General features: G+C 29.7%; 7 protein-coding genes and 1 pseudogene across 7 annotated transcripts; 5 read left to right on the top strand and 3 right to left on the bottom strand.

Moving 5' to 3' along the window:
• The first annotated feature begins 17,043 nt into the window (after positions 1 to 17,043).
• On the top strand, positions 17,044 to 18,132 carry LOC132944624 (uncharacterized). The gene has a single exon (XM_061014080.1). It carries the CDS (start codon positions 17,044 to 17,046, stop codon positions 18,130 to 18,132), a length of 1,089 nt encoding a protein of 362 aa, XP_060870063.1.
• Positions 18,133 to 24,763: 6,631 nt separating this feature from the next.
• Positions 24,764 to 29,829, bottom strand: LOC132944620 (uncharacterized; annotated as a pseudogene).
• Positions 29,830 to 35,307: 5,478 nt separating this feature from the next.
• Positions 35,308 to 36,603, bottom strand: LOC132944610 (zinc finger MYM-type protein 1-like). The gene has a single exon (XM_061014056.1). It carries the CDS (start codon positions 36,601 to 36,603, stop codon positions 35,308 to 35,310), a length of 1,296 nt encoding a protein of 431 aa, XP_060870039.1.
• A 6,307-nt stretch (positions 36,604 to 42,910) lies between these two features.
• LOC132944595 (uncharacterized) lies at positions 42,911 to 43,552 on the top strand. Its single transcript, XM_061014035.1, has one exon. It carries the CDS (start codon positions 42,911 to 42,913, stop codon positions 43,550 to 43,552), a length of 642 nt encoding a protein of 213 aa, XP_060870018.1.
• Positions 43,553 to 49,167: 5,615 nt separating this feature from the next.
• Positions 49,168 to 51,450, top strand: LOC132944586 (52 kDa repressor of the inhibitor of the protein kinase-like). Its single transcript, XM_061014025.1, has 5 exons — positions 49,168 to 49,865; positions 49,995 to 50,320; positions 50,435 to 50,614; positions 50,663 to 50,974; positions 51,056 to 51,450. The coding sequence occupies exons 1-5, from the start codon at positions 49,168 to 49,170 to the stop codon at positions 51,448 to 51,450; spliced, it is 1,911 nt and encodes a 636-aa protein (XP_060870008.1).
• Positions 51,451 to 51,866: 416 nt separating this feature from the next.
• Positions 51,867 to 52,415, top strand: LOC132944575 (uncharacterized). Its single transcript, XM_061014013.1, has one exon. The coding sequence runs from the start codon at positions 51,867 to 51,869 to the stop codon at positions 52,413 to 52,415; it is 549 nt and encodes a 182-aa protein (XP_060869996.1).
• A 6,200-nt stretch (positions 52,416 to 58,615) lies between these two features.
• LOC132944564 (uncharacterized) lies at positions 58,616 to 60,029 on the bottom strand. The gene is made up of 5 exons (XM_061014002.1): positions 59,985 to 60,029; positions 59,748 to 59,885; positions 59,556 to 59,642; positions 59,303 to 59,499; positions 58,616 to 58,956 (listed from the first exon to the last, which is right to left on the bottom strand). Exons 1-5 carry the CDS (start codon positions 60,027 to 60,029, stop codon positions 58,806 to 58,808), a joined length of 618 nt encoding a protein of 205 aa, XP_060869985.1. The 3' UTR covers positions 58,616 to 58,805.
• A 648-nt stretch (positions 60,030 to 60,677) lies between these two features.
• LOC132937114 (uncharacterized) lies at positions 60,678 to 65,650 on the top strand. Its single transcript, XM_061003937.1, has 2 exons — positions 60,678 to 60,806; positions 60,867 to 65,650. Exon 2 carries the CDS (start codon positions 61,405 to 61,407, stop codon positions 64,933 to 64,935), a length of 3,531 nt encoding a protein of 1,176 aa, XP_060859920.1. The 5' UTR covers positions 60,678 to 60,806; positions 60,867 to 61,404; the 3' UTR covers positions 64,936 to 65,650.
• The last annotated feature ends 6,439 nt before the right edge of the window (positions 65,651 to 72,089 follow it).

Here is a 72,089-nt window from a genome sequence, read left to right as displayed (position 1 = left end):
CAAAGAATTGTGTAAGGGTTCATATAAAGATATGAGTGCACTAATAAATTCAGCAGCATCTTGCTGTTCTATGTTAACGTAAGGATGACCAATCTGATTTCTTATACTAAATGCACTTAGTTGACATACTTGTGATGTGTATGAGTATGCAAGTTTTTTTAGTACAGTGTCTTCTAAAGAATTAATTAAGATATTTAGTATGCGAGTACAATTGAAAATTACTTGCAAAGATGCATTTGCATAACAAGAAACCGCATCCAAATTTGAAAACCCTGGGATACTTAAGTCGCTAATAGGCTGGTGTTGGAATGTTTGAATGTCATGAACCTGAACATTTGATGCTTCTTTCCATATTATATCTTTTACATGTATATTTTTGTTATGTTTGAGTGGTATCTTATTCAAGTCAGGTCTACATTTGGCCCTTAATCTGTTATATTCCTTAATAGGTGCTATCTGCGCTTTTATGTTACTTGGGTCAAAATTAATTAAATGCAATCCTTTTTGACTATTTACTCTAGATAAAGCTACATATGTTTGACCACAAGAAAATATTGAGTTACCAACATCTACAATACAATTTTCCAACGACATACCTTGACTTTTGTGTATAGTAATTCCATAAGCGACAGTTATGGGAAATTGTTTTCTGAATACGAATGCTCCATGAAAAAGCTCAAACTTGCCTGTAACACGTTCAAGATTATGCATTTTTTCGTTAAAGATCACTTGAATTTGTTGAGGCTTGCCATCAATTCCATTTATTATATTTTTAACTGTTCCTATAGCACCGTTAACCAAACCATTTGATACATCAATATTTCTTTGTAACATAATTTTACTGTTTAACTTCACATTTAAATATTTTTGAAGACCAGCTGTCCGCGAACTATCATCATCAAGTTTCGACAGTTTTTTTATAGCTTTTGTTTTAGTTGATTGTTTACAATCAACAGAATCAATTGATTCCAAACTAATGTTATCTGAAGGTAATAAAGATAATATTCCATTATTTAAAAATGAGCAATGTTCTCTTGTAGGAAGTAGAACTAATGTAGAATCTGGTAGCTTCATTATAGTTTCGTACAATTGTCTTATTATGTCTGAAGGTTTTTCTTTGATTTTAAAACTAATTTTTTGTTTATTTATAGCTTGAATGTCAGATCCTGTTACTGTGTTAATTCTAATTCTTTCCAGTATATTTGCATATTCAGGATCACTCTTTTGTCTCATTGTCTCATGTTTTCGGTTAATTCATCGTAAGTAAACAATTTTTCCCACAAATTTATAGTACCTAATGCATGTAGATACTTATCACTATTTTTTGCATTTAATGGTAGAAATGGTGATTGTTCATTTACTGGTGGTAATTGAAGAAGATCTCCGAAAACTAAGATATTGATTTTCCCAAACCAACCATCATCACTGTTACCAGTATCATAAATTCCACATAGTCTTAAATGTATATAAATCAATGTCACATTAGATACCATACTTATCTCGTCAATTATAACTAAAATTACATTTTTCATTTTCTCACGAATTAATTTAAGAGAATCATTTGATAAGGGTCTGTATGGTGGAGTGTGCCCATGTTCTACCGGTAACTGCAATAAACGGTGAATAGTCATACCTTGTATATTATATGCAGCTATTCCTGTTGGAGCTGTTATAGCTACATTTTGATTTAATTGGTTTGTTACATAAGCCTTAATAGTTTTAATCAAATATGATTTCCCTGTACCCCCTACACCGGAAACAAAGTGTCGTATTGCTTTATTTTCAATTGCTATTTCACCCTTAATAAAATCAAATACTCGTTTTTGATCAACGTTTAAATTTTCTACTAAAGTTTCTACATTTTCTTCATTATTTGCATTATTTTGTAGCTCTTCCATAGCTTCTTCTAATTCATTAATTTGTAACTCATCGTTTGTTTCGTTTGCAGTATGTGAATTTTGGTTATTTTGCAATTCTTCAATAATCTTATTAATATCATCTTTAGATGTGATAAGATATTGAAGGTGCTTATGATAATCTATTGCTGATTCTACTGTATTTTTACATAACATAAATGCCTCAAAATATGTGTTGCTTACACCAAGTAATTCGCTTTCTTCTCTCCATGGTTTAAATAACATCAATAAAGAATGAAAGTACTTTTCTGGTTCTAATTTCCAGTTATAAATAGGATGTTTAATTAAATGTGACCGTGGTCGTTTTTTGATAAACCCATAACCGGGATACTCATAACATTCAAGTTCTGTCAAATGTGGTTTTTTTTCACAATGTCGTATTTACTAGCAAAATCAAATAGATTAGTATTTTCCATTTCAGTGGGTCTATTAGGGTAATGAATATCAATCATCGAAGGATAGTATAAATCAGTTGACTGGTTATCCAAATTTTCTATTTCTGTTTTTGATTTTAGTCTTCTGTTTCTTATTATTTTTACATCCAGCCATTTGATCGTTGTATTTTTATCAGTTCCATACAAAGGTATACCTAGCAACGTGTCACTTGCTTCTAGAACTCCACATTCTCTGTTACTGAGTGAGCGTAAGGCTACATTCCATAATTTAGTATTTAAAGACTTAGTACTGTTTATAACATCAAACGTTTGTGAAACATTAGATTTTTCAGGTTTAGTCTGATATTTTGTTATGTAAGAACTAAGGGCACATGACTTTTCACCAATGAATTGAATGTCCATATTTCCTTCCCACGCTAATAGAATAGTAGGATTATAATCATTTATATTTGCTTCTTCTTCTGATCGTGGTATATCATAAAGTCTACTTTTCGATTTTAGATTTCTTCGTCCAGCAATAGATGTAGCAACATCACGGATTGTAAACTGATTTGTAATAGACCTAGGAAATCCAAATCTACAACATTGAACTATACCTTTCGATGTATTTTTCTTGCGCATGCAATAACTGTTATGCTTGTGTGTTTGATATGAATCTACACGTTTTGAAAGTGTTGGAAATAAATTTTTATCAGGTTTTGCACACGTTATTTTTTTTGCAATAAAATCAGCTACTTCGTCATTTGTTGAAACTCCCAACACTGGAGCTCCTTCTATCCAAATAAGTGTATGGAAATGTTGTAGTCCTCTGGTTTGATATTCTCGCCGCCATACGTAATGTGTGATTACGCCCAATGGTGCATCATCAGATGTAAGAAAATCTAGTATACCTTTAAATTCATTATTAATGAAACGTGATGTGGAAATGGGATCAAGTGCTATGAGTGCTGATAGTGATTTGCCGTCTACAGTTGTACTATTTACTTGCCTTAAGAACGATTCTAGCCTATCCCAATTGTACTCGGCAGGACTTAATGTTAAAAAAATGTCACTGGTCCATACCAAGTTATCATAGTTTCTATATCTGACCGTGGACCTAACCAGTATTGACTTGTGTTTCTCAATCTAGCGAATATAGTGGTTAAATTGCCTTCCAACTCTTCATTTTTAAGTAACTCTAAACATTCTAAAGAAGTTAATTGTTCTGAAGATTTCTTGGTATTTAGTTTGTGATAAATACCAGCCTTTAACGCTCTAATATTAGAGTCATGTAACAAGAAAAATAAGTATTGTATGTTAGTTCTAAAAATAGGATTCATTGACAACAATCGGGATTTGATAAATTCAGAAGGCATAAGTGAAACCAATCGGTCAGAATATTGACCATCATTTCCAAAAGGAAACAATACAGGAAAACACTTTAAATCTAATTGTAAATCTCCTTGGTCAATTGACTGTGCATCTACTTTTAGCATTTGATAAAGATCAGTAGCTTTAGCATTCTTACGAGGTTCATTAAGTGTATGTATAGTGTATTGTTCGTAGTACTCATCACTCGGGTCTGCTTGAGTTAGCATAGCTTGTATCTCACTAATGTCCCTTTGTTTGCCAGTATTTTCATTTTCTCGTGTCTGAGCATTTTTTTTTATGTAGGCCCTCAGCGTTAATATTAATATTGTTGTCATTATCAGTGGTATTTAATATTTCATCTTCATCAGTAGTTAAATCTGATAATAAATATTCAGTTTTCATAGTCAATATATCATTTTCAAAATTGTTATAGTGTGGAATAAATATATCTTTGTACAAAATATTATTACCCTTTAACCATAACAACGCATTATACACTTGTTGAATGTTAACTAAACTTTGCCATATTTTTTTGTTTTTCGTTGGAATGCTACGAACAAGAATATATAATTCATGTTCAATTATAGCTTGGTTAGGAATTGGTAATTTTTTTAACGTTTCCTCTAATGGCAGAGGTAAATGGAATGCTCTTCCTATCACTTTTTGATTCATAACATTTTTAGGTTGTTTACGACCGGCCACAGAACTCATTTTAACAACAACTTGAAATGTTTTGGCTCGCTGTATAAGTATTCTTTCAAAATCGTTTAAGCATAAAAGTACCTGAGGTGTAACTGGAGAATATAAATTATTAAGTATGCAAGAAGGAGGTAATGCATTTGAACGAAATATTTTAATACAATACAAACAAATAAAATCACTGGGTAAATTGTTAGTTTCAACGAATTCACTGAGTTTTTCCCAGTGTTCATTACTAATAGGATTTCTAATGTTATTAATATTTGTAACATTATTTTTATAACACAATTTATGACATGATAAACATATATTTATTGGTATATCCATAACTCTTTTATTAAATCGATTGAATGAATGAGAATAAGTTGCAATGATATCATCCTCATTGGCAAAATTAAATGAACCTAAATCAAAGCTTTTCCCTGGCTTCTTTGATAATTGTTCCATTTCAAGTAACATATTTATATTAATATTATGAATAGCCCAATCAATTAGATTAATTTTCATTTGAACCCTCCGAATTTTGTATAAACATGAAACTAATTCCTGAATACTTGGAAAATGATGAGCAAGATTTGTTAAAAATAATAAAATGGAAGAACAGTAGTTCTCAACGTAACAAGCCGAAGTATGGCCTAACTTAAAGATATTTCTAGATTCGCTGTTACACAAATCGATGTTTTTAATTTTGTCTGGAAAGTTATTTAATTCTGAACTTAATAAGTATTTTATTATTTTCAATACTCTTGGAATAGAATATTTACAATTAATGTTACATAAAATATCATTACAGTACCATGGTACATCTGGCGTATTAATATTAATAGGCTGAAATAAATTCATAATTTTACCTTCGTCATTAACTTCTAATGTTTTATTAAACGTGGAAGGTAATATGGTATTACAATAGAAAGGTTCCGTGTATTTAGAGTGGCGAGATTCACCTAAAATAAATCTTAGCAATGGGTAATCTAATTTATCATCATTTGGTAGTACCACAGAATGATTAATTTTCTTATTAATAATTGTTTTAAGATGTTTAAATGTATTTCTGTACAAAAGTACATTTTGTTTCCTATACATCAGCACCCATTTTAATACTCTATCTGCAGTACACCTACCTTTAACCAGAGGCATTTTTAATTTACCAATTAATCTATTAGTAAATTTTTCAATATTTAAATAAAATGGAAATAACTGTTTCGATTTTGGCTTTCTTTTTAGTGGTACTTCCTGTACCGTGTTAATACTGCACTGTAAAGATGATGGTACTTCCTGTACCGTGTTAATACTGCACTGTAAAGATGACTCCTGATAACTTTCAACCACGTTTTTAAATTGAGTAGACTCCTGATATTTTTTTTTCCGCATAGCTCGCGCCTTTTGGAGTTAAGTTACCATTTTTAATGACTTTTTATTATTTAATAATAAAATGCTCAAACCATACAACAATAATATATATATATATATATACTAATACAATATATTATATACAAATTTAATGGACAATGATTGAATGACGGACAATCGATACGGTTAGGTTAGGTGATACCACGTGGATTGAATAAGAAACAATAACGCAGACAACAAGCTCGTACACAGGACGCGAGACGAAAGAACGAAATTACGAAAACAGAATGCACCGATACCGATAAGCGATAGTGAACTATGTCCGTGTGTTGTATGTGTCTAGCGGTGGTGGGAAGCAATAGTAGTGGGAGACACACGCCGCCGTCGCAAGAATCCCCTCACCCGTCTCCGTCCACATGACGCGTTTAATACGGCAGCCGGCGGCGAAAGTAATATAAAATGATCACTTAAATATCCACAGTTTTTTGATCATAACTAAAATATTATTCAACCGATTCTATTGAAATTATAAAAGCACGTAGCCTATGATTTTCTCGATCGATTGATACCTCATTCTAACTATTTGGTCCATTTATTAATAAATGATTAAATAATAAAGAACACCAAAATATTAACACGTATTAAATGGGAATGTTTAGGTTTCTGTATATATACACGGTCGAGTGCTTCGCCTTCCTTTTTTTTTACTTAGCTCGCGACACTACCGTGTCGCTGGATATAAGTTTACACTTAGTAACTGTTTACAGTATTTTAGTTTATAGTAGTATTTAAGTTTACCATTTATTAAAATAATATCTACCATTGCAATTATTTGTAGGTATTGATCATAAAAATTAATACCTATTTGTATTCAATGTCAATAATTATCATAATAATTGATCTCAACGAGTCAATTGCACATGGGTTGGTAAAAATAACTTTTCCTTCGATATTTTTTATTTTGCTGCTTTTAACTCCTCAAATCGAGACCCATTTTTCAAAATTGGTAAAGACATTATACTACGTGAATTATTTATATCAAGGTATCGCAAATGAGGATTTGGGACCAGGTATGATTTTGATTTTCGAAGTTTCTCACGGTTCCAACTTTCAACAGCCAAGCTCTCTTCATTTTTTAAACCACTTTGTTCTAATACAATAATAAAAAAAAATTCAAAAATTAAATAGAAAATAAATATAATAAACATTTTATTTTATAATACGATTAAAAAATTACTAAAATTATGAATACAATATACTTTTAATATTTCAATACAGTTTCAGGATATGTTTCATGTACCTTTTTTATTTTAATCTACTTTTATGTTTTCACCTTTTTTAGTAATTTTTTCCAAATTCAGCAACAAATCTTCGTAAAGAAATAATTTTTTTTAAAGTTTAAAAGTTATGCAGTGTGGGGTTAAAACGTATATATATATAAACATATATATTAGCTTGTTTATTATGCTAGTATAAGTAAATAAATTAAATTAATAGAATGAGATTTGATACTCAAATTTGTTTTATTATAAAAAAAATATTAATTTGTATAATAGTACTAAAGGTAGGTGTAATCTATTTTTTTATTATTATTAACAATACTTTTATAATAATTAGAGCCGATAAATAATTGCTATCCTTATTCTGAAAGAGGTAGGTATACAAATCAATTAACAATAAATTAAAATGTTTAATAAGTCTTATTATCTCTCATTCTTATCCATAATATTATTATACAAATATTTTATAATTTTCTAAATATATACTTACCAACGTTACATGATGGATAGGTTTTATACATAATATTTTTTTCTTCCATGATTTCGTTATTCAATGTTGCGATTAACGTGTCATCGACCATAATATTTTGAGAATCAACACTTTCATGACTTTTGTCACTCTGATTTCCAATTATTTCATTACCAGACTTTTCTTCATTGTCAGTTCCACTAGCACCTTCTTCTAACACTATGACGAATATGTGGTAAATGATAAATTTCATTTTTAGCAGAACGTATTAGTGAGGATCCTTTTAGTGCTTCAATGTGGTTTTCCAAAAATATTTCAATATTTGTTGGTAAATGTATGTGTTTTATTGTGATATTCTTCAGTTTCTTAAATCTCGATTCTACAGCAGCAGAACTCGAAATATCTTCTCCGTAACCGAAGATTGAAATCCTTACACCAGACCATAAAGGCATATATTTCATTGTTTTATAAGAATTGATGGTAATTCACGGCAATAGAATGGATTTATTCCATTTCCTTTTTTTATAAATATCTTACTTTCTAACAATATACCATCAGCCAATGTTTGAAATGGATTCTCATTTGAATCCAAAGCTTTATTTTGGCGTTCATACTCATTTTCCATCAGTGTGCGAGCATCGTCTTCAGTCTCAGTTAAGGATAATATTTCATTAAACTGTTGTTGCAAATCAACAAAACTTGTTGATGTTGCTTCAGTTAAAAGACGTTTGTGTTGTTCATAGGGAGTTTCTTCATCATTCTCTTTGCTTGTTCCATTCGTTTCATTAGTAAGCAATATAAATAAAGATAATAACAATACACGCATTTCATTCAATGTTTTGCATTTGATTAACAATCCAATCGCACGAAGTACCATTTCTCTAGCCAATCGAGTAATTGATTTTAACGGTGTCCATTTGCTGGCTATTTTGATAAAATGTGCGACGTCAATTCTAACAAAATAGTGTGGAAGCCCGTGAGAATCAAATTCAGTCTCCTTAAGTAATCCAGCACAACCTATTATATAGTCTTGTAGAGTTGAGTACTGTGTGAAACTTTTAAGTATAGCAGACAGTGGCGGATTTTCAAAATTTTTCTGGGGGGGGTCCTAAAAATTAATATGCATTTCAAATGTGTTATTTTTATTTATATAAAAACAAATGAGTTATATTATATTGTGCTTATGTATATAATATATATACTATATTGTCTATATTCATAAAATTTACAAAATAAAATCTAATCTTCTTTTGGTTTTGCCTAGTTCTGCCAAGACTGCGTCAACTGTTAAGCATTGCTCATCCCTATGAACCAACATCATTGCCAAGCCGTTCAGTCTAGCCTGAAATCAAAATATTTTTTTATTGATGTATTTTGCATAATATTTGATTATTTATTCTTACCTCGTTCATAGAATTCCGTAGATATGTTTTGATTCTTTTCAAATTTGAAAAGGAGCGCTCGTTTGATGCAGTAGAAACTGGTATAGTAGCAAGGATCTGAAGGAGTTTGAAGACACTTGGGTACATTTCTTTATTGCAAAATGTCATTGAGACATTGAGACATGTACCATGAGATTTCGAAAACGCTACACAAAATTTACAAAATGCACCGTCTTGTATTCCTGAATACGACAACCAAGGAAATCGCAGTAACCATGCATATTGAAATTTAAGATTTCTTACTTTTTGGTCTTTTCCAGAAGTAATTGATGCTATCGGAAATTTATAATTTATTTCTGGTGTCCAAACTTTATTTAATATGTCATAAATTTCATTTTGTGAAAGTATTTTGTTGCAGAATAAACTGATATCATAATTATTATGAGTTAAGGACGAAAACGGAGTTGCTAAATCATAAATAGATTTTTTTGTACTAATATCAGTAACATTAGGTGAAAGTGGTCTTTTAGTTGATACATTTTCTCTTAAGGTACAAGTTTGATTAACATTTGAAGTTTGAATAGGTTTTAAAAAAAAATGTTTAATGGATGTTTGGTTTTTAGACGACATTTTATTGAAAAATAAGTTCGTACTCACATATTTTCTGTAAATCGACTATTGCGTTATTACAGTGTGTCAGTGTTAGTGTCAATTGGCGACGGTCAACTAATCTATACATTTTAATAGTAGGTATAAAATTACAGAAATAGTGTGATAATAATATTGTTCTCTATAGTGGAAAAATACGCAGATAAACTCACTTTCGCTATACAAAAGAATATCGGGAATTAACGTTACGACGGACGATTTTATCAAAACTATTAAAATACGATTGTAAAATATTTTATTATATTATTATTATTTCAGTAGATTCTTGATAACCAACCTACTTATATTTGAAATATATATATATATTATTATGTTATACGGTATACCTACTGCAGGGTCAGACTCTGTGTATGTATTATTTAATTATAAATGTATTATATCAGTGTCTGGGGAGGGTCCAGACCCCATGGACCCCCCCCCCCCCGTAAATCCGCCACTGATAGCAGATAATAGGGCTATAGAATGGTCACACACCGCTTCTTTTGGTTTTGGAATATCACAATTTAACCAATTTTGTAACCAATTTGATATGGAAATATTTGAATGACTATCACTAATCATATTGGTTACCGTGCAATTTTGCCGTTTTTGAGCGTCATATACAAGAGCTTCATACAATAAAAGAGATTTCGTTTTGTTTTCTTCAATGACACATTTTGTAAAAGTTTTGACTACCGAACCAGTTGCATCAATAACTATCTTAGGATATTTAGTGATGTGACAGTAACTCCTATAAATATCTATTTGTTCAGCAGCATGATAATGGATATAAAAAGGTTCATATCCCATATTATGTAAAACGTTTTTATACTCAGATTCTGTTTTCATCAAAGCCAATGAAATAAACGTATCTTCATTTCTACGATTAGAAGTTCACTTCCGAGACTTTAAAAGTAGTAATGAATTCGATGATGGAATTATTGCAGGTTCGGGGTCCCCTAATACAAACAGAGTAACCAAGATTTACTGATTAATATAATGGCTTGTCAATAACAATAATAATTTATATAAAGATATACGGCGCGGCGCAATGTCCCAGGTCCCTCTGTCTATAAGGGTTGACAATGACCATATTCAATATTTTATATAATACAATGATAACTAAATGTCATAGGTATAATTAACATTAATTTTCTAGAAAGAGCCAAGACGCATTATGCATTATTATTGATGTTTCTTGATTAAAATTCCATAAAAAAATGTTAAATAAATAAAATGTTAGATTCTGATGGAGCATTGCATGTATTTAATTTAAATATAATATATTATATATTGGTAAGAACAATAACAAATCATAGAGCTCAAGAAATGTATCAAATATAATAAGTTAAACATACCTAATTTCATTAGACGATGTGCTTCCTTTTCCCTGTAAGCTTCGCAAGCAATATTGTTGTCAATAATTGACGTTAAAGCCTTTTCTCTCGCTGGACCAATCAATCTTCCTTTTTTATTGCATTTACTATGGGTCTCATTGAAATTACCGATGTACAAACAGTGCATTAAAAGTCTGTTAAATAATTAAAAGTAATTATATACATTAAAATATCACTTTCATGTTTATTAATTAAGCTAATTCCAAATATTATATATCATACCTATATATGTATTTATAGGTCTGTACAACCATCAAGAGCGGATATTATGGTCATGTAGTTAACCTCCTCCTTCATAAGAATGATCTAAGCCAGTCCAAATAATTTCAAATTGATTTTTAGAATTTTGAAATCAAAATTATAATTTAACGAATTCTTCAACAAATTTTGTCAGCCCTCCCCTATCCCATTTTTACAACAATGCCATAGCATTGCATATCGTATTAAGTAAATTAATCGCTTTAAAAAATAGTTCAATTTATATATTTACTAGATTTCTAAAAGTAATAATTAAAGTTGTGTCTATTAATAATTAATAAAATAGGTCTATGTCACTGGCAACCCCCATTTCGAAATTCTGGTCCAAACAAATTTTATTCATTAGTGCTTCGTTAATCCACGTTAGTAATTTATCCTTTCCAAAGTTATTAGCATTTCGGACGGGGGTAGTTAAGTGTATTTTTAATAAAAAATGTATTTTGAAATACAAAAGGTAGTCAAAGACAAAAAAAAATTAAACAAACAAATTCAACTTGATTAAAAAATGTAATTTGAATAAACATGTAATTAGATTAAAAAATCTTATTTGTATAACAAATTTAAGTTAAACAAAAATCTTAAATAAAAAAAAAACTAAACAAAATAAAAAAACCTAGTTGGTTGAAGAAATCTACATTTAATAAAAAGCATATAATTTAATCTAAAAAGCATTTAATTTAATTATAAAAAGTATAAATTTATTTTTTATTCAATAAATATACAAAAAATGTATATAAATATTATAATTATATTATATAAAAAAGGAACACTGACACAAAATCTTTATTAAAAAATAATTTGAATAAAAAATCATAGTTGAAGACAAAAATATAATAAAAAAATGTAAATTAATGAAGAAATATAATAAATCTAATTTGATTAAAAATCTAATATTATTATAAAAAAATTTTGTTATAATGTTTCATAATTAAATAAACAAAATCAAAATCAAATAAAAAAAAGGTGGATAAGTGGATGTCGCTCTGCTGTACAGTAGGTAACAAGTGGGTCACTATAATGGATGGTGTTAAATTTGAATTCAATGATATAATATCATTGTATAAGAAAAACGATTCTGAGCGAAAACGGTCAGTCAGCCTATGATTTTACCAAATATATTTGATGATATTATTGTGAATAAAGTAATTTATATATAACCTATTTACGTGGTGCCTTGTTTTAAATTTTCAATCCTTAGCCATAAAAGTTAAAAATTTATAAATTTTTAACCACAAAATAATTAATAAATTATAAATTTGATAAATGTTGTCAAAATTTGAACTTTAAATGCTTATAAAAAATAATTGTGCCTATGTATTTTTAATATTTTTCAACTGCTATTAGAACGATATATCAAGAGCCTTATATTACATTTTCACGCTTTTTTACCCAACAAATAAAAATTTATTGATATTTATAAAAAAAAAATCTAAAAAAATTGAAAACTGACAATGTCCGTAAACAGCTCAAAAAGAGTCAAAATATTTTCAACATTTTATGGTGTATAGAAAATGCTAATATAAACATTCAGTGAAATTTTCAAGTATCTACAGTCATTCGTTTTTTAATTACAATAAAATAAGAAAATTGTTACATGAGAAATCGAGTAAATATCAAATGTTGTAAAAATATAAATTTCAGACGCTCATAAAAATTTAATTTAAGTTTCTTCTAGACATTTTTTTTTTTGATAAAGGTAGACAAACTTATGAGTAATTTTATATTACATTTTCAAATCTTAGATTTAAAAAGAAAAATTTTTATGAATTCTCAACTCAAAGTAATTTGCTATTTTTCGTGATTTTTCCGTATTTTGTCAAATTTCGAACTTTAAATGCTTATAAATAAAAACTGTGACTAAAGATTTTTAATTTTTTTCATCTGTCTTTGAAACAATAACCTAGGCGCCTTCTATTAAATTTCCAAGCTTTTTTACTCAACAGATAAAATTTTATTGATATTTATAAAAAAAAAAACTAAAAAAATTGAAAACTGACAATGGCCGTAAACAGCTCAAAAAGAGTCGAAATATTTTGTAAATTTTATGGTGTATAGAAAATGCTAATATAAACATTCAGTCAAAATTTCATGTCTCTAAGGTCATTTGTTTTGGAGTTTTAGAGCACCAAAAACCAAAATCGATTTTCTCGAAAACAGATTTTGCGTAAAAATTCCCGTTTTTCCTTAATTTTTTTTTTGTTTTTTCACGTTGCTTGTGAAAACTACTGGGAAATTTTTACTTTTGACCCCCCAATGTACCAACTAGATTCATTTTCCTATCAGAAAAGTTACTATTGAAGAAAATCCAAGCACTTTTACTGTCCTAAAAGGTGATGACAGACACAAAAAAAAAAAAAAAATAAAAAAAAAAACACACACCATTGTAAAATCAATATATTCAATCTAAAATGATATGCAAAGTATGTTTTTTCTTAAATATAGATATTTTGTTTAATCACCTAGGCTTTTTTATTTTTATTTTTATTATCTTTTTTTTCCAAATTAGATTTTTTTAATTAGATTTAAATTTATTGTTTTCAATAAAAAATTATTTACTAAAAAAAATATATTATTTAATAATATGAAATGAATATAACATAATTTTTTTTTGAGTCAATATTGCACTAATTAATTTTATATAGGTATTATATTTGTATTAATTATTAATATACATAATTTTTATTAATTACTTTTAGTTATTGCCTAACTGTTTTTATTAATTTTCTTTGTTTATGTTATTCAACAATTTTTTTAAAAATATTTTTATTAATTTCACACGCCTTAATCATTATTATAAATATTTTCTTAATTTTTATATGCATTATTTAACTAATTATTATTAGAAATCTAGAAAATATAGAAATTGAAAAATTTTTGATAGCAATTAATTCGCTTAACATTGGCACGGATTTGACAGTGGTGGGGGCTGAATTAAGCTATCCCCCAAATTTAATTATTAATTTGCTACTTTGCATTTATTTCCATCACTTATTTTAATTAATTCTAAAAATCAATTCGCAATTATTTGCAATTAGTTTGCTACATATTTGTATTAGTTTGGATAATTTTCATGAAGGGTGGAGGGGGGATAACTTCAAGGGGGGGGGGGGCTCCAATTAAAATTTTGTTCACAATTCTATACATATTGTTATATTACAATTTATACTATTATGTGTTATTGTTTTCTTAAAAAATAGCATACTTATAGATTATATTGTATTTTATGATAACCACGTAAAAACTTTTTGTGTGGAAATTCTAAGTGCCGGAAGAGTTAATGCATGGTTGAAATCAAACCATGACATAACAGTTTTGACTATAATATTTATGTTCATAGCGTATTTTGATTTAATTGTTGACACTTACCATATCTGATGGTTGATAATACACTTACTAATTGTATACCTATATTAAAGTTTAAAGTAAAAAAAAATGTATCGGATGATTTTGTATAAAAATTAATTTATCTTCCTCTACATAACTCCATTGTAGGTACTAAGATTTCTACTACTTCATACTATTTAATTGTAACTATATTTACCTTGAATTTTCTAGTGGCATATCCCTTACAAATCCTGAAAATTTTGAATTGCATGATGTACATCGACCAACAATATTAATATAATTAGTTCCGCTAGGATTAAATTTTGCTCTGCGAAAAGACAAGGTACAGGGAAGCTGAGTATGAATCCAAAAATGTTGAGCAAGAACTGGACTCCATGAGTTTTTAGGTAAAGCCATGTAAGATTTGGAATTTGATAAAGGTCGATTTTTATCGTTCATTTTATAAACGTATTCTCGCGGTTGTATTTCTTTCCACTCTTCAAGAGAAAATGTGAATATTATTTTTTTTTTTTGTAAATTTTCTGCATCACTTGTACTAAAAGAAGTATCTAATAAACAAATATAAATTAATATTATTATAACAATATGTTCAGATGGATTCAATATAATATTTGCTTAAAATAAATAGGTACAAACAGGACTCATAATTAGTTACATGAGGTATGGAATGTGTTTCCACAGTAACATTTTTAAAGACCAATCCAAGCTTTTCTTTTATTTGATGTCGTCCTTTAAAAACTAGAGTATAAATGGCATACTCATAGCATCATTCAAATAAGAACTTATTTCAGACCAAACAATGTCTGAAGGTGCAGCAATTCCTTAAAATAAATGTAGGAAATCAAGTCCTAATTTAATAACATTTTAAAAATATTTTGACTTATGTTGAACTAGTTATAGCCATATGACATTTTCGATTAATGTTGATAAAATATTTTTGGCTGGCTCAAAACACTTAAAAAATTAATACAAGGTTCCTGGTAAGTTTTTATTAATTGAAATTAAAAAAAAAATTTAATCATAAATCAAAAATAATTTTTTATGAGCGTTTAAACTTAAAATTTTGTCAGAATACGTAAAAATCGCGAAAATTAAAAAATTATTTTGATCTAGGAATTCATACAATTTTACTTTTTACATCTATAATTTAAAAATTTAATACAATATTCCTTAAAAGTTTGTATACTACAAACTTGGTTATTCACTCGATTTCCTTATTTTGCTGTAATTTAAAAAATTACATTAGATTCTTGATATTTACACTGAATGTCCATTTTATCATTTACTGTAAGATAAAACTCGTTTTGATCTGTTTATGGGCATTTTCAGTTAACAATTTTTTAGTTTTTTATTCTATAAATGTTATTCTTTGGGTCAAAAAGCTTAAAAATGTAATACGAGGCTCCTCATATATCTTTACAATAGCAGTTGAAAAATATTAAAAATACATATGCATTATGCACACAGTTTTACTATAAGCAATTAAAGTTCGAATTTCGACAAAATTGTTGTACTTATTAACTTATAAAATATGCATAGTTTATTCTGTAACCAAAAAATATAAAAAGTATAAAACACAGTTTTTTTCATAGATATTTTCTGTTCAAATTCGGACGAAGTTACATATTAATAATGACCAAGAATAACGATTGTAATAAAGAAAAGTCCAAATATTCTCATGCTTAGAAGTAGGTCAAAAAATTAAAAAGTTACCATATATAGATATTGGCAGTGTTCATAAACCGTGAAAATTTCATGTATTTACGAATATTTTTCTTTGAGTTACACCCAAAAAACAAAATTGATTTTGTCGAAAACTGAATTAAATTTATTGATTAAATTGAAAATAATATAAAATATAATAATTAGTAATTAATATTCACAGTTTTCACGTGTTTTTACGTGATTTACCCACGGAAATATGAGAGATAGATCCTCATTATTCTTTTAGATTTTGAGCACAGAAAAGAATATTTGTTTTACAATATGTGCTTTTTTTAAAAATATTGTTTAGTAATTCCTTGATCCTCTCTTCACAAATATACATTTTAATATATCTCACTTAAACCTTGCAGCTTATAATTCATGATATAAGTTGTTTTTTTAACATATTTAAGTAGGTACTTCATGAATAAATAAAATGAAATTATATAAAACTATGCAAATTAATATTAATTGAAAAAATTTCAAACAGCATAACACTATATACATATAATATAATACTATTATACTAAATTATATTATATAATACTGTTATTAAAATAATTAAAACTATACTATTTTAATAATTCACAAGTAAACAAATTTCTGACAATAAAATTTTGGCGCCCGGGGCAGTTGTACCCAGTGCTTCTCCTAAATATGGCCTTGAATATAGCAGTACATCGATATTCTATACCGCGATAATATTTACCCATTTATAAATAAAATTATACTGGGTGGGGCAAATCAAACAGTGCAGTTTTGAAAGGTTGGTACTTCACGTGTGGTGGGGATAGTACGATTATGGTGGTTTCATTTCGTCGGGCAGGCCATGCCGTTATTAGTCATTACCATGGTTTGGTCTGGTGAACAACGTGGCTTTGCCGTCCGTACATTTTTTGAAAATGGTCGATCGTTCGTCGCAACTCAGCGAGCGTTCCGGCTGCAGTTTAACCTTGCGCGTCATGATACCGTCCCTCACCGTAATGTTATCGCGAATTGGGTGCGTACATTTGAAGAAACTGGATCTACACTAAGACTTAGAGGTTCAGGAAGACCCAAAACGGTAAGAACACCTGAAAATTTGATAAGAGTGAGTGAAGCTTTTGTGCAGTCGCCTACGCGTTCTGCCCGGAAACATTCAATTGCATTGGGCATTTCTAATCGGTCAGTAAGGAGGATTTTGCACCAAGACTTATTCTTCCACCCCTACAAAATTATGATTGTCCAAGAGTTGAGTCCACCCGACTATGAAAATCGCATGAATTGCTCACAAGAAATGTTGAACCGGATCCATGTGAGGTCAACATTTTTCAGTAGTGACGAGGCTCACTTTCATCTCAGTGGGGCGGTGAATAAGCAAAATTTTCGCTATTGGGCAGAAAATAATCCACGGCAAATTCACGAGACACCTCTTCACTCTCCAAAAGTGACCGTGTGGTGTGCGATTTCAAAATTTGGGGTGATTGGGCCTTATTTTTTTGAGGAGAATGGACAAACCGTAACTGTCAACGCTGAACGTTACGTTTCCATGTTGGACAATTTTTTTGAACCTCAATTGGAAGAGTTAATGGAAGAAACAAATATGGGGGACATCTGGTTCCAACAGGACGGGGCTACAGCACATACTGCTCGAGTTTCAATGACGAAGCTGCGACAGATGTTCCCTACACATCTCGTCTCTCTGAGGGGTGATTTGAGGTGGCCTGCGCGCTCACCAGACTTGAGCATTTGTGATTTTTTCTTGTGGGGCTACCTGAAGGAAAAGGTTTTTAAACATCGGCCTCACACGTTGGAAGAACTCAAAGACCGAATTAGGGAGGAAATTGGCGCTATACCAGTCGAAATGTGTCAAAATGCGGCAGAAAATTTCAGAAATCGCCTTCATCAGTGTATCGCTGCTGGCGGCCATCATCTTTCTGATGTCATTTTTAAAACTTGATATATAAAACGGCATGATGTACTGAAAAAAATTAAATAAATATAATTTCTGTAAGTTGCGTAGTTTTTTTTTTAATAGCCTTTCAAAACTGCACTGCCTGTTTCGCCCCACCCAGGCATATCCCAGTATAACTAGACGATCACGTCTAGATTCGTTAGAAACACCGTGGCGATAAAACCCGTTCGGACCTGTAAGGCGAAAATACCTCAATGAGGCGTAAATAAAAAAGACACAATTGCCTGACACACACTAGTACACTACCAGTGTTTTAAAAAATAAGTATTTAAAGTATTATAAATAAGTATTTAAGTATTTAAAATACCACCCAAATACTATCTATTATAAAGTATTTTAAATAATCTTCAAACATAAAAAAAATTTTATTTAATTCAAAATAAAAAGTATTAAAAAAAGTATTCAATACGGAAAAATGTATTTGAATACTTTTGCTTAAATACTTTACAACACTGTACCTTGTACACTACACACAAATATTTATTGTTTTCGACGAGCTCTCGCTACGTACGGTCTGCTGTGTAATGTCATATGTATTAACTAACAAGTAACAGCCAACGGGTAATCAATATTAATATATTTTGTTCAGTAAATTTGTACATAATATTTTGGTTTCTTCTTTACGCTACTACGTTCGATTTTAATTAATTAATTAAAAAAAACACACCAAATAGGAAAAGAAAATTAATTACTAGTGAGGTATGTCTTACGTACGAGTATAGTAAATTAAATTATTTATATAATACTTTTCACTTACTTTTTTCACCATTATCGGTAATGGTGACTGTCTTTAAACTGGAGCACTGTTTCTACAACAACATGCAGAGAAATAGCTGGCTTTCGTCCTTTTATGATGCACAAAATATGCACACCGCACTGATAATTTAAATTAAAATGTAATTGGAAGAAAACAATTGTATATTCTTGTAAATACTGAACGGAATTAAAACGGACTTAAAATGGAATTAATCACAAGTGACAATTCCTAAATAATTGTTTACAAAAAATCGAAAACATCACTGATAACTTTAAAATGATTGTTTCACCAAAATGAGTATTCTACAAACATCGATATATAATTAATATTGATAACAGTATTATTATAATAAGCAGTTATTAATGTCTAGTCGATTTATAAGCAATATTTTATTTTTAGAACCACTAAGAAAAACAACATTTACCAAAATAACATTTGACTACAGACAAGGCGTATTTATACGGTAGTGTACGAGTACAACATTCATAAATAACTATTATGGTTATAAATTTATAATAAATGTATAAGTAACTTAAAAATATATACGACATACGTATTTAGATTAAGAAATTAAATATTATTTAATTTGTATACCTACATATTTCACAAAAAACAAGGTTGTGTGATAAATATAATCATGAAAACGTTTATTAAATCATAATTGATTTAAAGATAGACTCTTAATAAAATATGTAATGAAAATCAACAGGAAGTAAAAAAAATAACGATCTAAGCGTATTATCTAGTAAGGTATGAATTTCTTAACAAAAGGCAAAAGGTAATTTATTTATTTATTTATTATAAGATTCACGCCGAATGGCTTTTATAGAATGGTATACAGTATACACTTTTTAAAATAAGATGGGTGGCAACACAGAATTAAGTACAAACTAGACTAGGTAAATGAACATAAGAAATAATTTAAACAAAATACATGAGATACAATGACGTGAATGTAGATCACAGTTGATTGGCCAACCTAAGCATCCTGTGCGTGGGGTGATTATGGCTGAAGGAAGTAGACAGAGTTGGAATGTAAAAAGGAATGTAATGAGTGGTAATTGTTGAACGTACTATAATCACTTAAATTTAGTGACAACATTTATATTAAGTTCACATAATAATGGCATTAGGGTGTAAGTTAGAAAATGTAGTGAACAAAATACTGCAATGAAGTACTTAATCATGGTCGTAAGGAAAAATATAAATTAAAACATAAAAATACAATTAATTAAAAAAAAAAATATTATAAAAAGTAGATTCTTAATTGCCAATGTTCGTACATTTTTGCGTCGTAACAATTAAGATCTGATGAAATTTTAAATGCCCAGTAAATTCACCAAGTATATTATATCAAATTAACTTTATAAAAAATCTGAATGAATCCAAAGTCAAAAATCGCATTATATCGGTACGGGGTGGGGCTGGCGACATGTGCAAATTTCGGAAACGCGTATAACAGACGAAATATTGGTTTGAAAATTTCGACAACTACCTTGCAAATCGTTGCTAATTGGCTGCTAAATGATGGTTCAAGAAAAATTTAAAAATGTGTTTTCGATGATATGGGTGGGCGGGAAACACATGTCCCCAGCCCCACCCTTACTTTTTTTATTTTATGATTCAACTAAAGGCTTGCAAATTGTGAAAATAGTCTTGCAAATTGTTGCTAATTGACTGCTAAATGTTGAGTTGAAAAAAATGTTAAAATTTTTATTGGGTGGGGCTGGGGACATCTACGTAATAAAAACTGATTATTGGCAATGTGCATTTTAGATAAATGTCACCCGTTTTGATTCTTAGAATTGACGAAAGTAGAAACAACAAGTGCGGCGGCTAACTGTTGTCGATTGCTTAATGTAAATTTGTAGTATAATAAAATAATATCAAATCCGTATATATGATATAATATATATTGTATTAATCATTACTTTGATTAAAATCATGTTGCTTATTAAAAAATAGGAGAGGCTATATTATGCCCGAAAATATATTATCCGAAAAATAAATTTACGAAAATAATTTTATCCGAAAAATATTTTAATAGAAACGTATTTTATCCGAAAATTATTAAATATGAAAGTAAAATACACGAAAAATATTTTATCAAAAAATATTATGCACGAAAATAACTAAGCCGAAAATATATTAGTCGAAAATATTTTAACCGAAACGTTTTTTATCCGAAAAATATTTTACCCGAAACTTTTTCTCGACGAAAAATATTTCTTCCAAACCGTATTTTATCCGAAATCAATATTTTTTTTTAATCCAGTGTCACCAAAAGGGTAGACTAATGTGAATTATCTTTTTCTGGCAGCACCAGTTCGCAAACAAGTGTAGCAAACCTGCGCCTTTAAATCACATTCTGTGCCGGGATGGGTTTTTAGATAAAGGTTTATCATCTATAAACCTTGGACGGTCCACGGACTATATATTCTTAGTCCGTATTGTTCTATGGTGATAGTAACCATAGAAAATAGATAAAAATATAGTAAAAAAATGATAGTAACTATCTTTAATTTTATACACGAAATACAAATTGATAACAAATAACAAATCATGATTATTGATAAGCGAATTTGCGTATGTTATTTTTACAATTATTGGGAAGAATCTGGATAACTACTTTAATATTCATTAAACTTACCATTTTAATGAAATCTTCATGAAATTCCCTATCGATGAACAATGCCACCACCTATCATTATCTTATGTGGGTATGATTAATTTCACTCGCAAACGCATGGCCACAGTTAAGTTTATAGTTCCATAATGAAACCATAAAGTTAAGTTCAAACGAATTTGAGACTTGTAATTTGTGTTTTATACACGCAGCAATAATACTTAGTTAGTTTTGAAATAGGTAGGACTAGAAGCCATTAGGAAATGTACAAAATACCTAACAATTTCCAAAATTGACTGATTGCTAAATATTCAAAATATGCATTTGTAAGATCAATTTAGATAGCAGTAATAAAAAACTAACCAATTATATACAGATTAATATATATATATATATGCATATCACTGCATTCTACTGCATATGACTATTTTTTAATTGTTAAGATTATGAAATGAGTCTGATTATATAGGTATGTAGGTACCTGTAATCTGTATTTATATTTTATAAACTGCATATTTTTTACAAAATAAATCTCAGTTAGAAGACTGGAATGGGCAGGACAAGCATGGAGGAAACAAGGGTCAATAATAAAGACCGTAATCGAAAACAACCCATCAGGAAAACAACATTTGGGTAGACCTCGCCTAAGATGGGAGGATTGTGTTGCTAAAGATGTAGGAAGAATAGAAGATGGAACACAATGGTGAGAAGGATAGAAGGATATACAGATGGAAGAGAATATACTTTGTAAGCTAGTCTGTACTCGTATATATTTTTTACAATAATTTTATTGACTATCAAATAAAGATTAGGTTTAATATACACAGTTTTCCAATTTGTATTCTAATAATAATAACATAATAATCTAATAAATATTATCAATTGGATATCTAATAAATATAGATTTAAAGTCATATCTAATAGATGTTTTGGATGGTATCTATAAATCATATATTGTACATCCATTAGTTGTACCTGTGTTATGTGGGGCCTAATTCATTTTTTTTTCAACATAAATTAACAAAATAATTTTTATTAAATGCCGAATATTTGGTATTTTTATACTTTTTTGAAACCTGAAAAGTTAGTAGGTAATTGAAATAAATAAATTTAGTGATTACAATTTTGGCTAATGACTATTCGCCACCAAACAAAGTACTTAAATATATAAACAAATTACAAACTATTGTAAATCCGACTTTCACTATGCGTATTTGAGTATTCCACGATAAACGTAGATAGTAGATACATGGCTAAATAAGTTAATGGATATATAATTCATTACATTATTCACGACAGTATAAAATACAGAAAAAAATAACTGTGTGGTAAATATAAAAATAATTATTGGCAAAGGTAATTAATTATTATACACACCAGGCACGCCCGCAGAGATGTAGCTCACTAGGTGCAAAATATTTTTAATGTCAATATAAGATGTGGGGGGGCTGCGCCCCCCACACCACCCTAACACTTATTACATGACATATATTATTTATCATCAATAATGGGTATAACAAAATATATTTAAAACATAACTCATTTTATTTATTACTTCTAATAAAATATAAAAATTAATTTAAACAAGAATATACAATAGTCAATACCTGTTTGACGACGGTCCATAAGCTTAATTTTTTTGGGATGTAGGTCAAATAATGCAAATATTTCGCGATGACGGTATAAACAGACAACAGTTAACAAATACAAACAACAATACAACATACGTTTTTTATGTGGTAAACCGTACAGTGACACGGTGTACAATCGAATAATATTTATTGACAAAATTACTATCATTAATGCACGTGACCGTGCATCTAATCGATCGTTTTCGATAGGTTTATAATTTTAGATGTATAACACACACATACATATATATATATTATATATATATATAAATAATAGTGTACCATAGAATAGATGTCAGATAACGAAATTCATAATAATATTATTAGTGACCATGACGCGGTCCCGCGTAATAGCTGTTTGAATTCAAATAGCCTTTTACGCGGAAAGCCGCGGAACGCTTCTCAAACAAACCACTAATCGACGACGGACGACGCCGGCGCGCGACACCCGCGCCATGAACCGTCAGCCGGCCGTTGGGTGAACCGGATTGTAATGTCACTAGTTTTTCGACGACCGATACGACATGGTCAACCTGTGTCCCGATATCGTGGCATCACCCATCGACCGTTGTTTCTTTTTTTTTTTTAACAGAGTGTGCATACAGTTTGTTCTCTGTTACCTATTGTTTTTCTTCTTTTCTCTTTCGTTATTTACGCTGCAAAATAAACACGCAGGTTCAAACCTCAAACAATCGGTGTTTTGTTCTTTATTTTTGTTTCTTTTGTGTTCACGTGGTCAGTAAACCCTTCACCACCTCATCCTCGCGACTCCTCACAGGACCGCGACAACCAAAATAAATGTATTAATAGACGCGTGGTTAGACGTGACTGTACACAGTACTAAAATGCGGCAGACGGTGGTTTCTTAAGGTATGTACACACGAGCGCCCATTGTGTAGCGAACAATGTGAGCACCTTCGAACACGAACAAGCTCGCATGAGCATGTGGAAGAATGTATTCTTTTGTGTGGACATAGTGCGTCGCACACACATCCCATGCGTGGTTATTCGACCAAATCCCGGATTTTTCCCTGCGCTTTTTTCAGTAGTAGACTATACGCCATGCGAGAATGTAATCGAGTTTACTTTGTTGTTTAATCATGAGTGATAAATTAAAAATTGCAAGTGCAGCTTTCATTGTAATGTGTGAGCTTGCGAAAAAGAAAGAAAAAAAATGTTCGTAAAAGACGATGGTGGATGTCACAAATTTATAGAGATAACGAAGATAGAGGCTCCAACATGATAAACAGTATTAAAAATGACGTAAATGTATTTCACTTTCAAAATTTCACCAAAATGTCTTCAGAAGATTTTGAAAAAATAATTTGCCTTGTTGGCTCACTTATATACAAACAAAATACTAATATGAGACTTGCTATTACAGTCCAAATACGATTAGCAGTGACGTTGCGATTTCTCGCTACAGGAGATTCGTATAGTAGCTTGCAATATCTGTTTAAAATTTCTAAACAGATAATTTCTACTATAATTCCAAAAGTTTGTAGCGCACTTATTAAAGTATTGAAGACATATGTAAAGGTAAGTTCAATAAAAAGTATAATATATTTTAACTGGAGTCAATTATATCATTAATTTATTCAACTAATCAACATTCTTTAAAAACTGAGAAACAAACAATATTTATTAACAAAAAACGATTACTTTTTAAAAACATGCCTATTATAAAAAAGAATAACAAAAACAACTTTTGAAATATCCTTTGGGTTAACAATTTAACAATCATAAACTCATAATAATAAAAATAATAAATATCTATAAAAAAAAAAATTCTTTCATACAGATAAATCTCTGAATATACATTTTTAAATCAGAAAATTACCACACTTAAATATTGTCGGTGTCATGCAAAAAATTACCAAGCAATATATCATTATAAAATTTCTTATTTTTACACAATTGTTTTTCTCGATATTTACAAGTACCCAGCAATTTATATTTTTATTTAATTCTAGGTATGTCGGATGATCACCTAGATCTAATACAGATGACGTAGACTCAGATAAAAACTCCCTTGGTATATCAACCGAATGAGTATTCGAGTAATAGGAACTTAGATTTGTTTGTGGTACTGGATTTTGAAAAAGAATATGTGGGTTTGCAGAATAGTAATCATATCTTCCCATGTCCGCGTCAAAAAGTATGTTATTAATATAGTGTTGGACGATCGCTCGAGTCTGTGGCGGATAAGATCTTATTTTGTTTGCTACATGGGCACCATATGTTGTACATGCATCGGATGAATTTGACTCAAAGCTTGACGCAGACCTCTTCAGAATGTTGAACGCTTCATCAATTTTATGATCAATTGTATTGGTTGTGTTTTTCATATTCTTCTTTCGTGGTTGATTTGGATTCCCAGGACTAATAATTTCATCAACACTATCTTTCCTGTTGGGTAGTGGCACTATTTCATTTTGCGCTGGCGACAATTGCTGTGTTGATGGCCCTTGTATTTCCGAAATGTCCAACGAAAGGTTATCATTATAATATCTGTAGCTATAGTCAGAAGAAGCTTCTTCAACTTCATTTTGTAGCTGAAAATAAAATATATTTGTAATTAATACATGTAAAATGATTAACCATTAGTTAATAAAATTAATTATTAATTTTATTAATAAACAATCGAGAACTAGTAGGGTTTTAGTGTACATCATAATTGAGTAGGTTACTGTGATAATAAAAAATACGATTCTGAGTTATAATAACCCTAAGTTATATTTATTTTTGTTTTTTTCCGAATTATTTTTAAAAATAAAAATTTTCTCATCAACATTTGGGGTAGTAAAATGCTCCGATTTTTGAGATCAGCATATTATAACGTACCCGGTAGACATGCTCGACAACTACTATACATCAGAGAGGTACCCAGTTGTCCACATTTTTACATTTGCCTTATAAAATTTATCAAACGTTAAGACAGGAGTTACGGATTGATATTGCTTTATTTTTATAAGCTGTGAAAATGAATTAAAATATTTCACCTAAACATCATGATACTATTTAAAAAGCTTGTTTTAATAATTTTTCAACGACGTATTTTTTAAAAAATTTTTATAAGTTATATTAATTTTCAATACATTTTATCTAGGTATGTAAAACTGTTTAAGTTAAATTAATAGTATAATAAATTATTTTCATTAGATGCCTTCTACTCCAAATGAATGGCTAAGAATCGCTGAACGATTTGGAACAATGTGGAATTATCCAAATTGTATGGGAGAAATGGACGGAAAGCACGTAGTCTTACAATCTCCAATTAATAGTGGTAGTGAATTCTACAACTATAAGTCTTTTTTTAGTATTGTTCTGTTTGCATTAGTGGATGCAGATTATAATTTCCTTTTTGTCGACGTTGGATGTCAAGGAAGGATATCGGACGGAGGTGTATTCAAAAATAGTGAACTATTTAGAAAAATCGGAAAAGGGAATTTGAACTTACCACCCCCATTGCCAGGAAAAAACATTGACTTGCCATATGTGATTCATTCAGATGAAGCATTTGCATTAACAACTAACGTTATGAAGCCATATTCTGGGACACATGATGTAGGGTCACAGGAAAGAGTTTTCAATTACCGTTTAAGTCGTGCTCGAAGAACTGTTGAAAACGTGTTTGGAATTTCATCTGCAGTTTTTCGAGTATTAAGGAAACCTCTTTTATTGGAACCCGAAAGAGCCCAAATTGTTGTCATGGCAATTGTTCATCTACACAACTTTTTACGACAAAGTAAAACGTCTAAAAATATATACAATCCACCAGGAACTTTTGATAGAGAAGAAGAAGGCCAGATAATACATGGAAGTTGGAGACGAGGGGAAAATGCATCATCACTACTACCTATAAGAAATATACCTCGCCGACCTTCTCTTAATGCACAAGAAATAAGGGAACAATTTGCAGATTATTTTTTAACAGATGGAAGTTTACCATGGCAAAATGCTTAATTTGTATATATGAGAGTCTGTAGGTTAGGTTAATATCTTGTAGCTTATATAAAACTAGTAAAAATAAGTTAAATAAGTTAAGTTTGGAAAAAATAATTTATAAAAGTATGTAAAATGTAATTATAACAACTAATACCTACTAAAGATTGATATAAATATACACTGTATTTATATAAAACAGAATGTTACTTATTGTTACAATATGTACTCAGACATTAATATTATTTTGGTAAGTAAGTAAAATATACAATGATTCTTATTAACTTAATTTGTTACTTATTATTTATACCTATATACAAAAACTTACATTTTCTGAATTAATTAATCATCTCTCTCCTTTAAAAAACTCATTGCATCATAACCATACCAACTTGAACGAAATATTTCATTAGCTCCTATAAATAAAAAATAATTAAATTAAACTGTTTAATATTTCAATTTATATATTATTATAAAACTATTATAATATGTTTACAAAAGGTAATTGTTATAAGTCCATACATTTTTTTTAAAAATGATATTACATCAGGTAAGTGAATGAATATTACATGAATTCAACTTGTACATTAAAAAGAAACCACATATATTTTTAAGTTGATTTCAAATATGTGACTTATAACAAGTGTGCACTAAGTCCTCGATATTATGTAAATGCAGTATATTACCTTTTCCAGTTCCAAGGCTTTTTTTCATTTTGGCTTTTTCCCGACGATACGACCCCTGAATGCTTTGAACTTTTAATTTCACTTCTTCTATATCAGTATCAAATTGTTTTGCTAGGTGACACCACGCATCATGTTTTTTATTTTTAGAAAAATAATACTGATTTGTTGGATTCCAAAGTACTTCTTGTAGCCTAAACTCATCAATTAGCTGTAAAGAAGTTTTGGTGTCCCAGTCTCTCCTTTTGGCTTTATTCATTTTGAATAATAAAGTATGAACAACTATATAAAAATTAAATTTCAAAAATTATTAAAACACGTATAAACTAAATATTTTATTTTGAAGAAGGTAAAATTAATTCCTTAATTTAATTTACCATGTAACCAGCAACCGGCGGCCCGCACGTCTATTTTATACGGCTATCTATATTATTGTATTATATTCTACAAAATGTAATGAAATTTAATTGAATATCATATCAAAATAATCATATTATATAATTATAATTGAACGTTGCGTTTTTCGTACGGGTATTCTATCAGTCATATTTTAAGTCAAAATTAATTTTTATGATCATTTGAAGTTCTCATGTATAGCGATTTTCTTATTTTGTTGTAATTCAAAAAACGAATTACTGCAGATGCATGAAATTTTGACTGAATGTTTAGTTTACATAAGCATTTTCTACACGCCATAACATTTTAAAAATATTTTGACTTATTTTGAGCTGTTTACGGATAAGTGATTTGTTCAATAGTTTTCGAACGCGTTGTGCAAAACAAAAAAAAAATTGGAGAAAAACGGTAATTTTTACTCAAAACCAGTTTTTGACAAAATTGATAACATTTTTATGAACGTTTGAAATTTAAACTTTCATGAAATCACGTAAAACAACGATTTAGTCTCAAACAATTTTTGATATTTATTTTTATTCAAAAAGTATAAGAAGTAGAAATTTGAAACTTCCACCACTTGTTTAAAGTGACATTTTTATCACACGATTTTTTTTTCAAAATATTTCGTTGATTTTTCAGCTATTTATAGACATTTTAAATATTTGATTTTTTTAAATTTTTTTTTTATAAATGTCGTTTAATTTTTTTTGGCTGAGCCAAAATACTTAAAAATTTAATAGAAAATTCTACATAAGGTAATCTATGAGTTATTAAAAAATGTTCAAAATACATTGGCACAATTTTTTTTATAAGCATTTAAAGATTAAATTTTGACGAATTAAAATTAATTAAAAAATTTAAAAAAAGATTTTATATTTAAAAATATATAAAATCTTCAACATTTATATTTTTTTTTTTTTTTTTTTTTTTTTATTGATCTGAAATATACATCGACAACTAGGCCATTAGTACATGAATTTTAGATTACATTGTTAGTATTTTAGCATTTACATGGTTACATTAAATTAAATTGTACAATTCTGTTTTTTTTAAGAATAAAATTAAGTTTTTAACGTCTTGTGGGTTTGGTCCTAATGCTTGACAAATTTGTTCTGATATGTGGTATTGATTTCGATACATGTTGTATTTTTGACATTCTGTGATGACGTGGTTGACCGTTAAAAGTACATTGCACGCGTCGCATAGTGGAGGATTAAGTAGCTTCAACATTTATAGTTATGATTGAAAATTTAATATAAGGTTCCCCGTAAATATGTTATATATAAATTACTTTATTCACACTAAGATCATCAATTTACTTAGTATAGTATCATAGGTTGACTGACCGTCTTCGCTCATAATCGTTTTTATACTATTATATTATAGTATATTTTATACTTTTATATTATATCATTGAATTCAAATTTATTACAATCCATTACAGCGACACACTTGTAACCTCCTATACAGTAGAGCGACACCCACTTGCCCACTTGCCCTTTTTTTTTATTAACTTAAACTGGTACTTACCTCACAATGAATACTCCGATATGTATGTACGTCGATGTATGTTCTCAAGAGTAATTTATTTGTATTTTATATTTAATACATATTTAATTAGTACGTAGGATATAAAAAAAAAAATCAAAACATTTAATGACACACTACACGGTATTTAAAAACATTTGAACGAGCAACTAACTTGTACACTAGGTACCGTTCTATTTCAAAAACGAAATATTACTGTTAACTGTTAAACTGTCTGCAGATATTCAATCGAAATTGAAAACCTGGTGGTGACCAACAGCTACACTAGTGGTGAGTAAGTGAGTTACGGCAATAGTACATGGAGTACAATATAATGTTATCTTACTAAAAAAGGTACAAAATGTGGTGGACGAGGGACTAGGACATAGGTCACCCTAAACAATAATATAATAGGCAGCTATATACCGTGTGTTCACCAATTTAGGGAACACTGAATTTCTCGGCCGGATTATGTTTGAATAAATAAAATTTTTTTTTACAAGCTAGTGGTATATAAATACACATTTTCAGATAAATTTCAAATTTTTAACCCTTTCGGTACGCGCATGCGCAATGCAACTTATTTTTTTTTTTAATAGCAACTGGTATTTTTGATACCAAATTCGGATATACTGAATTTTTTTAAGTCATTTTGACCAATTAACCATGGCTCTACAACTAAAATTGACTGAATGAGAGCCATTCAAATCTTAATAAATAATACATTTTTACAATTCTACAATGATAGCATTGCATTACAATGTGCATATGACGAAATATTATCCATATTCAAAAATACAAAACTTCGGACATGGAAAAAGTAGAGTCAAAAGACAGGTAACTATTATTATTTTGTATAAACAGAATATATTAAGATTTACACTAGGTATCATTAAAATGAATAAGAAAAAAAATAATTAAGTACAATATTTGTAAATTATTTGAGAAACATATAATGCCATTTCCATATAGTACTATTTTATAACCTAAATAGACTATTATACCATTTGCGTAGTACTATTTTATAACCTAAATAGACACGATACTTACAACCAAACAATTTTGTGAATATAGGTATAATGATGTTTCGTCGTTGATATTAATAATATTCACACAGTATGTAAAATATTTAACTGCTCAACAATTGTGCCATCTAGTTTATTTGATAAAATATTTATGATAATATGGAAATATACTCATTTATAATATACAATCATTATTTTTTTAAATAGATGGAAAACATCAACGTTCAACGCAAAAACTATGCTCAACGAAAAAGATAAAGCTGACAATACAATAACAGCATTTAATAATTTGCAAGATTTATTAATGGATAAATTTATGTGTAACAACAACAAAAAAATTGAATCTTATAAATAATAACTATATGTTTATATTATTATAAATTCACTAAATGGAACCCCGCCACTAATATTTGTGCATTTTTTATTTATGACCAAACGGTTAAAATATTTGTGTTCAATTTTATTTTAGAAAGCTTACAATTAATTCAGTAATTTATACAGTATGATTATATTATGGAAAAATATTTTGGTTTATTTTGCCCAGTTAACATTTAAGATTATTTATAATATATAATATATTAATTATATTATTATCATTTATTATTAAATAAAGGTATGCATTTGACAAAATGTAATACATATAAATAATGTTTATTATGAAGGTATAATCTAATTATTATATAGTAAGCTTGCCGTATATCATGATTATTTTGGTTTTATTGGTTGGTTATATCAGGCTTTAGTATAATGTCTGCAAACGTTCCGTGATGGATTTGTTGTAATTCAAGTAAAAATGACCTCTCTTCATCCTTCAAGTCATCCATTTTGAAATTATAATCTTTAATATATGTACTGATAAAATCATTTCTAATACAATCAGGTGATAAATATAAAATATTATACTTGATAATTATACATGCATTGTTGACAACAGTTTGATACATCACTAATTTATTTGATAACTCTATGATATTTGCATTTATACATGATTCCAATAATTTCAATCGATTTAAATTATCACTGGATAATGTGATTCTGTTATTATTATGATATAAACTAACTGATTCAGATTTTGCACATATTTTATAATAAAAATTATTATCTAAATGTAATCGTTTTGAATGTTGAACAGTGGATAAAGAACGAACAATTATACTAAAACTATCATCAGTTATAAACTTATTCCATTGAAATACATTTAGTATTAGATATCGTTTAGTTACGTTACACATGAATAAAATAATAACAGATAAAGGTTGATCAACAAGGTATCCAATATAAATGTTTTTTTTTTCTTTTGATGTATGCTGAATATTGATTTAACTACTACGGCGTCCATTATGTGTGCAGTATTGATTTAATTATTGAATTCAAGATGATAATATTTTGGCTTATATTTCACACTAGTGGATCTTCTATGTATCTTCAATGTTTGACAGAGTTGACGTACCTATTGATTGATTTTTTATCGATTGAAATATATGTTCCAGTTTTAATTTAATTATTAGTACTTAAACAAATAAATAAAATACAGCATAGTCAACACTACTACACTGTAAAAACACAACTAAAATCAAATCTAAAAAAAGTCAAATATAGTGCATTGGATAACAGTTTGATCACATTACGAAAGTTAAAAGTGATTATTTAACTAATGATTTTTGTTTATTGATCAATATTTTTTTCAGATCAATAAACAGATAATAATTGATAACAATGCACAAACATGTATCAGGTCCGCAATCACAATTTTGATTTGACCACGCACATAAAGTAAAATGATTATTGTTTTTTTTTCTGTTCCGCATTTAATAGCATAGCTTTTTCATTTTGATATTAATGTATAAAATTCAGCTAATTCCTTGAAATAAAAATGTGATGGATGAATTATACCCATTTTCTGAAATGTCTCTTTCAATTTCTTTTAATAAGTCCATTGTAAATAATAACGGTTACTAATAAACTGATACAGATTAAGCTGTGCGTTATTATAATATAATATTATAAACAGTTATTACAAAATATAATAACCCGAAAATTGAAACATAATTTATTATAAAATTAAAAATTGCAGTTTATGAATAAAAAAACAGAAAAAAAAACAAAAAAAATGTAGACTCATAGCCTAGTGGGCTATGATACTGGGTGTAGTATTAACATACATACTTACCCTAAATTCAAATTTATCAAACTCTACACTCAACGCCTTAGCCCACTAGGCCATGAGTCTACAAGTTATTTAATTACTATTTGGGTATATAAGTTAAAATAAAAAAGTAAACAGTAAAAAACTTGGATAGTAAGCACCCACAAATCTGATCGTTCAAGGGGGAAAGTCGTGGATAACCGTTTTTAAATCTCTCTGTAACAGTAAAAAACTGGGATAGTAAGCACCCACAAATCTGATCGTTCAAGGGGGAAAGTCGTGGATAACCTTTTTTAAATCTCCCTGTAACAGTAAAAAAATGGGATAGTAAGCACCCACAAATCTGATCGTTCAAGCGGGAAAGTCGTGGATAACCGTTTTTAAATCTCCCTGTAATTGTAAAAACTGGGATAGAACCTACAAATACTACCTACTGTCGGCGACAGAAAGGTTGTGCAATTTTTGCTCGAAAGCATTGGCTTTATGTTTTGTAAGGATGTTTTTCAAGGAATTAGCAAGTTTGCTATAGGCGGATTTGTGTGAAGGAAGACGAGAGAGGTGGTATCTTGCTCTTGCTCTGCGTTTTTCCACAGTTAAACTTCGAATTTCTACTGGTATAATTGGGTAATTTAAATTAGAGTTTAATATATTGTTTGAGTTAACAGTTTTAGCAGGTTTTAGTCCAGGCTGCCGATTGAATTAGAGTTGTGAAATTGTTGACTGATTCGTCAATATCAAGATTGGATTTCAACCTGATATTTAGGTTAATATTTTCATTTACTGTATCGTGAAATTTGATGTGATCCGTAAGGGTTGAGAATAATTTGGGTGGCTTAATACGTGCAAGTAGCGTGGCTGAAATAGTTAGGAGAACCGAGGAATGATCAGAGTTTAAATCCAGTATGTTTTTAGTACCGAAATGTATGTTGCTGGGTATCTTGGCGGCAAAAATATCAAGAATGGCAGGTTAGGTTCCAAATTTTAAGCAACCTATTACTAGAATATGTTTGGATTATATGCATTTAATATGCATCGGTGTTGTTAAGAAAATCATTAAATAAATTGTGGCTAGAGGGCAAACCACATTGTAGATTCGTACGTTTACCTCATGCTAAAATATCGTTGTTGACTTCAAAATTATTATCTATAAAACATTTTATTACAAGTGACTTTGCTCGAAAACCACAAAAATTGAATTTATTGGTAAATGGAAAGCCACAGAATTAAGACAGTTCTTGTTATATACCTGTCCAGTTGTTCTAAAAGATATTTCACATCCACAAGTTATAGATCATATTATGACACTCCATGTAGCTGTGCGAATTTTGTGTAGTAAGAGTCTTCTGCAAAAATATTCTGATTATGCTGAAGAACTGTTACAACATTTTATTGATACATTTATAATTTTTTATGGAAAAGAATTTGTTTCTCATAATGTTCACGGATTGTTGCATATTGTAAATGATGCCTGTTAGAGATGTGACGTTCGCGAACGAACGGATCAAATTAAACGGGTCAAACTTGTGAACGAACCGATCCGGATCGTGAAAAAATAAAAAGTCGTTCATTCGTGATCTGAACTTTAATATTATTTTTGTTGTCCATACAGTAAAAGTAAATAGTAATCACAGTGGCGTAACTTCAAAATTTGGGCCCGGGAGCGAAATTTTCAACGGGCCCCCCCATCGTCCAGGTACCTATATATATTAAGAAGATCCGGGGGAGTGTATTCACCTTACTAAAATAATTAAAAAATTTTTTTTTAAATAAAAGATATTAATTTAATACTTCATATTATATACATACAAAAAAAATTAGTAAACAGTTATAGCAGTTGTAATAAATAACAATTAACTCAAAACTTAAAACATTCTTCTGGACTTCTTATTTGCCAAAGTAGAAATAATATCTGATGTATTAATTTCTTTCGCAATTTTCTTTTCTATTGATATTATTGCCAAACTTGACAGACGAATTTGAGACATCGTACTTCGAAGATAGTTTTTAATTATTTTGAGTTTAGAAAAACTTCTTTCTGCGGTGGCCACCGTCACTGGTATTGTCAAAAAAAGAAAACAAGCTGTACATAAATCTGGAAAACTTGCTGCTATTAAATAATTGTCTACAATTATAAATTTTGCCAAGTCATGTACAGAATTTAATTTTGAAATTTGATTTTCAAACGAACGTTTAAATTGAATAATTTGGTTGACCAAATCTATTGTTAAATCATGTTCATAATTGTTTACCAAAGAGGTAGTTAAATGTTTAAGTTCATTTTCATTCATTGAACATATATTAATTGGTAATATTGAAGAAAAAAGTTTTATTACTTGGTTCATACCATTAAAACGGTGTTCGAGTTGTTTGATAATTATGTCCAGAGTACGATAATAAATTTGTGTTTTAAAATATTGTTCAGCATCATGGTTCATCGTTACTTAATTCATCAAAATATTTAGTTGTTTTTGTTTTTCTTATCTTAGTGAACGTTGACTCAACTCCCCACGAAATTGCTATTTGTTTAGCTTCCTCAAACACTTCTTCAAATTTATCACGCATTTCTTTTATTTTATTCAAGGCTGTTTGAAGCAGTTCAAAAGCTTTAAGTAAGTCTATATCCGATTTTTGTAGCAATAGTGATACAATTTGTAATGAGTTGAGAATTTTGGATTCGATGACAATTATTAAAATTACATCAAACTTTTGAAAATAGTTTTGAAGACCTGAGGCTTTACTTTTTTCATCTTTATTTCTACCCATAAGTGAAATATATGCTAAAAGTTTTAAAATATCTACGTAAAGCAAACTAAGCGCTTTTAAACAATCATTTCGTGAAGACCATCGAGTAGTACATAGTCTTTTGAGTGAAACAGACACAGAACTCACTGATTTTAAGTGTGCCCACCTTTTAATACTATTTGCAAAATATGAATAAAGGCATTCAAGTTTTTCATAAAAATTTTGAATTTCAGTAATATTTTTAACCGAGTCATTAATTACAAGATTTAAATTGTGAGCGGCGCAATGCACGTATAATGCAAGTGGCTGAGTGTGTTTGATACGTGCTTGTAATCCACTATAAACACCACTCATGTTAGCAGCTCCATCAAATCCAATCCCTCTTAACTTTTTAATATCAATTTTATTTTTTTCAAAATTATTGTATAGTTGCTGTTCCATTTCACTACTCGTTTGGCCCTCCATAATTTCAAATCCAATGAAACTTTCATGTATAACTATGTCAACTGGTTTATTTTCTTTATCATACATCACAATTACATAACGAAATATATGGCTTTGTTGATCAATTTTGGATATGTCTTGTGTTGAGTCAGAAATATAGCTGAAAAATGGAGCTTTTCTTATTTCTAGTAAAATATCATATTTAACTTTATCTCCTAGTGCTGTAATTATTTCATTCTGAATTGCCGGACTTAAATATTTTATGGTTCCTTTAGGTCTTTGGAGTAATTCTGTAAGTACCGGGTCGTATTTACCTAACAATTCGATTATCGCTAAAAATTTACCTTTGCTTTCTGTCTCATTATTTTCTCGGTGGCCACGAAATGGAATATCTTCAGTTGCGAGTGTTAACGTTGTAGCTATAATTCTATCCAATACCAGTTTCCAATAATTTGCTTCATCTCTGATTTGCTTTTCTTGATTTTCGTTTACTGTGTTATGATTTTGAAATGAATAAAAAGCCATGCATGCCATTTTATGAGGTATAGATTTTTCATGTCTTTCAATTCCTCGTGATGTATGGGCCCAATCGTTAAATCCTCGTATCCATTCTTGGTGCTTAATATTATTGTCTCCAAAAAGCCAACAAGGTTAGCAGTAACATTTATGGAGCTCCGGTGAATAACAAAGCCACGATCGTGAAATACGCAGTCCAGCTTTTGATACGGTGTAATAAAATGATTCGTCAAAACATCGTCCAACCGCATTACGACTGAAAGGACCACTTGGTCTACAAGGACCATGTTCAACAATAAATTGTTTATCTTCTACACTCAGATGTCTCAGAACTGAATTTTGTATATAATTAGCTATATCAGTAGGATACTGTTTTGTGCAAATGATCGTCATATTTTTACTTAACAATTTATCACAATCATCAGTATTGTTCATATTTTGACAAATATCGATAACGTTATTTTTTTCGGAGTTTTCATGTGGTATTTCAAAAACAGATGTAGTTATAGTAAGATTTTCCGAAGTAGATTCAACTGTATTTTTTAAAAAAACTGTCTAATTTGGGCAGTTTAGCATCTTTCAATTTTTGTTCTATTTTTTTTTTGCGCTTTTGTGCTCCACTCATAGGTTTACTCATTTCAAAATATAAATTTAAAAAAAATTATACACTTGAATAACAAATATTCAATAAAAACTGAATACGCGCACACGAACGATAACGAACATAAAACTGAATACGCGTAAACGAACGATAACGAACAATAACGGCTACACGAAAATAAAATCGAAATATACGCGATTGTCATCGACTGACCGACCGACTACTACAAACTTTACGAACAAACTAACAAATAAAGATTTCAAATAATATCAAAACGATAAACGGATAACGTAATCGTAATGATTAATGACAGACGGTCGATTGATAGCCGGTCTATTAATAAATATATGTTAGGAATAAAACCCAACTTTTAACAGTAATGATAAAACTTTAAACCTCAAATTGTTTTTTCTGTAGTATCATACTCATGAACATGACGTAAAACGTTAATATAATAATGTTCATACCCATATCGCCTACCGCAGCGAAAAAGGTCGTATCTAACAATTTTGAATTAATAAAAAAAATGATTTGTTCAATACTATATTATAATAGAAAAATATAGGTAGTTTTAAATTTTTATTAATAATTAATAGAAAATTTTTTTTTATTTCTTTGGGCCCCTATACGAACGGGCCCGGGTGCGACTGCGCCCTCTGATCCCTCTTAGTTACGCCACTGAGTAATCACTATATTATTATGTCCTATGATATTTTCAAACCACAATGGCACAATTTTAGTTTAACAGTTATCTATAATCGTGTCCGTGATCACAACAACAAATGATAATTGATTATATTATTTATATTTCAAATAATACCTTAAGTTTTGTGATAATCTGATAAAACATTTTACATACTAGTTACGTCTTACCTTTGGTGAATCTTATTTTTCTTCCTTTTGTTGTTGTATTTATATCTATGATCATGACACAATATAAAATAATTGGAGTTGATAATTGTGATACTTAAAGTCCTATTACTCAAAAGCGTTGTAACTACACAGAATAAATTAAAATATTAAATCTATTCTGTGGTAATAATATACAATTGATTGAAGCTGGATGTAACAAGTAACAACTAACAGGTGAGTTATAGTTTATTAAACATACATTTTAAATGCCTCTTGGCGCCTTAAGCTTTGATATTATAACTCATTTAAATTTATAAAATATTAATTTAAATTAACTAAAAATTAAAATACTTCATGATAAAGATTAACATTATTAATTTATTTTGCTCAAGTACATACTTACTTTTTTGAATTACCTGATTGACGTTTAACTTAACATTTAGTTCATCATAGGTTTTTATTATTACAATTAATATACAAATTATGTATGTGTAATAATATGTATGTTGAAAATTACATATTATGGTTTAAAAACAAAATTTTTGATATTTTTTTTGATTCAAGCCTATTTCTACGGTCTGTAATTACCTGTCCCGCCTTTGAAAATAACCTCTCACATGGAACAGATGTGGCTATGATACAAAGACGGGTTTTTACAATTTCATTGAGTCGTAGGTAAACTTTTTGTCGTTCTGACCACCAAAGTAGTGGATTTTCATGTCTACTGATGATTTGTTCGTTCAAGTATTTGTCTAACTCAATTATTCCTGCTACTGTAGAATTATTTCCACCAATGGCATTAACCACAGATTCGTCAAAATCTTCCCAGATTGCTGAGCTGTAATGCTGAGGTGCTAAAGAAAATGATTGTTGAGGTAGGATATCTAACTGTTCTGTTCTTATGCTTTGTAATTTATTACGAAGTTGAGATATATCCCTATTACATTTGTCTTCACTGATAAATCCGTGTTTTTTGAATCTAGGATCCAGAATTGTAGCTTGAGCATTAAGTATATTGTCTTCAATCCTGTCAAACCTAATCATCATCTTTTCTTTTAAAGTTTTGACCATATCCAGTACTTCTCTGGGTAAATTTGTGTCGTTTATAAATGTCTGTGTAACTTTAAGCATTGCTTTTACAAAAATAATTTTTTTTGATATTGTAATATTTTTTTCAGCACTTATGTCAACGATAACATCATAAAAAAACTTTAACAGCTAGATTTAGATTTGTCCTACAACTTGCCATTCATTTGGAGTAAGAGAGTTTAATTCGGTGTTGTTTAAAATGGCTAATGTTGCAATTATTGGCTCTTTTATTTTCAATACTCTATCCAGCATATCATAAGTCGCGTTCCACCGTGTCGGGCAGTCTTGTTTCAACTTTAAAATTGTACTTTCCGTTTGTTTTTGGTATTTCTGTAATTTAGCTAATGCATGAGAACTTCTTTTAAAGTAAGATACAATGTCTTTAATTTTTGTTACAACAGGCTCAATTTTAGTAAATCTACAATGGACAATCAAATTAATATCATGCGCAAAATACATACGTGATAACAGGTACTCGTACTGTGTTTCGCTCCGTTTTCAAGCGCAATTTATTTATTACATTCGCTCTTACACATTTCTGTACTGTTTTATTTTGTTCGTGTTATTCCCCGCTGTTGTTGTGCGTCGTTTTAACTTCATTTATGCATCTACTTCTTCACAATCAAGCAACATAATCTTCCTTTTTCGGGTCAAGTAAGAACCTTATCAATTACTCTAATTGTCTTTATCTCTACCTACTATCAAAGTATCACTGAACAGCTGTTTCTGGCATCGTCCCCCGGAGACTTAAACGATAGGTCTTGAAGTTTCCCAGCTACGGTCCAGCGTGGTAGCGTGCTCTACGTGTACCTGTGTACCATCCATCCATTTTAAGGGGCATCTTTACTATTGACCCAGCGGTTTCCTCTTACTTCAAATATTTCATTAATTAATTTAAGTGCATTATGCCAAATAAACTTGACACACCTATTAAACCAACTACCAGAGCCTCATCTCACCGCGTTGTATCTACATCTATTTCTGATGAAGACCTTATGACTGCTCTCAAGTCCTTCAAATCTGAAATACTAGCCTCCAGTAAAGCCTCTTCAGCTCTACAAGCATCCCAATATGATGATTTAAAGTGCGGGCTAACTAGCCTTTGCACTCAATTGACCGAGATTAAGGCGGAAAATACCTTGCTCCGCAATGAAATTAATACCCTAAAAAGTATCTAGCCTTGAGTCTTCCCGTCATACTGTACAACCACAGTCGGTTGTTGGACAAGTACTGCAGGAAACTTTTGAACGTGATAGATGTCGCCTCAATCTTATTGCCTATGGTGTTCCGGAATCTGATTTCACGGACATTCCACAACGTATTGCTCAAGACAGACAAGCTATATAACTGATATTCTCGAATCACTCGGGAATACTATTCCTTTGAATACGAAACTGGTTCGTCTTGGTAAAATTTGTAGCGACAATGCTGCTCGTCCTGTTAAAATCATTTTCATGACTACCGAATCAGCAGCCAGTTCCCTAACACAATTCAACCAAGCCAGGAATTCCGGCACCACATTTTTGGATAGTTTTCGGTTAGTCAGAGACAAAACTGTTCTTGAGTGCAAACTGTTGCGTGATTGTCACGCTGAGCTTGATCGCAGAATAAGGGATGGCGAGGTTGGTCTAAAGATTATGTTTGAAAATGGTTCGCCGAAAGTTGGACCATCCGTCTCAAAAAACGGGGATGTAAGCCTCCCTCCTCCTCCCATCAATCAACAGCTCAAGTAATCTGCCCCGCCACCATCATCGGCCTCTACCAGAACTGTCGCGGACTCCGAACCAAACTTACCTGCTTTAAATGTAACGTATCAGATTTTAATTATACCCTTATTGTTTTAACAGAAACATAGTTAAGTGCCAACTTTTTAGATTGTGAACTTGGTCTCATTAATTACAATATTTATAGATTTGACAGATGCTCTTTAACAAGCAACTGTCTACGAGGGGGTGGTGTTCTTATTGGCATTCGTAAAGATATTTCATCTCATCTAATTAAAACAAGCTGCTTAAATGTCGAACAGATTTTTGTTAATTTCTCATTAGGTACTTCAAGCTATGTAGTTGGTGGTGAATATATTCCTCCTTTATCGTCCATTCAACTGTATGAATCCCATGCTAGTTCAGTAAATAATTTAATTAATAAATATATCAACCATACTACTATTATTTGCGGTGACTATAACTTACCCGAAATTATTTGGAATAATGACGATAATGGGTTATTATATTCTTACTCCTCAACTGCTAGAGCTCCCTGTATTCCCGAATTGTTTGCAACTCATTCCTTCTATCAAATGAACAATTCCTTTAATGGCCATGGATCTCTTTTAGATCTTGTGTTTACCTCCAACAAATTTCTCATAGTTAATAAATCACTCGAACCGACTGTTCCTACCGATTCATATCACCCAGCACTTTGCATATCTCTGTCCAATAGTTCTAGTAGTATACCATGTGACCGTAGCCAATCATTTTTTTAATTTTAATAAAGCAGATTATTTAAAAATCAGTTCTTTCTTGGGATCTTTTGACTGGTATTCTACCTTTCATCCTCTTGATATTGATTCGGCGTTCAACACTTTTTACGACGCTCTGCACCAATCTATACTTGATTTTATCCCAAAGTGTACATTCCGCAAATCGACATATCCGCCTTGGTATTCCCATGAATTGAAACAAATTGTTGCGTTAAAGAAAACGGCCCACGTAAGATTTAAGTCATCTCTAAGCAGTCATGATTACAAAGAATTCTCCTTTCTCCGTGCTAAATTCAAATACCTTTCAAAAAAATGTTTTCTTGACTATGCCAAACAAGCAGATTACTCCTTAAAAAGTAACCCAAAAAAATTCTGGCAATTCATAAACAATAGTAGGTCCAATCCCAAGGATATCCCTAAAGTTGTTTCTCTTAATGGCACATCCTCTAGTAACGAGCACTAGTCAGCTGAGATGTTTTCTTTCTACTTTTCCTCAGTTTATTCTTCCAAGGTGATTCCATGTGACTTTGAAAGTCCAGACATTTACTCTTTTGACCTGCCAAACAACGTCTCTTTAAGCTTAGATGATGTCTACCAAAAATTATCTCAACTACATTGTAACAAATCTGTCGGTCCGGATAGCCTACCCGGTGTATTTCTTTCCAAGCTGAAATCCATTATATCATACCCCCTTTGGATTCTTCTTAGGCAATCACTTGATGAAGGCATCTTTCCACACATTCTTAAACTGGGATCTATAACGCCAATTCTGAAGTCCGGATGCCCAACTGATGTCTCTAACTATAGACCCATCTCAATTTTATCGCATATTGCCAAAATGTTTGAGTCATTGGTCCAAAAGGATATTCTTAGATCATTCAATAATATTATTATGGAAGAGCAACACGGTTTCCGCCCTGGTCGTTCTACTATCACTAACAGCCTAATTTTTCATAATTATTGTTTCAACGCTTTCCAACATCATTCACAGGTGGACGTTATTTACACGGATTTTAATAAGGCCTTTGATACCTTGAACCATGCTGTCTTAGTGAAAATTCTAAAAGATTGTGGCACTGGTGAGCCGCTATTGTCTGTCCCCTTTGCTCTTTTCCATCTTCATCAACAGCCTTAGCAAAACACTAAAACACTGTCAAGTTTTATGTTTCGCGGACGACATCAAGCTTTTTATGAATATAAACTGCATTGAAGACAGTCTTAATCTACAAAGTGATTTAGATAGATTTGTTGCTCTTTTTGTTAAATTAGGTTTGTCACTGTACCTAGGTAAGTGTAAAGCCATGACGTTTACTAGAACCCGCTCTCCATTAACGTTCTCCTACCATATTCATGAATCAATAATTTCTCGCTGTGATGGATTTACGATGGATCTTGGGTTCAAACTCTCCAGTAACCTTGACCCGGGCATTCATATTGAAATGGCTTGTTGCAAAGCTCTAAGAATATTGGGTATAATAATGAGATTGTCAAAGAACCTTAACCTAACTTCGTCATTGAAAGTCTTATACTGTTCGTTAGTCCGGCCAATTATTGAATATGGTGCCATTGTTTGGGATCCCCATACTGCCGACAATGCTTGCCAGGTCGAAAGGGTACAGCGCAGGTTCTTGCGATTTACAAGCTTCCTGTTAGGCATCAAATCTCCACCTCATGATTATTCCCCAGTTGCTACTCAGCTTAATCTAGCCTCACTGGCAGAGCGCAGGCGCATTATGGGTAGCAAGTTCTTGAATGGACTGTTAGATGGTAGTGTTGATTCCCCAACTTTACTATCCTTAATTAATTTTAAAGTATCCCAACGCTCCACCCGCTCCATTACTCCATTTCATGTCCCTTTTTGTTCCACCAACTACTTACTAAATGAGCCTTTAAGGCGTATGATGCATAATGCCAATCTGGACCCCACTTTCTCTTTTAGTTAGCTCCGTCATATATATTATTATTGAAATGCATATGTACATTTTTAGTATTATTGTTATTTATATTGTTATTTTTTTGTTTATTTTGTTTTTTTTTCTCTTCCATCTTCTATTTACTTTTCTTTCTTTGTAAACCATATTATTACTTGTTTTTTCTATGTAAAAAAGGGCCTAGCCCGTATATTCCAATAAATAAATAAAATAAATAAATAAATAAACATGACAACCGTCACCAACCACATTTTTCAATTGCACTCTTAATATTTGCAGCATTATCTGATACTACAACAGTTATGCGCTGACTCAATCCCCACTCAGCAACGGTATTTTTCAAAAACGAAGCTAAATTATCAGCTGTATGACTTTCTTTGAAACTAGTACATGCTAACAAAACTGAAGATAATTCAGTGATATTATCTGGATCGATGAAATGAGCAGTTACTGCCAAAAAACTTTCATTGTTCCTTGATGTCCACCCATCAGTTGTAAGACATACAGCAGTTACATTTTTTAATTTATCTTTTACTCTTTGGACAACCATCTCGTACATTTGGGGCAATAAACTATTAGAAACTGTTTTTCTTGAAGGAATAATATAATTAGGAGACAGCATATTCAATAATTTGTAAACATAACCCGGCATTTCTTTTCTGTATTTATTTATTGTTGATGGTGCTTTGAGGAAAGCTTTTTTTTCCTAAAATAAACAAAATAAGTTACAAATGTATTTAAATTTTAAATAAGTACTTAACACATTACCATTGTTTATTAATTTATTTATACAAGGATACAATTCTCGAATTTTCTCTAGAACTCTATTAACTGCGTGTGCCATACATGTGATATGAATTAATTTTGGAAAAAATATTTTTAATGTTTTTGCTGCTTTGATCATATAAGTACCAGCATCGCTAATCAAAAGTAATACTTTTTGTTCAATACCAGGAAATATTTTTAACGAGGAATTAATAAACTGACAAATAGTTTCATCATTTGTGGATTCTAATTCTTTACATGCAACTAAATATGATTTACTAGGCGTCCCATCTAATTTACCAATTAATAAATTTGCAATAGACAAACCTAAACGAAAATAGTATGTTTTATTATATGAGAAATCAAAAAAAAAATATTTATACAAACCTCTTGGATCGGTTGTCTCGTCAACAATTATGTAAACGTAATTATTTCCAATATCGCTAATTATTTGGTCCATTACGCTTTTATAAATATTTGGTATGTAATTTTTTCTTAAAGTACTTTCATCTGGAATTGATTTGCCAGTATGCTTTTCAAAAAATGATTTTAACACATGATTACCCAGCTTATGCAAAGGAATATTTGCAGCAACAAATGCATTACATAAATCTTCAAACAATACATTTCTACTATTCGAGATTTGAGAAGTAATGAAAATCTGCTGTTTTCTTTCTTTATTCCTTTGTAATGCATTTATGTGTTGAACTAAAATAAATATACATGTATTTTTGATATAAAATAACATGGAGTTACGTGTACTACACTATTACGTATAGTATGAGTATAAAATACAAAACTTACTTGTTTTGGAATGATGATCTAATAGATATTTTTTTTCAGTAGACACAGACTTTTCACATACGAGACAAAATCTCGAAAAGAAGAAATAATATAAAAGAATCATAATCTTTCCATCTGATGAAAATACTTCTTTATTTTCATTATAAGGAGCAATCTGTTAGCACCCAGTAATTTTTATTGATTTATTGTAAGGGCCGAGGCACTGTGTGCCCTAGATTGGTCACACTGCGCCTCGAGCCCACTGTACCGGCACGGACCGCGACGGCGGCCCGTCTAGTCAGTAACGAGTAACGAGTAACGAGTTGTACAGTCGAGTCGTCCGAGCTCTGTTTTTGTAAAGCCGCCGCGTACCTTCGTACGATAGTGTGTTATTTTGCCAAGCGACCGGTGACGCCGTTTTCGTCACCGTGTCCTCCGGGCAACCGAATCAATAAGCTTTTTCAGTAATATAAACTTTATCTGACCGCAGTCTTAGTGTTTTGATCTATAATTAATCCTGACCCGAGTCTCCTGTAGTCCACGCTTACAGGTGCTATCAAATCCAATTCGATATTTTACTTTTTAAATTTTATTTTATTTTAGGCATTTCGACGAATACGTTCACGGTCGGTTTGTGCGGTCAAACTGATCAAAGAAATAGGTACTAGTACGTATCAACGGGTAAACGCACACGACGCTTATAGCTTTCGTAGTCGTTATTATCGCTAGTCACAGTAATTTGAGATAGAAAATTCCAGACGAGCGATAAATAACATAGATAATACTCCTTTATACTTCTAAGATCATATTAATCAAACCAATAATAAAAATTCATAAAAATGTTATTATTTTTATATTATAAAATTAGTTAAAAATTTTGTTTTGTACATTTGATTACGTGAAATATACAAAATTGAAAAAAATTGCAAAAACATTAAAAATTGCAATAAATTGCAACATAAAATTAAACAGAAAGACAGTAATTAATACAAATTGTGTACATATTTGATCAGATTTGATTTATCTTAACTACAAAAAAAGTTGCAATATCAATTAAATCCGGTCTTTAATTATAAATTACAATTTTAATATACATAACAATAGGCTGTAGTGGTGCTACACCTAAATCATCGTCTTCATCTTCAGTACTTGTATCGCTGTCGTCAGTTGTATCTTCTCCGTACGTTACTATTAATTTATCCATTTCGATGTCCATATAACTTTCATTTTTCCACATTTCTGTTACTAATTTTTTCACGTTTGCACAAACTGCTCCCCACTCAGAATTGCCCATAGATTCCATTTTTTGTTTACACAGTTCTGCAATTTTTTTAATGCTACCATTATGATTTTGTTTTGCAATGTACTGTTTTACTTGTGACCAAATCATTTCAATGGGATTTAAATCCGTATGATACGGTGGTAGTCTAATAATATCATGGCCTTCTTTACTTAATATACTATCCAAAGAATATTTAATAAACAGTTATTTGTGTTTACGTAGTATATCGTAAAGTTGTGGTTTTAACATAGTTGAATTAAAACTTATATTATTTTCGGTTAACCAATTTATCATGTCTTTTTTTAAGCTATTTGAGTTTGGAGCACGGTTAGATTGATGACAATGATAAGTCGCATTATCCAATACCACAACAGAATTTTTACTTAAATTTGTTAGTAATTTTTCTGTGACCCATTTATAATAATTATCTTTATTCATATTATCGTGGTAATCACCACTAGAGCTTTGAGCTTCCATGTTAGTAAAGCATTAGGAACAAAACCTTCTTCTCCTCCAGCATGAACAATTATTAAACGCTTTCCTTTACTTAAACTTTGTTTTACTGTATTGTCATCATCCACGGAACTCCATGATTTATTAACATGTGATGATAATACGTAACTTTCGTCAGTATACACTATTTTTCTACCTTGTCTACGAAACTCAAGTATTTTTTGTAAGTACTCTATTCTTTTCAAACGTATATTATGTTTTTCTATCAACAATTAGTTTATTAGTTTCAGTTTTACGAAATTTGAAACCCATTTCCTAAATTATTCTGTTTAATGTTCTAGTACTCCCCAAATTCATAAAATTTTTTTGTTTTTCAAAAATAAGTTTAACAGTAGGTACAATTTTTTCAACCGTATACATATCTGTGATGGTTCGCTTTAAAGCACATCAATCAAAATCGTCAACTAAAGCTTTTATTTTTGTCACATTATTCCTTTTTTTATCAGGAGTGATAAATGTAGCCAATGTAGAATTTCCCGTTAAATCCATATTTTTCTTACCTTCATACACAATACGTCTAACTGACACAGTAGCTTCTCCAGTCATCGTATACAACCTACAGTTAGCCATGTATTCATTTTTATCTTTAAAATATTTGAAAACATTCCAAATTATTTCCCTAGCCTAACTGTGAGCTTTACAATTTTTAATTTTTGAACTCATTATAAAAAAACTGTTTATTTTATAGCGTACGTATTTAGTATAAAAGAACACGAACACAATACTGGCACGAATGAGTAAATATCCATCTATATTAGTATATTCCATAATGTCCATATCTATTAATAATCAATATTGTCATTGGTCAGCCGAGTCATTTATTTTTATACATTTATAATAAACAAATTGTTGATGACCCACCGCGCCGTGCGGTCGAAACACACCAGGTTAGGTTAGTTGTTTTTAGCAGTGTACTGCAGCCAGAACGATGGCATGGGAGAGAGAGTACAGAAAATTCTGCAGAAAATTGTTTGCACTGAGCCGGGTTTGAACTGGTGACTGCGCGCGTCGTAGTCAACTGTGTCAACTATGCATCACACTGCCAGCGACTATAAAAAAAAAGTCTGTGAAGTATGCGACTCATATTGATGATTTTGACGTGGACATAGTAGGGAGGACTGTGCATGAATTTTATGATAACCGTGAGTACCCAACTACACAAAAAATTTTAGGTGCTTATAAAGAAAAAACGGGTTATGAAGGGTCTAGAACTTCAATGTGGCGAATTTTGAGATCTTTAAATTTTAAATATAAAAAATGTAATGACGGCAGACGATTTCTCATGGAACGAAATGATATTGTAGCTATGCGCGTAAAATGTTTACGTAAAATGTGCAACCTTCGTCAAAGTAATGACACTCGACCTGTAGTTTACTTGGATGAAACTTGGGTCAACCAAAATCATACACGTGGTCAAATTTGGCAAAATGATCAAAATACTGAAGGATTCAGTGGCGGATCCAGGAGAGGGGCACAGGGGCACGTGCCCCCCCTGTCAATTTTCTATCAACATTTTTTTTATGTTACTACGAGTATCATATAAATAAAAATACAGTTGTAAATACAAATAATACTACCTTTTACCTACTAGTAAAATCATTAATTAGGTACATTTAAACTGATAAAAGGAGTTACAGCTTAGTATCTTATCGATCTCTATTTATAACCATTAGGCCCGGAGCACACGTCTTGCGTTATCTTAACGCGCGACACCGCTACGACGCCGCGACAACGACGTGGTATAGGTACTTACAATTTAATTTCGTACTGGCCGTACTGCACACAAGCACACAGCACTGTTATAAGTTATAACACTATAATTTTTATAAAATAATAGTGTAATTGTGAAATTGCTACAGACGAAGGGCTACGCTTCAACGCTAAATGTAAGTTTATATTTTTAATTTCATTATATGTTTATATTTATTGTCTATTGACGCTTATACATCTTATATGTATTCAAGTTTTGGACGACAGGCAGCGCAGTTAAAATTAACTGCGTGTACGCTCGTCATTGTCGGCTGCTAATCGTTAATCATACCTATAGAAAACTATCGAGTTATTAATTTAAAAATAGCTTAACCAAATTGTAATTTTCTTTCATACATTCTTTAATAGAACTTTATTTGTATTTTTTAGATTTATTTTTATTTGGGATTAAAACTTATAATACGTATAAATCCAAATCATGGAGAAGAAACGTCAGAATACAAATATATTAACGTTTTTTAAAAAAACAAAATTAGATGATAATATTGTACACAAAAAGTCTGAAAATGAAATTATGCCCCAAAATGAAGACGATCAATCCAACTCAATTCATTCCACTGCTACTGAAATTTCAAATACAAGAGATATTGGCAACTATGTAGGTTTTAAATTTAATAAAATAAAAGACGACGAACTTTATGATATTCTACGTGATCCGTGGATTCCACATGAAAATTTTATTTTTCCTCTAATTTCTCAAGGAGATAAAAATCGTCCCTTTAAACTTCACTGGATAAATGAGTATCCCTGGTTGTCTTATAGCCAAAATCTCGGAGGAGCTTTTTGTAGAATATGTGTTTTATTTGGAAGCGATGAGGGAGGACGTAGTCGTGTAAAACTAGGAAAATTAGTTACAATACCATTATCTCTTTACAAAAAAGCAAAAGAAAATTTTAAGGCCCATCAAAATAATGACTACCATAAGAATTGTGTTTTTAAATCTGATAATTTCATAAGTGTTATGAATGGAAAAATACAAAATATAGAAACAACATTAGACACTACTATGACACGTAAAGTTGAACAAAATAGGCAAAAATTAATCCTTATTATTGAAACCCTACTATTTTGTGGCCTACAAAATATATCCTTACGCGGTCATAGAGATGATGGTTCTATAAATTCTGTTGATGACGATATCAAAAATCAAAAAGGAAATTTTAAGGCTTTATTAGAATTTTGTATTAATGCTGGAGATCAAATTCTAAAAGAGTATTTCAAATCTGCAACAAAAAATACTACCTATATTAGTAAGACGACGCAAAATGATTTAATTGATTGCTGCGGAAATGTTATAAGTGATAAAATAATTCAAAAAGTTCATATTTCAAAATTTTATAGTATTTTAGCTGATGAGACGACTGACGTAAGTATTTCTGAACAATTTTCATTTTGTGTTCGGTATTTTGATTCGGACACATGCTCAATACGGGAACATTTTCTTGGATTCACAAAGGTTGAACATGTAACTGGTGAATATTTAGCTGACACCATTATACAAATATTAAAAGAAAAAAATTTAGATCTTGCTCTGCTTCGAGGACAAGGATATGATGGTGCCGCGAATATGAGTGGTGCGTTTAAAGGAGTACAATCTCGAATTGCAAGTTTACAGCCTCTTGCATTTTATACTCACTGTGCCAACCACAGATTAAATTTAGTGCTCAGTAAAGCAAGCACTGTACCTTCAATTCGCAACACAGTCGGAATAATAACAAATATTTATAACTTCTAAAGGGAATCTCCTTTAAGAACTCGACTTTTGAGTGAAAAAATTACAGAACTTTTTCCACATCAAAAAGCAGTAAAAGCTAAAAAGTTGTGTGAAACACGTTGGGTCGAAAGACATGATGGAATTTTACATTTTTTGGAAATATTACCAGTTATAATAGTTACATTAGACGAATTAAGCCTTAGCAACCATACAGGAAGCAATGCACAATCTCTATCTGCAGCTATTTGTAAATTTGAATTTTTGATTTCCTTAAAAATATTAACGAAATTTTTAGCCATAACACTTCCACTTTCAATGCTGTTACAGAGTATTAATATTGACTATACACAATCGATAGAAATGATCAACAATGTTAAAAATGTATTAACTACAATAAGAGAAAATTCAAAAACGGAATTTAAAAACATTTTTGAAGAAACAAGAATAATTGCAGTAAAAATAGACGTTGATATAAGGATTCCAAGAGTAACAAAAAAACAATGTCATCGTGCAAATGCTCAGCCCGAATCAACTGATTTATCTGAATTCTACCACGTTAACTATTTTCTATCTTATTTGGATTATCTTATGTCAGAACTAAATTCACGTTTTAATGAAAATAATGATTCAGTTATTACTAATTTAAAATTAATTATTCCTAAATATTATTTTACTTATGAAACTTCAGACGATAAAATATTGAATGCGGCCAAGACATATGAAGCAGATTTACCTCATAGTATTGAAGCACTACGCGGTGAGTTAAATTTATGGAAACAATTTTGGAAAAATAAACCAGAAAAGGCTGATTCTTCAATGGAAGCTTTTAAATATGCATCTATGTTTCCTAACATTAAATGTCTTTTAACAATTCTTAGTGTGATACCTATAACAACAGCAAGTGCTGAAAGGTCATTTAGTTCTTTAAAAAGAATTAAAACTTACCTACGATCGACAATGAGCCAGGAAAGATTTAACGGCTTAGCAATGTTGCATATAAATAAAGATATTCAAGTAAAACCAGGAGAAGTACTAGATGTGTTTGCTAAAAAACATAAACGAAAACTTCAATTCGACCTATGAGGCAATATGAGAACCTATAAAAATATTTTTACTTATTTACTTATTAATGACTACATATATGTATAAATTATTATTATATGGTATGTGATATTATGTAATCAACATTATTATTATCATTATTATTATTATTACCAATTTTGTTTAAAAATAAGAGTATGTATTATTAATTATATCATCAAAGAATCATTATATAATTTATATGTGCCCCACCCTATCAAAATATCCAAGATCCGCCCCTGGAAGGATTAAAGGTACCGACTGGGAAAGGAGCTCGATTACTTATTTGCCATGCTGGATCAAGTAAAGTTGGTTTTGTAAATCGTTCAAAATTGGTATTACGCTGCAAATCGAGTGCTACACGTCCAGATTACCACACACTATTGAACTCCACTATTTTAAAAAAATGGTTTATTGATATGCTCAACAATTTGGAGGAACCTTGTGTAATTGTTATGGATAACACATCTTACCATTCGGTTCTTTCTGTCGATTACCCAAAGTCTAATGAAATAAAATCAAGTGTTCAACAATGGCTCAAAGAAAATGGAGTAGATTTTTCTCCATTACAAACACTCAGTGAATTACGCGAAATTGTAAAGTCTTTAATACCCAAAAAAAAAATATATGAACTCGATGAAATCGCACTTCAAATGGGCCATGAAGTTGAACGTTTGCCGCCATACCATTGCCAATACAATCCCATCGAGTTAATATGGGGACAGGTAAAAGGGGAAGTCGCTAAAAATAATACAACTTTTAAATTTGCCGATGTCGAAAAATTGTTAAATGACGCATTGGACTCAGTAACAGTTGAAAACTGGAAAAAATGTACCGATCACTGCCATAACCTGCAAGAGGAGGATTTCATCAAAGAAGGATTAAGAGACGAAATTTCGACACCAATAATAATGACGATCAATCCTGATGAAAGCAGTGATAGCGAGAGCGACAGCGAAGGATCTTAATTTTTCTTATTAAACATGACTGTAATTATTTAATTATTTTGATTTATTGTATAAAAAAAATACTTATGTGTACACAAATTATATTTAATCTACTTAAAAATTATATATGTATTCAAATAAACTGTAAAAAAAATGTTTTCTTTATCATTAAAAATAATTTTTTTTTTTTTTTTATTTATTAGTTAAAAGTTTATTTACAATCTATACAGTGTATAATGAGTAAGTGTGGTGACTAAAGAATATAATGACGTTAAATTAAAGAGTGCAGGAAGGCTCCCAGCAGTGCCACCTGACGAGAAATTAGGGTTTGAATTTAATTTAATTTAATTTTTTTTATTATTCTTATTATTTATTTTTTTTTTTTAATAATTTTTAATTAAAAAAAAAAAATTATTAAAAAAAAATAAACAAGATTATAAATTGGCGCGCATTTGGGAAACAATGTAATTGCAATTTTAGTCCACGGGTAGCGCTTCGATCGAGTGCCTAGTGCTGTGAAACCGACTATAGTTTGGGCTACACTTACTGAAAAGCGCCGCCGCCGCCGGCTCAATTTATCTGGCAACGACTGTACAAGATGTGACATGTTGAAGCAAGTTTGGTTATTTGTTTTTGCAGATTTGTGTTATGAAAGGATAGCATGGACATCAAATAAACAATATTATATTATTATTTAGATTTTTAGTTGGTAAGCCCAGCATAATTTTCATGATCAATATACTAAAACACCCAAGTGCTTACATTATAAATATTATAAATCAACTGTATTTATAATCAATGATTATAGTAATTCTACTCTTTTACCTTTTTTTTAAATTTATAGATTAACTTTAATTCAATGTATTACATCAATAATTGGAGTTGAGTATATATGTATATACCATTTTTAATAGATATATACCTACTATACCTACTTATTTTTAATTTTTTTTTACCGAGTACTTTTAATTTTTATGCAGACTTATACTTAAATTAATATTCATGTATGGATTTGTATATTTTTTACTTATATTAATATTAGTGTACTACTAGTTAAAAAACATTTGAATCTCTTTATTCTTACAAACTTCTTTAACTAGATAATATTCAATTATTTCAATAACCACGAAGTAACCAGGAAGCACGTGCTGGACAGTACACGTCGAGTTTGACGTCGTCCACGTCTCAGCAAAAACCTCCTCAAAAATCGTTGACTTCCAAATCTCGTTACCCGACTGCACCAAAGGTTCTAGCTACGACCACCAGCTCATTCCCCGTGGTTACCTGTCCATTATGTACAAAATCACATTCAGTCCGGAAGTGTCCAACCTTTCTTTCAAAATCACCAAATGATCGTTTCCAGCTAGCCAAGACCCATCGTCTGTGCATGAATGTGCATGTGGATGAATTTAGCGCTTTTCTATTTGAAAATAAACTTAGATTACTCAAACGACAGTTGCGGAAATCTGATAGACCTCTTCAACAACTCCATAGGAGGTACTTCGAGGAATCTATTAATATGACGAAACCTGTTAACCCCTCATTAGTAAATGAGTACACAAAAAAACATTTAGAAGGTCCAGTTATTGAAACTTCTGATGTCGATAAGCAATATAAAAAAGCTAAAATTAAGAATCTCTGTATACATATTATAAGTCCTGATAACTATTATATGTTACACGATAAAAGTATAATAGTTATCAGCAATATTGTATTTGATAAAGTTCTTAAATGTATGACAGTTTTAGGGAAAAAAATATTTTAAGTATTCAGATATTTATAAAATACCATGTAATTCTTCAATAATTGATTGTTGGGTTGTTGAAGATTTAGAATCTAACTTCCTAAGTTGGCCAATATTGGAAATAAAATACAAGTGTCTGGCCTTACCTATTTATGCTGGTAGTGATAAGTTAGCCATGTTTCCAATTTTATATGGTGATTGTTCGCAGATGTAATTTTCTGATATTTGCATCCTACTATGTTATATTTTATATTCAATTATTGTAAAAACTGTTATAAATTTAAATATTATTTGCGTATAAACATATCATGTAATATAATATATACACTAAAAAAAAATACTTATTTTGTAAATACTTTTAAATTTTTATTAGACTTAATTTGTCCTACATAAAACTGCAATGTCTGAAGAAAACAAAATATGGAGTGTTGTTGAATTTGACAATGGCAGCATCCATATAGTCCCTCAAAATTGGTTTTTTTTTGACAAATCCGCAAAATTAAAATGTTATTGGCCAACTCAAGGAACATTTAAAACGATCACCGCATACATAAAAACAGTTAAAAAAATGGCTAGCCCTGATGAAAACTGGCCGGTATTTAAAGCTCAAATTTTATCAGGTTCTGGTAATAGTTGAAATTTTTTAATTTCTACTAATAATTTTTACTTTGATTAGATGTCAAATAATCTCTGGAATAATTTACAGATGATTTTGATGTTGCCTACAAGAAACTCAAAAAAGCAGAAACTTATACTGATTTAACAACAGATGCCAAACAAGACGAGCTTAGCAGAAATTTAAGGCACAAAAAAAGAATAATAAGTTCATCATCGTCAACTGATGAAGATAATTCATCTAAAGTTACTTTAGTTAAACTACCTGCTGTACCAAAACCTCCTTCAAGAGGTAATAACAATACATTAGTAAACCTTCAAGTGACTATCAAACTGATTCAAGTAAAGATCTCTTATAATATAATATATGCTTTAAAGATAACATATTTATAGTTCAATAATATGAGAAAAAGATCTAAATAATATATAATTTATTTTAATTTAATATTTTAGAACTTTTCCATCCTAGTCCAAGTTATGATCTTACAGTGACCATCCAAATAACTCGCGTAAACATAAAATTAATTACACTTAATTTAATAAATATAACAATTAAATCTTGATGTAATCTTTATATATGAAATATTTTAGAAAATGCATGTCCAAGTTCAAGCTACAATGACGACAAACAGATTATATATCTATTCCAAAAAGGAAAAAACCGTGAACGACGCCTTTCTAATAATGATAAAATTTAATATGCATATATTCTTATACAATATACATCATCATATATTTGTAGTCATCAAATCATCTATCTAGCGTGTATATATATTATGTATATGAATTGTTGACATGTTCACATAATATAATTTATTGCAGACATTGCATATATATTGTTAATAAGGCTAAATTAAGTATATTATTAGACTATACAATGCATGAATTATTTTTATATTCAAGTATACATTTTGCACATATTACTTGTTTTAGATTTTCAAGACCGAGTATTAAGACAACTATCACATATAAAACTTCATTTATTAAAATTAGATGAAAAAGTTTCCTCGTTAAATTATCCTTCGCCACAAAACACGAACATTGATACTTACGATACGAATATATTAGACAATTTTCCTCTTAAATTTGAACTTGATTTACAAAATGTTGAAATAAAACTAAAAAATGATGAAATTTATAAGTCAAACATGGTATGATTTGAGTTTTTGAAATTTATTATTTAGGTTCAATTTAGGTTCCGGAAATCCGAAAACAAACATGCCGGTGCTATCTTGACGTAGCACCGGCACTTTCTCCAAGCACCTCAAATTGGTATCAAAATGTTGCTACTAATTTGCTACATTTTGCTACGTTGTTCTTGGAATTTGCTACTCCCTGGTTTTTCCAGGGCCATATTCACGTGGGCTCCGGGAGCCCGGCTCCCCACTTTCCCACTTTGTGCAAATTTTTTCGGACAAATTGTAAACAATTGTAAATTAATTGTAGATAATTTGTAATCCAATCCCTAATTTGTAATTCATCTGGGAGCTCAGGAATATTATAATATATTATTAAATATTTTAAACTGTTACTGGGTGCGGCAGAGCCGACTGACGAGTTAGTAGGTAGTATATGTAGGTTCTATCCCAGTTTTTACAATTACAGGGAGATTTAAAAACGGTTATCCACGACTTTCCCCCTTGAACGATCAGATTTGTGGGTGCTTACTACCCCAGTTTTTTACTGTTCCAGGGTGATTTAAAAACGGTTATCCACGACTTTCCCCCTTGGATGAACAGATTTTTGGCTGCTTTCTATCCCAGTTTACACTATTTAATTTTTCCAATTTAAATTTTACCAAAAAAAAAAAAGATATTTACTCAGTTTCACAACAAGTGATTATTATTATTTTTTGCCCATACAAATATATTTACTGTTTCCAGTTTTTTACTGTTCCAGGGAGATTTAAAAACGGATATCCACGACTTTTCCACTTGGACGATCAGATTTGTGGGTGCTTACTATCCCAGTTTTTACAATTACAGGGAGATTTAAAAACGTGTATCCACAACTTTCCCGCTTGGTCGATCAGATTTTTGGCTGCTTTCTATCCCAGTTTATACTGCTTAATTTTTTCAATTCAAATTTTACTCAGTTTCACAACAAGTGATTATTATTATTTTTTGGCCCATACAAATATATTTACTGTTTCCATTTTTATCTTACTTTTTAATTTTTTCATTATTTTAACTTATATACAAAAATAGTAATTAAATAACTTGTAGACTCATGGCCTAGTGGGCTAAGGCGTTGAGTGTAGAGTTTGATAAATTTAAATTTAGGGTAAGTATGTATGTTAATACTACACCCAGTGTCATAGTCCACTATACCATGGGTCTACATTTTTTTTGTTTTTTTTTCATGTTTTTATTCATAAACTGTAATTTTTAATTTTATAATATATTATGTTTCAATTTTCGGGTTATTAGATTTTGTAATAACTGTTTATAATATGTTATATAATAACGCACAACTTAATCTGTATCAGTTTATTAGTAACCGTTGAATTGTGCGTTATTATTTACAATGGACTTATTAAAAGAAATTGAAAGAGACATTTCAGAAATGGGTATAATTCATCCATCACATTTTTGTTACAAGGAATTAGCTGAATTGTATACATTATTATCAAAATTAAAAAGCCACGCTATTAAATGTGGAACAGAAAAAAACAATAATCATTTTACTTTATGTGCGTGGTCAAATCAAAATTGTGATTGCGGACCTGATACATGTTTGTGCATTGTTATCAATTATCTGTTTACCGATTTGAAAAAAATATTGATCAATAAACAAAAATCATTAGTTAAATAATCACTTTTTAACTTTCATAATGTGATCAAACTGTTATCCAACACACTATATTTGACTTTTTTTTGATTTTATTTTAGTTGTGTTTTTACAGTGTAGTAGTGTTGACTATGCTGCATTTTATTTATTTGTTAAGGTACTAATAATTTAATTAAAATTGGAACATATATTTCAATCGATAAAAATCAATCAATAGGTACGTCAACTCTGCCAAACATTGAAGGCACATAGAAGATTCACTATACTGAAATCCAAACCAAAATATTATCATCTTGAATTCAATAATTAAATCAATACTGCACACATCATGGACGCCGTAGTAGTCAAATCAATATTGGATACCTAGTTGATCAACCTTTATCTGTTATTATTTTATTCATGTGTAACGTAACTAAACAATATCTAATACTAAATGTATTTCAATGGAATAAGTTTATATCTGATGATAGTTTTAATATAATTGTTTGTTCTTTATCCACTGTTCAACATTCAAAACGATTACATTTAGATAATAATTTTTATTATAAAATATGTGCAAAATCTGAATCAGTTAATTTACATCATAATAATAACAGAATCACATTATCCAGTGATAATTTAAATCGATTGAAATTATTGGAAACATGTATAAATGCAAATATCATAGAGTTATCAAATAAATTAGTGGCGTATCAGACTGTTTTCAATAATGCATGTATAATTATCAAGTATGATATTTTATATTTATCACCTGATTGTATTAGAAGTGATTTTATCAGTACATATATTAAAGATTATAATTTCAAAATGAATGACCTGAAGGATGAAGAAAAGTCATTTTTACTTGAATTACAACAAATCCATCACGAAACGTTTGCAGACATTATACTAAAGCCTGATATAACCAGCCAATAAACCAAAATAATCATGATATACGACAAGCTTACTATTTAATAATTAGATTATACCTTCATAATAAACATTATTTATTTTGTCAAATGCATACCTTTATTTAATAATAAATGATAATAATATAATTAATATATTATATATTATAAATAATCTTAAATGTTAACTGGTTAAAATAAACCAAAATATTTTCCATAATATAATCATATTGTATAAATTATTGAATCAAATGTAAGCTTTCTAAAATAAAATTGAATACAAATATTTTAACCGTTTGGTAATAAATAAAAAATACACAAATATTAATGACGGGTTTCATTTAGTGAAACTATAATAATATAAACATATAGTTATTATTTATAAGATTCAATTTTTTTGTTGTTGTTACACATACATTTATCCATTAATAAATCTTGCAAATTATTAAATGCCGATATTATTGTATTGTCAGCTTTATCTTTTTCGTTCAGCATAGTTTTTGCGTTGAACGTTGAGGTTTTCCATCTATTAAAACAAATTAATGATTGTATATTATAAATGCATATATTTTCATATTATCATAAATATTTTATCAAATAAACTAGATGACACAATTGTTGAGCAGTTAAATATTTTACATACTGTGTGAATATTATTAGTATCAACGACGAAACATCATCATACCTATATTCACAAAATTGCTTGGTTGTAAGCATCGTGCCTATTTAGGTTATAAAATAGTACTATGGCATGATATGTTTCCCCAATAATTTACAAATATTGTACTTAATTTTTTTTTTTTCTTATTCATTTTAATGATACCTAGTGTAAATCTTAATATACTCTGTTTATACAAAATATTAATAGTTACCTGTCTTTTGACTCTACTTTTTCCATGTCCGATGTTTTGTATTTTTGAATAACCAAATAATCACTTGCTGTTTTGATTTCGGGTATTTTGATACAAAAATTTCCACCATCTGATTTTTTTACGCGTATGCAGTTTTCATTAACCATAGTTGTTAAACCATTATATTCTTGTTCCAGTTTTAATAAATGCGACTGAAACTAAAATCAATATTAAATTGATAAATATATTATTATTAAAATATGGAATATTTTACTTTCTGTTTTTTTGGTTTAGGTTTTATAACGGTTTCAGGTTTTTTAGAATTCTGCATTTGCTCATTTTTCCGATGATTATAAAGTTCCTAAATTTATATACCCATGTTTTTAACATATTGATGTGTAATGTAAGGAAATTAAGAAAAAAGTTTATGATATAATAATAATAATAATAATACCGGTGCACATACATCAATTTCTTCATCATCTGAATTTTGATCGCTTGTGTTGACCATTATTAATTTCTGTTTTTTTGGTTTAGCTTTCATAGTGATTTTGGGTTTTTTAGAATTCTGCATTTGCACATTTTTTCGATATGAATAATGATCCTAAATTTAAATGATTATGTTTTAAACTTATTGTTAATAAATGGTGTTAAATTAAAGTATATTAATAATATATTATAATTATTATAATAATGTACTTACATTGATTTCTTCATCAGCCGAATTTTGTACACTCATGTCGGACATTATTACTATGCACTCGTATTGCTTAAAATTAACTGATGAAATTCACATTAGGTCTCTTTATTTTATATAAATTAATATCTATGATATATAGTAATAGTCATGTCAATGCCTGTTACACATGGTGTTGGTAATAAATAAAAACTGATATACACATTGTTTTTAACGATAAACAGAGAAATTAAAAGATATTTGGCATTGACTAATGTGTGGAAAAGCAGATTATAAACTGTATGCCAAAAATCGTTTGATATATCAATCACTTATTCGCACTGCACTATTTTTATTTTTAGTATTTTGTACATCAATGATTATAATTAAAATTTGATCGCATTTTATGTTTACATTAAGATATAAGGTGCCGTGTTGGTAATAAATAAAAACTGATATACACATTGTTTTTAACGATTAACAGAGGAATTAAAAGATATTTGACATTGGCTAATGTGTGGAAAAGCAGATTATAAACTGTATGCCAAAAATCGTTTGATATATCCATCACTTATTCGCACTGCACTATTTTTTATTTTTAGTATTTTGTACATCAATGATTATAATTTAAATTTGATCGCATTTCATGTTTACATTAACATATAAGGTGCTAATAATAAAAATAGTGCCGTGCGAATAAGTGATGGATATATCAAACGATTTTTGGCATACAGTTTATAATCTGCTTTTCCATGTTACTTAAATAGTGGGGTTCATTAGATCAATAATAATAATACTCAACAAGCTGGTATGCAAGAACGCCGCATGCAGCGAGCAGAATATTTCATTGTAAGTTAATTAATTATAACATTTTAATTTTTAAAATATAATCATTTTATTCATTTTTAGCAAAGATATGATACCTGACGACAACCTCGATAATGTAATTAGTCATATACCACCGATCACAATACAACATATTGCAAAATATCCATTTACTCACAGTGAACGTGAAGTTTATGAATATTTTCGCCAGTTGCATTCAGCTTTTGTCGTGAGGGAAGTTCGATATTCATTTGATGATAATATTATCGATATATTTTGCTCATTCGAATGTGCCAATTATATCAATCAGGCGTATTTTGAGTCGAATCTTGTAAATTTAAGTTTAAAAGCGTACCATGTTATGTTTAAGGATATAAATGTGCTACAAATGTATTGTCAAAGACGAAGGTGTTTGGCATGCCAAAAATACGTCACTGTCTGTGACAATCGCAATTTATATGCTGAACCCGAAGAGGATTATGTAATACAAGTATTTCCAATAACCAATTGCACCGTCAATCTACTTCAATCAACAGTTCATACATAACTACATAAGTGATATTTTATTTTAATACGTTATTATATATTTTATTTTAATGCGGTTTTGAATTAATTGTTAAAAATGCCAAAATTTAACCGCATTAAAAAAATTAATCGATTAAACATCACTGGACAAAAATTAGTAGAAATTGAGAAATTTAAAAATAATCGCTCAAAAACTTTTTATTATAAAAACAACGAAAACCTTATTGACTTATTGTCATTTTTAAATTCTACTTCTTCTTCATTAAAATCAAAACTAAAAGAATTATGTTCTTCATCCACATATAAATTTAATTTATTTGTAGACTTAGTATATGAAAATTTAATTACGGGAGAAGTTCGGGATGTTGCATTTAAAACAACAAATGTTTTATGTTATTTTACTTCAAATTTTTCTACCCTTTTTAAAAACATGTTCGATAAATTATTAAATGAACAAGAGTCATTTCTGTTGAAGGGTTCTTCTTGGAGACAAATTAGTTTAGATGGTCTCCAATTAAGAACAAATAAAGTAAATTTACTAGGGGGTTCCTCATTTATAAAATTACCCCAATCAATTTATAATAAAAAAGCAATAATAAACGTAATGAATTATGACAATAGATGTTTTAAATATGCAATTTTATCAAAATTTAATGAAAAAAAAAATAAAAATAATTTTAGTATTAAATATTTTAATTTTTTGGAAAAAAAAAGTGGTCTTAATTTTAATTGTATTGATTACCCTACACCAATCAATCAAATAAAAAAATTTGAAAAAATTAATAACATATCCGTTAATGTTTATAGTTGTGATGATAAAAATCAAATTTACCCACTTCATATAAATAATAACGAAAAATCCGATCATTATGATTTGTTTTTTTTCTCAAATGAACCAACAACACATTATTGTTACATAGCTAATTTCTCACGACTGATTAGATCACAAAGAACAAAACATGAAAGTAAAATAATTATTTGCAAGCGATGTTTTACGACTTTTAATGTTAAACCAAATAAAAACAAGGCATGGGGGCAGCATGGTCTCGATAGGCATAAAGTAATCTGCCAAAAACATAAACTTTGTAAGCCTGTAATGATTGATCCACATGATGACAAATTTATATATTTTAATAAATATAATCGGGCTGACCGAATTCCTATTGTAATTTATGCCGATTTTGAATGCTTTTTAAAACCCACTAATAATATCATAACGGTCAATACTAAAAACACGCATTATCATAAGCCCATGAGTTATGGGCTATATGTTAAAATTGATTACAACATCGTCCCAAAAAAATTAGTAAAACAATTTAAAATTCCTAAAAATCCAATAATTTATAGAGGCAAAAATGCATCAAAGCATTTTATGTTAACTATAATTGATATTTCTACCAAAATTTATTATCTATATAATACTAATAAATCAATGCATAAATTAACAAAAAAGGAAGAAGGTCAATATATTAATTCGAAAAAATGTGAACTATGTTTGAGATCATTTAATAATGAAACCGTATTTAAAGTTAGAGACCACTCACATCTTACAGGGAAATATTTAAGGGCTTTATGCTTAAATTGTAATTTTTCGGCACAAAACCCATCATTTGTACCAGTATATTTCCATAATTTATCGTATGACGGTCATTTTATTGTACGCACCTTAGGCTGTAATGATAATGACATACGCATTATTCCAAACTCGGGTGAAAAATATTTGACCTTTAGTAAGCAAATTTTTGATAAATTTTATGTAAAATTTGTAGACACTTTTATGTTCATGTCAGAATCACTCTCTAATTTAGCTACTAATTTAGCCGAAGATAAAACAAGATTCCGTGAAATTAACCATCATTTTCCTTTAGAAAACATTGATTTAGTTATTCGGAAAGGTGTATTTCCATATGAGTATGTAGACTGCAACTCAAAACTTAAAGATACCTCATTACCACCTAGAATTAAATTTTATAATTCGTTAACAGATGATCATATTTCAAAAAAAGATTACATGCATGCATGCAATGTTTGGGAGAAATTTAATATAAAAACATTAGGTGAATATAGTGATTTATATTTATTAACGGACATATTGATTCTGGCTGATGTATTTGAAAATTTTAGAGATATTTGTTTGAAAACTTTTAATTTAGACGCCTCTTATTATTTGACAGCACCTGGTTTTGCGTTTGACGCAATGTTAAGTTTTACTGGAGTTAAACTTGAGAGATTAACAGATTATTTGATGTTACTCATGATGGAGAATGGAATAAGAGGGGGGGTATGCCAATCTGTAAGACGCTATGCCAGAGCTAATCTACCAGATGTTGATGGGATTAATTATAACAAAAAAAAACCACACATTTATTTGGCATATTTTGATTGTGTAAATTTATACGGCAAATCAATGCTTGCAAGTTTACCATACAAAAATTTTGAATGGTATAATGATTTGACATTAGACGTTACTACTATAGATGACGATGCACCTATTGGTTATATACTGGAAGTGGATGTGGATTACCCCGAAAAATTACATGATATTCATAGCGATTTACCTTTTTTGCCACACAATAGTTGTCCACCTAATTCTAAGATTATTAAACTGCTGACAACTTTAAATAATAAATCAAATTATGTCGTTCATTATAGATTGTTAAAGCAGGCAATTCACAACGGATTAAAAGTTGTAAAAGTTCATAAAATAATTAAGTTTGATCAATCAAAATGGTTAGCCCCTTATGTTGATAAATGCACTAGTATGAGGGTCTTGGCAAAAAACAAGTTTGAATATGAATTTTGGAAATTACTCGTGAATAGTGTCTATGGGAAATGTATGGAGAATCCGCGTAAAAGATTGGATATAAAGTTGATATCAGATGATCGAAAAGCTCATAGGCTAATGAGAAAACCTAATTTCATAGATAGAACTATATATAGCAATGAGTTAATGTCTTTACATTTTCAAAAAGAAAAGATTAAATTTGATAAACCAATCTACGTGGGATTTTCTATTTTAGATATATCGAAAACCTATATTTATAATTTCCATTATGACGTAATGAAAAATAAATACGGAAAAAAAATATCACTATTATACACTGATACCGATTCATTAATATATCGTATTAAAACAAATAATTATTTTAATGATTTAAAATTTGATTTATTGAGTCATTTTGATACTTCTAATTTTCCAATTAGTCACTTTTGTTACAGTGATAAACATAAGAACACCCCAGGATATTTTAAAGACGAATTGAAGAGTGAAATTATGACGCAATTTGTAACGCTAAGACCCAAATTATATGCTTATACAGTAAGTGGTATTGAATACAAAAAGGCAAAAGGTGTAAAAAAGTATGTTAGAGACAAGTATATGACGGTCAATCATTATTTAGATATTTTATCAAAGTTCAGTATACAAAATTCCTCACATTTGGATGCACAAAATGGTGAATCTAGTCAAATTAATGCATACTGTGATATTAACTCAATACAGGCAACAAAACATAATGTTTATTCCAAAACAACCAGAAAAATAGTATTGAGTGCAAATGACGATAAACGTGTCATATTAAAAGGTGGTATTTGCACTTTACCATACGGACATTATAAATTAAACTAATCAAAAATAATTATGAATATGTTTTATTACAAACGTATTTTATAAATAGTAAATCATTTAACTAATTAGCTATTCGACAAATCGTTATCGATGATAAAATTAATTAAGGGAGCTATAGTAACCTAATCATGAAGCAAATTGTTTAATTTTTATATTATAATATATTAATGTACAAAATATAACAATAATCATTGTTTTTCAAATTTAATATTTCTAAAAGTGTTATAATATTTAATTCATTGAACATTTTATAAATTGTAAAAATGGAAAATGTATGTTATTTAATTTGGTTACAAACTTTTTGTTAAAACTATGTATATATTTTAATATTCTAACATTGATCATTAACTTTTATGTATGATTCATTTCTATTTATTTTTTATTATTAAATAATAATATACATAATTGTATTGTGATTGACTTTGGTCGAGATTCATTATGTTAAATTGTAAGTAATATGATTTATGATACTGTAATTATTTAATAATAAATTAAAAAATTGTAATATGCCGGTTCTATGAAGATGATGAAGCAAAATGTATATAATTTTACTTTTTATTGATCCTATTATATTAAATATAGAAGTCTATTTATGTTTATATACTTTAGTTATATTGATTTATTTAAAATATGTTATAATTGGTAAATATTATTATACTTTTGTTAATATCGTTATTCTATATTGTAATTGAACATTGGCCTTGTAAATATTAAATAAAATTAAATAAATAATATATAGAATAATGATGCATTTTATACTTGATCATTCAATTTTGAAATTTAGTGTTATAACTTATAAAATTATGTTTTTAATTTTTTTGAATCTTGTATAACTAAATCATTTGAAACAATATTGTACTTAACCAATTGTGTAATTTTTATATAAACCTGATCGCTTATTATCCCGTGCTAGTAGTATACATCTGTATGTTTACAGTTCATTGACGTGTTGTAACGTAATGATTAAGACTTAATCTGGATATCCCTCCGGGGGGTCACCGATTTACTGAGACACACATTACTGAGATTACACACATGTTGTAAACCTATTTATTCATTACACAAAATTATTTAGTGTATATACATCAAATGTTTACACTATAGTCAAAATTATTTTTTATCAAACCTTACTATAAAACTGAAATAATATTTAATGAAAATATTACAAATTAATAAATAATAGTTTTTTTATTGTTATAAATTAATTCTTAATTATATTTACACAAGTTTTCTTACTTCTCTAGTAAAAGGTACATATTCTACAATTCTATCATGAATTAATAAACAGTAAGCAGTCACACCTGCTAGTGATTCTGAAGCTTCAATTTCCAATTGAACATCTACTGCTGAAGCAGTGGCTGAATCGTTCTGTTTCGAAGTATCGATGACTATAATTGGTGCGTTTGTCAGAAAAGTAGAAGGACTCAATATGGGGTTACGAATACTTTTTTCATAGTACGATTCTTGAAACGATGTATACATATTATATAATAAGGTGAAATTATTTTTAGTAAAATCTAAATTCAAATTATTGTACGGATAAGCTATCGAGTTCAGAAACACTTTAACGTTTGTTAAATTACAATGGTCAAATATACTACAATCTTTTGTTATCAAATTTTTGCGTCCTTTTTGTAATCCAATTATGATAAATCGGGGTTTTTCTAATTTTGATGCAGTTTTCAAATTCCATACAACTTTTTTAGTGGTACCAAGTTCAGGATATTCAAAAGTTTCAAAAGATCTAAAAGGGATAAATAGGCTTTTTTCTTTTTCTATAAGTTTCAATAATTTTAATCTTTCTTCATCGTCAACAGTGATATGTGGTACCATCCAGACAATTTTATTTAAAACGACTTTACCTTCAGTAGCAGTTGCACCAGTTTTAACTTGTAAAGCATTTAAATCACTATGACTTCGGGTTAATATTAATTCCAATCTAGAATTCACTAATATTCTTTTATAGTCTTCAAATAAACCTAACCAATATTTCAATGGAATGCAAGCACTAAATTCACCTTTATCATTTTCCGATTGTGTTGCGTTTTTAAAATTCCAGCCAGCATTTTCATAGCAATTGTAGTTGTCTGGCGTACCGGATAAGTAACCTTTCAACGAGCTAGTGATTCCAAGAACACGTGCGCTATCTACTTCTATCCCATTGATTTCCAATCGTATTTGTTCGAAGAGGTAAGAGTAACCGTTATTAGATAGTTTCACTTTGGTAGGATCAGTAATTGTTCCTTCCAACAAAATGAAGCTTTCGTGTAGGTATGGATAAACATCCGTTTGCTGGATTGATATACGTATTTCATCATTATTATTAAATGATGTTGTATACGGTGCGTATGAATGATATTCAATTTTCGTAATTTTAGAATCCGTTTCGTACTGTGAAGTTATATCCAAAATATCACTTTCAGGCATTTTGCTTCAATTGATAACCCAGAGCTTGTAAAATTTTTTTATTCTTCACTGTCAATTTTTTTATTTTATTTGATGTTACTGGTAGCACTTTAGTCTTATGACTAGTTGTTCTGATCTGAAGTAGTGGACTTATATTGAATTTTAATCCCATCTCAAGACCCGTAACGTTTAATATGTAACACAATTGTCAATGCCTCATCAAAATTATCAATCGGATTATGATCTTGATCTACTAACTGAACGGTTATCGAGTCAATATTTGTTTTATTCAATTTGTAATATATTAAGTTTGGTGGTGACTGTATAACTTTAGATCCTGTTTTTTCACTCGGGAAAAACTCATAAATCGAATGACTTTGAAGATGGTTGTTGAATGATCCTTGAGCTATATTACACATTACTTTTATAGAATTAATTGTGTTTAAATTGACAGCTTTTTTTGATCGAAGAATTTCATTGTATGGGTTATATACTCGTTTTTCAAAACCGAATACAGGTGCTATACTATGCGGATACTCAAAGTGTAGTATCCCATTACATTTTATATACGATCTGAAATCGTTAGGATCAACCGTAATGTCGAATGTTAAATTGGTTAAGTTTTTACTATTATAGGTATCTATTTGCTTCTTAACTCGTTGCTTAATATCTTCAATTTCATAACAACCCTCTTCCAATGTAATAAAACATATCATAGGATCATTATTGTTTTCATTCTCAGCTACTTGTATAGAAAATTTATTATTATTATCATTAATATTTGGAAACGAATTAAATGACTGTAAACATAACAAAGCTATTTCTGAGTCCTCGTAAAGGCCTATAGGTGGAAAATAATTTACAGATAATATGGTAGCATTCCCAGTTAAACTTAAAGTAACTGACTCATACATTACAAAATCTAAGATATAAATTTAATGATGAGATCCGTGACGTTTAATATGCAGAACAACTGTTAACGTTTCGTTAAAATTGTCAATTGGATTATTGTTTTGGTCAACTAACTGAACAGTAATTGAATTAATATCTGTTTTGTTTAATCGGTAATATATAAGGTTTACCGGAGATTGAACAACCTTTGTTCCTCTTCTCCCACTCGGGAAAAACTCATATATCGAATGGGTTTGAAGTTGGTTGTTGAATGACCCATGTGCTATATTACACATTACTTTTATAGAATTAAATGTGTTTAAATTTGCAGCTTTATCCGATCGATGTTCTTCATAAAACGGTCCACAATCTTTCTTTCTATACCCAAAAACAGGTGCTATACTATACGGATGCTCAAAGCGTAGTATTCCATTACATTTTATATACGTTCTAAAATCGATAGGATCAATACGTACATTGAATGTTAGCTTTGTTCCGTAGACTTTATTAGCTTGAGGTAACTCTTCTACCATATATTTGTTAATATCTTCTATGTCACAGCATTCGACTGGCACAAAAAATTGAATATTTACTTTTCTATCTGGAGGAATTGATTTTATTCTCAGCCGGTTATTAGTTAGATTTATAATATTTGGAAATGAATTGTATGTTTGCAAAGATAACAAAGCTATTTCTGAATCCTCGTAAACGTTTAGAGATGGAAAATAATTCGTGGATAATATAGTTGTATTTCCAGTTAAACTTAATGTAACAGATTCATACATTGTAAAAATTCAAGACATAAATGACCACAGTTAAATGTATTGAAGTCTTGATAGTTGGAATAGTTGTATACTATTTTGAACTGTCTGAAATAATGTTGTAATTCAATTGGTGGTGGTAAATCACCAAAGCTATCAAAATATACAACTTTGTCCTTATTTTTATAAAACGCTACCCAATGGCTTCCGTCGCCTGAAGATATATCCAAGTTTAATATACCACATTCAATCGTATGCGGTTTTTTAGGTAAGTTATCACGTGAAAAGACACCACGGAAATGATTGATTTTCAACTTCCCGACGTATTTTATAATATCCTGAGACGAAAGCGGTCTGTCAGGTAGCGTAATCATCAGTTTTTTTTTTTTCTTGATCTATTCTTGTTTGAATTCAAACCACTTCCTTTTTTTCTTTTTCTATTTTGAACCGCATTATACACACTAGCACCTCCAGACATCAAACTACCAAGTGCTGACAATCCTGCAAATATAGGTATTAAAGGAATTACACCTCCTGACTGTCTCGGTGCTAAAATCAGCCTTTTACCACCATTCTTTTTCTTTGAGATTCTTTTTTTCTTCGCTGCTAATATACCATTTGTTTTTATAGCACGTTTCCGTTTACAACCCATACCTATTTTTCTTTTAGCTTTCATCGCATTTGTTACTGCATACGCAACTAGTTTCTCTTTTTTAGGAGTATCTTTTGCTTTAAATCTTTCCCAAGCACGATTTTCTAACACTTTATCAGCTCTATGTCTATCGTCTAAATTTTTACTCGCTGCATACACAATATCGTGATCGCGACAAGCAGCATCCAATGGGTTTATTCCTTTATCACCACGATCTAACCTCTTTTTTAATTTCGTACCTGGACCGCAATACTGATATCCTGGTACATGGGCTTCAAACGGGAGACTATTTATAAGGGAGTTTACAAATCCTTTTCCAGTCTTGACTGACTTACACTTACGAGTTGAACGTGTCATCGATAACTGATTACAAATTGGAAAATTCTAGCGTATTTATAAGAAAAAATGGATTTGATTGAACAGAAAGATAAATTGGATGTTATAAATGTGGATGTTCGGACAGTTAAAAAACCATCAAGACACGGTTCGTTATTTCCTGATACTATACGTGCTATACTAGTTGGTCCCAGCGGTTCAGGAAAAACAAATATAATGTATAATCTGATCACACACGCAAACGGGTTAAGATTTGAAAATATTTATTTATACTCGAAAACCTCCAATCAAGAAAAATATGTTTTATTAAAAAAAATTATAGATGATATACAAGGTGCTAATTTTTTCATATTTACAAGCGCTGATAAGGTTATAAAACCGAACTTGACTAAAAAAAATTCTATTATAATTTTTGATGATGTAATATGTGGTCCACAATCTGTAATCAGAGAATACTTCAGCATTGGAAGACATTCAGGTGCTAGCTCTGTATTTTATTTAGCACAAACATATTCTAAAATATCAAAACAATTAGTAAGAGATAACTCAAACTTTTTAATGCTGCTGAAACAAGATGATACAAATTTACGACATATATTCAACGATCATACGTCAGCAGATATGGATTTCTCAAAATTTCGGGAAATTTCCCATTTATGTTGGAACCACAGTGATTACGGGTTTCTGGTTATCGATAAGACTCGAGAAATGAATGAAGGAAGATATAGATGTGGTTTTCATACGTTTATTAAAATAAGATAAATTAGTATTGTATTATGTTAACATACATATCATTAATTTTCTGATATTATAATTTACAAGCCATTTAATGATGAACTTTGTAAAAATTATTGTAAACCTTAATATTATTTTAATAAAATACTTTATAAATATATATATATACCATAGTACGCAGTTATTAACCACATAGTGATATCAGTAGTCATACGATACAGTTAAATTGTATTTATTATTTACAATGGATAAAGAAAAAGTTTTGCTGGAAAATTTAATAACATCAAAAAAAAATATTAAACGAAAAATAATGGAAATGAAACGGGGCGTTATAGATTCTGAAAACTATTTCCGTGAAGCATTTAAACCATTGAGTACAAGTATAGAAAAAAATAATCAATGCAACTCGCACCCAGCTGATCAAAAAAATACGGAAACCTCGCATATTAGTGACGAAGATGACGATATATTAAATTCAACATTTTCAAATTTTTTTAATAATCGACAGACAATACAACGTTATGATAAATCCTATGGTATGTATTATGATAAAGCTAGTGATTCGTACAAAATAGGAGATCACACAATAACTTTTTGTCATGGTAACTTACAGTTGGTTAATAAATACTATAAATGGACTAAAGGGCTATGGTCGTTATTATGCGAGAAGGAACCAAAAAATCACACTATAGAAGATATGGAATCTTATTATGATATTTTAAGAACAACACATGTTCATTTAAAACCCGATGGGAAACCCAAAACCTCAAGATACTTTAAATGGATTAATGTTGTAAAACCTCTGTACGAACGAATGAAAAATGAGGATCATCAGTTAAACAAAGAAATAACTAAAATTAATACCCCTAAAACTCCTCAAATTAACTTATTACCATTTAACGAACATATATCTAGGTTGAGCGCTAAACGTAGTAATATTCATAATAATACAACCATGGGAAATGCGCCGTTTGAATTTCAACCAACAGCTAACAGTTCTATGATTTCAGAACCTGTTGTTGAAAATATGTTTAGTTTTACTTCAACACCGCAGACTAATAATAAAGGTGCTGGTTTATATAAAGATGTAATACCTCAAACCCAGTTAGTTTATTATGACGACCCAAATGAGCTAGTGACTAGATTAAATCTTTTAGCATCATCACAAAGTGCGGGTAATACTGGTGTTAATAATGAAATTATATCTATTTTAGAAGAGCTACGTGAGAGAAATATTATAGTATAATGGTAACCTTAGATAGTATAGCTAATGAACTACATCGGCCAGCCAGAAAAATATTTCCTAGACGATGCGTAGTAACACGGTTTATTGATGACCTCTGGCAAGCTGATTTAATGGATATGCAATCTCA

The sequence above is a fragment of the Metopolophium dirhodum genome, chromosome 1, assembly GCF_019925205.1.
Source record: "Metopolophium dirhodum isolate CAU chromosome 1, ASM1992520v1, whole genome shotgun sequence".
Classification (NCBI taxonomy): Eukaryota; Metazoa; Arthropoda; class Insecta; order Hemiptera; family Aphididae; genus Metopolophium; species Metopolophium dirhodum.
This window is presented reverse-complemented; position numbering and strand designations above follow the sequence as displayed.

Bases quoted from the DNA above. Each gene is read 5' to 3' on its own strand.
- LOC132944624 (XM_061014080.1), top strand. From the start codon at position 17,044: ATGGTTTGGTCTGGTGAACAACGTGGCTTTGCCGTCCGTACATTTTTT.
- LOC132944595 (XM_061014035.1), top strand. From the start codon at position 42,911: ATGACGTTTACTAGAACCCGCTCTCCATTAACGTTCTCCTACCATATT.
- LOC132944564 (XM_061014002.1), bottom strand. From the start codon at position 60,029: ATGTCCGACATGAGTGTACAAAATTCGGCTGATGAAGAAATCAAT. The intron at 59,500-59,555 runs GTAAAATATTCC...TATTGATTTTAG, and splicing joins CTAAACCAAAAAAACAGAAA to TTTCAGTCGCATTTATTAAA. The intron at 58,957-59,302 runs GTAACTATTAAT...TTGTTTTAATAG, and splicing joins AAAGTAGAGTCAAAAGACAG to ATGGAAAACCTCAACGTTCA.
- LOC132944586 (XM_061014025.1), top strand. From the start codon at position 49,168: ATGCCCCAAAATGAAGACGATCAATCCAACTCAATTCATTCCACTGCT. The intron at 50,321-50,434 runs GTAAAGCAAGCA...AAAAAATTACAG, and splicing joins CAGATTAAATTTAGTGCTCA to AACTTTTTCCACATCAAAAA. The intron at 50,975-51,055 runs GTTTTAATGAAA...ATGAAACTTCAG, and splicing joins TATGTCAGAACTAAATTCAC to ACGATAAAATATTGAATGCG.
- LOC132944575 (XM_061014013.1), top strand. From the start codon at position 51,867: ATGCTCAACAATTTGGAGGAACCTTGTGTAATTGTTATGGATAACACA.
- LOC132944610 (XM_061014056.1), bottom strand. From the start codon at position 36,603: ATGGCATGCATGGCTTTTTATTCATTTCAAAATCATAACACAGTAAAC.
- LOC132937114 (XM_061003937.1), top strand. From the start codon at position 61,405: ATGCCAAAATTTAACCGCATTAAAAAAATTAATCGATTAAACATCACT.